Source organism: Lithobates pipiens, unplaced genomic scaffold (assembly GCF_037356315.1).
Source record: "Lithobates pipiens isolate NorthernLeopardFrog02 unplaced genomic scaffold, aLitPip1_a1.2 Scaffold_8, whole genome shotgun sequence".
Taxonomy (NCBI): Eukaryota; Metazoa; Chordata; class Amphibia; order Anura; family Ranidae; genus Lithobates; species Lithobates pipiens.
Window position 1 is genome coordinate 556,768,339 of NW_027507903.1, and position 72,089 is coordinate 556,840,427.

General features: G+C 44.5%; 1 protein-coding gene across 1 annotated transcript; it reads left to right on the forward strand.

Moving 5' to 3' along the window:
• Positions 1-1,891: 1,891 nt before the first annotated feature.
• Positions 1,892-59,827, forward strand: ASH2L (ASH2 like, histone lysine methyltransferase complex subunit). The gene is made up of 16 exons (XM_077469972.1): positions 1,892-1,986; positions 8,447-8,513; positions 19,462-19,604; positions 19,698-19,786; positions 21,597-21,691; positions 21,770-21,865; positions 25,695-25,790; positions 27,934-28,009; positions 36,985-37,075; positions 38,128-38,345; positions 38,445-38,612; positions 39,647-39,840; positions 41,195-41,287; positions 43,232-43,330; positions 47,336-47,395; positions 55,371-59,827. Exons 1-16 carry the CDS (start codon positions 1,895-1,897, stop codon positions 55,476-55,478), a joined length of 1,785 nt encoding a protein of 594 aa, XP_077326098.1. The 5' UTR covers positions 1,892-1,894; the 3' UTR covers positions 55,479-59,827.
• Positions 59,828-72,089: the final 12,262 nt, after the last annotated feature.

Sequence of the window (72,089 nt, forward strand, 5' to 3'; positions counted from 1 at the left end):
GGGGTCTTGTCCCCCTCTTTGGTTCTTCTGCCGGGCCACCGCGCCTTCTTCTAGCTCTTTTACAGGCGGTGGCCCGATCTTCTGTCGCCGCCGCCACCTTCCGTTCTTCTTCTTCTTCTCCTGGAGATGTTGACTCAACGCTCTCTCCGGCCGCATTGGCAGGGACGCGCTGCGTGGCGACTTATATAGGGACAAGGGGCGGGGTCATCGGTTGATGTCACATGGGTTGATGTCACATGGCGACATTCCCAGCATCCTCCGGGACTGTGACATCGTAAGGGGCGTGGTCACCATGTGACATCAACCGGTGGCCCCGCCCCTTGTGCCTATATAAGTAGCCGCGCAGCGCATCCCTGGCATTGCAGCTGGAGAGAGCGTCAAGTCAACATCTCCAGGAGAAGGAGAAGAAGAACGGAAGGCGGCGGCAGGTGAATGGGTAAGGGTACATTGTACCCCATACAAATTCACATAGGGTGGGGGGCCGGTATCCGGGGGCCCCCTTATTAAAGGGGGCTCCCGGATTCCGATAAGCCCCTCGCCCGCAGACCCCGACAACCAATGGCCAGGGTTGTTGGGAAGAGGCCCTTGTCCTCATCAACATGGGGACAAGGTGCTTTGGGGTGGGGGGGGCACGTGGCCTCCCCTTCCCCAAGGCACCCCCTATGTTGAGGGCGCGCGGCATGGTACGGCTCAGGGGGGGCGCACGCTCGTCCCCACCCCCTTTCCTGGCCGGCCGGGTTGCGTGCTCGGATAAGGGTCTGGTATGGATCTGGGGGGACCCCCACACCATTTTTTCGGCGTAGGGGGTTCCCCTTAATATTCATACCAGACCTAAGGGCCTGGTATGCTCTCTGAGGGGGAGCCCACGCCAATTTTTTTTCATAAATTTGGCGTGGAGTTCCCTCTTGAGAGCTGATAATTCTGTCAGAGTCGCCTCCGTATAGACGGAGATCCGACTTGGAGGTGACCTCCATTGAAATCAATGGGTACCAGTCGCCTACAAGTCGGATTCAAGTAGTACAGGAACTTTTTCTGAAGTCGGAGCGACTTCAGTAGCGTGCATTAAGACGGCTCTCATTCACTTACATTGCTTTTTAAATGTTGTCCGACCTAAGGCGACTAGGGGCGACCTGAAGTCGGATCGGAGTTGCCCCTGTGTGAACGGACCCTTAGGATGTGTGTCTCCCAGAGGACAGCGGAGGGACGGAGGAGGGGCAGGACATGGCGTAGATATCTGAGGATACTGCGCCGCTCTTTCGCCAGAAGTGGGTGCAAATACCTGGACTAGACGGGTATCTGCTCCCCCCTGAAAGGTGCCAAATGTGACACTGGATGGGGGCACCAAATCTGCGAAAGTTCCATTTTTGGGTGAAACTCCACTTTAAAAAAAAAAAATATATATATATATATATATATATATATATATATATATATATATATAATGTTTGTTGGATCCAAAGTCATTTCCTAGTAAAAAACAAAAATGCTGATTTTTACATGTATAGCAGAAATGTTATAACTGGCTTAGGCACATAGTGGTTCAGGTAAACAAAAATCTTCTGCCTTTAACAAGCATTTTCATTGAATATCATAGACATGGATGATATCAATGCAGACATGTACACAATGATGAACTAGTCCCTGATCTCTCCCCCCTCCCCTCCGCTCTCTTTGTATCTTCCTCACACACACACGCGCGCTACACGTGGTCACGTGTCTTCACTCCAATCTTCTTTTCCCGCGCTTTCCTCGATTACGGACGCCGGGCGGCTCCTCCCCCGCCCGTATCAAATATGGCCGCGGCGCCCTTCCTTCTCTCCACTGCGCAGTTTCCGCCATGCCCCGCCCAAGCTCCTCCCGGCGGCGCGCGTTGCGCGGTGTGCTGAGTGTGAAGATGGCGGCGGTGGCGGAGAAGGAGGGTGCGGAGGCGGGAGGAGGCGGAGGGTCCGGCTCTAGCCCGGGAGGGGGCGGGGATAACCGGAGCGGGTAAGGAGGAGGGGGGCGGGGCGTGTGGTGGTAGAGGTATAAGGGTGCCTGTGCTATGAATGGAGGGAGGTGTGCTGGGCTGTGCCTGCACTACAAGTCCCATAATAATGATGGAGGGCAGTCTATGGGAGGCTCCAGCTGATAAAGTGCCCCCTGCAATATAATGGGTCCTGAATGTGTGGGGGGAGTGGCTTGTTGCCCATAGCAGCTGGTCCGTTTGCAACCATAGACATTACACTATGAGTATCCCGAGCAACTGGCGTAGTTCTTGTTGGTGATTTGCGCCACGGCTGTTGCGCTGACCTTTATTAAAAACATGATATAATATAACTTTATTTAATTTTTTTATTTAGCATCCTTTTTATGCTGTCTATTGATGGGCAGAAACCCGCTTCCTGCGATTTTCATAAAGTGTGGTCGCTCAACAAAACCGTGCAGCTTGTGAGCGATTTCATGTATTGGTGAGGGGTATATGAATGTGTGGTGGCTCTGAGCCCCCCCCCTGGACACACTGCGTATAGAGGCAAGGAGCATTCCCGCTTGCACGTTTGGAAGCGTAATTCTGTGCATCGCACATAGGACGGCCCCTTCACCTAAATAGACTGTCGCCCTGTGCGCATTTCTTTACCAAAAGAGGCGTCTGTTCAAATCCCAAGCAGGATTGCACCTGCCTGCAGTTTGCACATCCCGTTTGGGTTTCCTCCAGGTTCTCCCCTTTCCTCCCACACTCCAAAGACCTGCTGGGAGGTTAATTGGCTCCTGTGTACATTGTCCCTAGTATATGTGAGTTGGGGACCTTAGCGTTAGACCACTTTTGCCTTCAAAACTGCCTCAATTCTTCGTGGCAAAGATTCAACAAGGTGTTGGAAATCTTCCTCAGAGATCTTGGTCCATGACCATGGACCAGATAGCATCACCCCGTTGCTGCAGATTTATTAGTTGCACATCCATGATGGGAATCTCCTGTTCCACATCAGAAAGGTTCTCTATTGGATGGAGATCTGGTGACTGTGGGGACCATTGGAGTACAGTGACCTCATTGTCATGTTCAAGAAACCAGTGGTGAGATGATTTGAGCTTTGTGACATGGTGCATTATCCTGATGGAAGGAGCCATCAGAAGATGGTACATTGTATTCACAAAGGTTCTCCCCCCTACTTATCACATCGCTCCTTCAGTGTTGCTCTTTCTGTGGGGGTCCCCTAAGGCTCTGTTCATGGACCTCTTCTCTAGTTACACCTCCTCCCTTGGTCACTTGATAACCGCCCAGTTTCCAATACCATCTATACACCGATTAAACGGCTCGTCTGCCCTCTTCTCCTCGCGGCTCGTCTCTCCTCCTCGCGGCTTGTCTCGCATTACTGACATATCAGCATGGATGTTGCACCCCTTCCTCAAACGAAATCTCTCTAAAACCGAGCTGATAATGTGCCCCCATCTATGACTTTTCCATCAAAATCAATAATGCAACCATCAGTCCCCCTCATGCCAGGGTGCTAGGTGTAATCCTAGACTCTGACCTGTCCCTTCAGCCCCAAAGACCATCATTGTCAAAAGCTTGTAGACTTCACAGCCGTACTATCTCTCAAATACGTCATGTAAGTTTAAAGAGAGACAGCGCGCGCGCACACAACGGGTAACGCCCAGGCCAATTTGCAAGATCCTCTTCCAAGTAAGCTTTTGCTTGTCGCTTTTTGTAACCAACCATTAAAGTGATTGTAAGGGTTTGTAAAAATAAACCTATCATGGTTGCCTCCACTGTGCAGCTTGTTTTGCATAGAGTGGCCCCGAACCTGCTCTTCTGGGGTCCCACGGCAGCTCCTCCCGACATCAGATAACCACCTGGGAGAAGCGCTCTCTGGGGGATTACCTTGCAGGTGCTCTCCCGAGTCCAGCACTCCGTGTCCATAGAGGCCGAATGCTGGACTCCGCCCCACCCCCTGGCATCCATGTAATTTGATTTCATTGCCAGCAGCGGGAGCCAATGGTTGCACAGCTATCAATCTATCCAATCAAGAGCCAAGAACCTCGGGCAGAGAGACGGCGTGTCCCTGTGGGTCAAGTTCCAGGGCTCAGGTAAGTAAAACTTTGGGGGGGGGGGTCATTCTCTGCCATGTGTTTTTTCACCTTAATGCATAGGATGCCTTAAGGTGAGAAAACACAAAGGTTTACAACCCCTTTAAAATGACTATATGGATTAGTTGCCAGCTCAATCCTTTTACTTGTCTCTAAAATATGCCCATTTTTAAACAAATGTAAACCACTGAGCTACTCATTCACTCCCTTGTTATTTCACTTTGACTATTGGAACTCCCTCCTCATAGGCCTACCTCTCTGCAGGCTATTCCCTCTTCAGTCTATCATGAATGCTGCTGCCAGACCTATCCACCTCACTAACCGCTCAGTGTCTGCCACCCCTCTCTGCCAATCCCTACACTGGCTCCCAATTGCCCAGCAAATTAAATTCAAAATCCTAACCACAACATGCAAAGCCATTCACAACTCTGCTCTGTGCTACATCCCCAATCTTATCTCCAAATATCACCCATACCATCCTCTCCGTTCCTCAAAACCTACACTCAAGCTCCCTCGTCTCCAGGATTTCTCCAGAGCCTCTCCCATCCCCTGGAACTCTCTACCCCAAACTGTCCAGCTATCTCCTACTCTTGCTGCCTTCAGGCAATCCCTGAAAACTCATCTCTTCAGGGAAGCTTATCACGTATACCATCTAATCTCCTACCACTTCCATCAGCTCATTCTCCACAGTTACAATCTTTTGTACCACCTGCCCCACCCTATTAGATTGTGAACTCTTCTGAGCAGGACCCTAGTAATACTCTTATATTTTGTCTCCCTTTTATATTGTAAAGCACTGTGTAAACTGTTGGCGCCATATAAATCCTGTATAATACTAATAAAGGGATGGACATGGTCAGCAGCAATACTGAGGTGGACTGTAGCGTTTAAACAATGCTCAGTTGGTACTAAGGGGCCCAAACTGTGCCAAGAAAATATCCACACACACACACACACCCCTTTACAACACCAGTTTGAACCTTTTGATACAAGGCAGGATGGATCCATGCTTTCATGTTTACTCCAAATTCTGACCCGAACATCTAAATGTCGCAGCGGAAATCAACTCATCAGAGCAGGCAATGTTTTTTCCAATCTTCTATTGTCCAATTTTGGTGATCCTGTGCAAATTGTAGCCTTGACAGGAGTGGCACTCGGTGTGGTCTGCTGCTGCTGTAGTCCAGTGGTTCTTAAAGCGGAGGTCCGCTGAAATGTGTGTTTTTTTTTATTTTTTTTATTTTTTTTTTGGTTTTTTTAAGTCGGCAGCTACAAATACTGCAGCTGCGGACACTTGCCTGTCCAGGGCGCCCGCAGTGTCCGCACACACAGCCCATCTGTCATTTGGGTGCTGCCGCCATCTTTGTTAAGAGAATCAGGAAGTGAAGCCGCCCATTTCCCTACTGAGCATGTGCGTGTGGCGCTGCGCAATCCAGATGGTCCTTGCTGTCTCTGACCTGTTCGTTTCCCAGCAGACTGCGGTGGAGGAGTGGAAGAGGCGTGGAGTCGATGCCCGTAAGTGGGTGCAAATACTTGTATTAGACAGGTATCTGCACCCCCCCTCCCCCTTGAAAGGTGCCAAATGTGACACCAGAGGGGGGGGGGGGTTCCAAAAACCGGAGGTTCCATTTTTGTGTGAACCTCCGCTTTAACCTCAGTCTTCAAGTACCCCCAATGGGTGGTTTTGGAACTTTCCATAGCTAAAATGGCTCTTATCAATACCATGTCCTTGATATATTGTGTGCAAAGTAAAGGAAAAACTGAAAACATGGCCTGTTGGGGCTACCTGAGGACTGAGGTTGAGAACTGCCGTAGCCCATCTGCTTCAAGGTGTGATGTGTTGTGCGTTCAGAGATGGTATTCTGCCCTCTGACATCAACAAGGAATCTTCCTCCACACAACTGCCGCTCACTGGATATTCTGAAATGCTCAGTCCAGCCTGTCTGGCACCAACATTCACGCCATGTTCAAAGTCACTTAAATCCCCTTTCTTTCCCATTCTGATGCTCGGCTGGAACTTCAGCAAGCCGTCTAGATGCCTAAATGCATTGTTGCTACTATAGGATTGGCTGATTGGCAATTTTGTTACCAAGTCATTGAACAGGTGTACCTAAAAGTGGCACGTGTCTATACTAGATTACCAAAAGTATTGGGACACCTGCCATTACATGCACGTGAACTTTAACCACTTAAGGACCAGGCCTCTTTTTCAGATTTGGCGTTTACATGTTTAAAACTGTTTTTTTGCTTGAAAATTACTTAGAACCCCGAACATATTTTGTGTTTTTTTTTTTTTTTTTTTTTTTAACACCCTAGAGAATAAAACGCCGTATTTGCGCAGCGGTCTTATAAGCACACTTTATTTGGAAAAAATTCACTTTTTTGAATAAAAAAGTAAGACCACAGTAAAATTAGCCCAATTTTTTTTTAAATTGTGAAAGATAATATTACGCTGAGTAAATTGATACCCAACATGTCACGCTTCAAAATTGCGCCCGCTCGTGGAATGGCGTCAAACTTTTGCCCTCAAATCTCCATAAGCGGCGTTTAAAAAAATTCTACAGGTTGCGTATTTTGCTTTTTTTTTTTTTTTTTTAGTTCTAGGGCTATAATTATTGCTCTCGCTCTACCGATCGTGGCGATACCTCACATGTGTGCTTTGACCACCATTTTCATACGTGGGCGCTACTCACTTATGCGTTTGCTTCTGTGCGCGAGCTCGTCGGGATGGGTGTTAAAAAAAAATCTTTTTTTTTATTTTACTTGATTTTGTTTATACACTTATGTGTAAAATTTAAACATTCCTTGTAATAAGAAGCATGACAGGTCCTCTTCAATATGAGATCGGGGTCAAAAAGTCCTCAGATCTCATATTTGGCCTTAAATGCAATAAAAAAGTCATTTGAAAAAATTACATTGAAAAAATATCATATTTTTTTATTTTTTTTAGGTATGGGCGGGAGTGATGTTTGACGTCGCTTTCGCCCTCCTATGGTATAGACAAGTGGGGGCCATCTTAGCCTCACTCGTCTCCATACTCAGCCGAGGAAAGGACCCGATCGCCTCCGCTGCTACAGACGGCTCCAGTGAGCGACGGGAAGGGGGGTGGCACCTCTCCAGACGCCGATAACTAACTGAGCTTGCGGAGACCACCGCTATCGGACACAGGACCGCCTCCTGTAAAGAGGGATATCTTGGTTGTGGCAGCAGCTGCTGCCGTTACCGAGATATCTCTCTTCAAAATAACGACTTGTATGTACAGAAGGCGGTCCTTAAGTGGTTAATGACATCCCAGTCTTAGCCCATAGGGTTCAATATTGAGTCGTCCTACCCTCTGCAGCTATAACGGCTTCAACTCTTCTGGGAAGGCTGTCCACAAGGTTTAGGAGTGTGTCTATGGGAACGTTTGACCATTCTTCCAGAAGTGCATTTGTGAGATCAGGCACTGATGTAGATGAGAAGGCCTGACTCGCAGTGTCTGCTCAAATTCACCTCAAACGTGTTCTGTCAGAATGGGGTGAGGTGCAGACCAGTCTAGTTCCTCCACCCCAAACTTGCTCATCCATATCTTTATGGACCTTGTTTGTGCAGTCATGTTGGAACAGGAAGGGGCCGTCCCCAAACTGTTGCCACACAGTTGGGAGCAAGAAATTGTCCCGAATGTCTTGGTATGCTGACGCCTTAAGAGTTCCCTTCAATGGAACGAAGGGGCCAAACCCAACCCCTGAAATACAACGGCACACCATAATTCCCCCTCCACCAAATGATTTGGGGTGGAGGAACTTGACTGGCTTGCACAGAGTCCTGACCTAAACCTGATAGAACACTTTTTAGGCTGAATTAGAGCAGAGACTGCGAGCCAGGCCTTCTTGTCCAACATCAGTGCCTGACCTCACAAATGCGCTTCTGGAAGAATTGTAAAACCTCCCCTTAGACGCACACTTCAATAAGTGCAGGAATGCCAGTGTGAAAGCTGCTGTATGGTAGCCATTCAAGCTTCAATAAACCATTAAATTCTTCTCTAGTCGATCTTTCCTGAGAAATGATTGATCTATAGTGAACAATAGGGGTGCAACGGATCGTCACCGATCCGTGATCCACGGCCTCTGCCTTAGGAAAGGCTGCGGCCTAGCTCCGGCGTGGCGGCCATCTTGGTGCACCCGTCGACAGTTTACAATGTGATCGCTCCATCAAATGACGGAGTGCTGTGGTTTTAATATGAAACATGGTCAAAAATTTGGACTTGGTTTTGGCTTTTATTTTATTATCCTGCTCCTCAAGTTTACCTTCCCATTCTCCTCGCTAAGACCTGGGTATAGGATTTAAATTCATAAAACATATCTTTTATAATTTGTAAAAAAATATTTACTAGTTTCTTTAATTGCAGTGACTCGATGCAGCTGGGCTCAGCAGGGGGACCGGACACCGAATCTTCCAATGAAAAAGATGCTTTGGTAGGTAGAGTGAAACTGCTGAATGAATACCTCACCTTTTCCTAATGGGTGCATTGTCAGATATAAAGGAGTGTGAATCTGATCGCACAATTGGAAGGGGAAAGTTTAAACTATCTTGATGTGCTAGTTTTGGCCTACTGTTCTCAAAGTGGGTGTCGGAAACCTGCCATAAAATGATAGGCTGTGGATTGAAATGCTGCATTCGGTAAAGTTGTGACCAGTTAATGCACACATTAAAGGGGTTGTAAAGGTAAATGTTTTTTCACCTTAATGCATTCTATGCATTAAGGTGAAAAAACATCTCACACTGCCGGCGCCCCCAGTCCCCCCGTTTTACTTACCTGACCCCTCGAAAATCCCGCGCTCGCCCCCGCCGTCCTCTTCGCCGCTCAGCCTGGCCGCTGATTGGCTGGAGTGGATGGATTGAAAGCAGCGCAGCCATTGGCTCGCGCTGCTGTCAATCACATCCAATGACGCAGCGCGCCGGGGGCGGGGCCTTGTGATACAGCGAGCGGCTATAGCCGCCGGCTGTATCACGGGAGCGCGCCCGCAGTGCTTCTCACCAATGCGAGGGAGCGCGCATTAACGTGAGAAGCACCTGCGGGAGGAAGCAGAGACAGCCGCCGAGGGACCCCAGAAGAGCAGGTTCGGGGCCACTCTGTGCAAAACGAGCTGCACAGTGGAGGTAAGTATGACATGTTTGTTATTTTAAAAAAATAAAAATTTTTACTTTACAACCCCTTTAAGGGTCTGATTTATTAAGTTGTTTAACCACTTGCTTACTGGGCACTTAAACACCCTTCCTGACCAGACCAATTTTCAGCTTTTGGTGCTCTCACACTTTGAATGACAGTTACTCAGTCATGCAACACTGTACCCCAATGAATTTTGTGTCCTTTTTTTCCCACAAATAGAGCTTTCTTTTGGTGGTATTTGATCACCTCTGGGGTTTTTATTTTTTGCGCTATAAATGAAAAAAGACCGAAAATTTTGAAAAAAAACGCATATTTCTTTGTTTCTGTGATAAAATTTTGCAAATTATAATTTTTTTTTCATAAATTTTGGCCACAATTTATACTGCTACATATCTTTGGTAAAAATAACCCAAATTAGTGGATATTATTTGGTCTTTGTGAAAGTTAGCGAGTCTACAAGCTGTGGTGCGAATTGCACAAAATTGATCACATCTGATGTACTGGTGGCCTATCTCACTTCTTGTGACCCGAACAAGTCAGGAAAGTACAAATACCCCCCAAATTACCCCTTTTTGGAAAGTAGACATTCCAAGGTATTTACTAAGATGCATGGTGAGGTTTTTGATGTTGTCATCTTTTTCCCACAATTCTTTGCAAAATGAAGATTTTTTTTTATTTTTATTTTTTTTCTCACAAAATTTTCAGTGTAATAGGTTATTTCTCTCACATGGCATGTGTATACCACAAATGACACCCCAAAATACGTTCTGCTACTCCTTCTGAGTATTACGATACCAAATGTGTGAGACTTTTACACAGCCTGGCCACATACAGAGGCCCAATATTGAAATAGCACCATCAGGCGTTCTAGGAGCATAAATTACACATTTCATTTCTCAACCACCTATTACAGTTTTTAAGGCCCTGGAGCACCAGGACAATGGAAATGCCCACAAAGTGACCCCATTTTGGAAAGCTAACACCCCAACGTATAATCTATGAGGCATAATGAGTCGTTTGAATGGTTCATTTTTTTTCCAGAAGTTTTGGGAAAATGTGGAAAAAAAATGAAAACGCATTTTTTTTTTACGCAAAGTTGTCCATTTATAAGATATTTCCAACACATAGCATGTACATAGCAAAAATGACACCCCAAAATACGTTCTACTACTCCTCCTGAGTATAACGATACCAAATGTGTGAGACTTTTACACAGCCTGACCACATACAGAGGCCCAATATTGAAATAGCACCATCAGGCGTTCTAGGAGCATAAATTACACATCTTATTTCTCAACCACCTTTTAGTTTTGAAGGCCCTGGAGCACCAGGACAATGGAAATGCCCACAAAGTGACCCCACGTGGCACTGACGACACGTGGCACTGACGACACGTGGCACTGACGACACGTGGCACTGGAGGCAGATGGCACTGGAGGCAGATGGTGCTGGCTATTTGCTCTGGCTAATTGCTCTGGTAAATGGGGCTGGCAGATGGCACTGGGGCTGACGGATGGCACTGGGGCTGACGGATGGCGCTGGCAGGTGGCACTGGGGCTGACGGATGGCGCTGGCAGGTGGCACTGGCGGCACTGGTGGTGGCAGGTGGCACTGGCAGGTGGCACTGGCACTGAGGCTGACGGATGGCACTGGCAGGTGGCACTGGCAGGTGGCACTGACGGCACTGGGGCTGACGGCACTGGGGCTGACGGATGGAACTGGCAGGTGGCACTGGGGCTGGCGGCACTGGGGCTGGCTGGCGGCACTGGGGCTGGCTGGCGGCACTGGGGCTGGCGGCAGGCGCTGGCAGGTGGCACTGGCACTACTGGCAGATGGCACTGGGCTGACAGATGGCACTGGGCTGACAGATGGCACTGGCACTGGGGCTGACAGATGGCACTGGGGCTGGCAGATCGCTCTCCCTCCTCACACGCTGTCTCTGTGTGAGGGAGAGACACGGTAATGGGAGATGATCTCATATGTTTACATATGAGATCATCTCCCATTGGCAGGTGCGATCGCGCTGTGAACGGCCGCTTTGATTGGCCGTTCACGGCGATCTGTATTCGCCTGTCTCCGGGAGACACGGCAAATACAATACTTGCGCGCGCATTGCGGAAGTAAACACCAGGCCGTCCAGGGACGGCCAGGCGAAGGAAGCCGCCCCGCTCTAAGGCCGTCATTCGGCCATAGGGCGGGTGGGAAGCGGTTAATTTAAGACTGACTTCAGAAGACATGTTCAGGGAAATAAAAAATAACATTTTTTCAAGTTTGACTTCCAGGACGGCACCCAGAGAGAAACGCAATCAAGATAGAGGTTAACACGTTCCTCAGTTTTATGTTGTGTTTCCACACAGCAAAACCGTAATTATTATTTTTCTAGACCCAAAGCTGGGGGTAGGAGGTCCCCCCACCCCCGCCCCCCAAGAGCCAGACCACAGGCTTGGTAGGGCTTTTCAGCACCATGTTGCCAGCGCTCTGAGGGTGGGTCCTTCCCGGGCGCCAGAAGTTAACGTATTTTCAGACAACACCTCTGGCCAAGAGCTGCTGGCTAGGGGGGGGGGGGGGGATTTTGCCCTGCTTAGTAACCATTCTTTCCCCTGAGATGAGCAAATAAGCTGTTTGCTATGCAAAGTGAAACTTCAGCACATTCAAAGCTGTGGGGCAAATTTCCTTGCAAAGTGGACCCAGTCGCGTGCAAGGGGTACAAAAATTGCACACAATTGGATAATGGAAGCTGGCTAATCTTCACGTCGTTCACTAAGCTCTGGGGAAAATTCCCTTGTAGACCCCATTCACACTTTGGAACGTGGCCATCAGAGTACATGCCAGAACCCCAGCGGAGGTTTCCAGAAATTAGCTGCAGGAGGCAGTCCTATTGAAATTATGGGCTGATGGCTCCCTCAGCTAATTGTGGCCATAGACTGCATCCAGGGCCGACCACCCACAGGTTACTGCTCCATGAGTATACTCTTTTCTCCATTCACTTGAATAGATGATGGCTGACTGAAACTGTCTCCAGGTGTTGGGGATTAGGGTCCAGGTTAAAGCCTAAATCCATACAAAAACAAGCATCGTTGGTGTGAAAATCATTTGGGCAGGTTAGAAAACTCTACATGAGGGCCATTGTCTTCCCTGGGCTTGGATTGTCTGCGCGGCTCCACTTCCTCTTCTATTGTATTTAAACTGCATTCATCAGCAAAGCTTCTTCTATGCCCCTCTCTGATTTTAGTTTAGTTTTTCAGGGGCTTGACTTTCACTGACTCTTCTTCCTCCTTGCCCCCCCCCAATCAGGTATTTATTTTTTATTTTATTTAAACAGTTTTTTCATTTTACAACAAAACTTAAACAGAAAAAAACCCTTTCACAGAACAAGTGGAAGCAATAGACAGTCAAACTAAAATGAAAATGGTTCAAATATACCTTACAACTTCAAGATCATGCTTTGACAGACATACAGTGATCAGTACACAACAAAGAGCATTGTTTCTAACCATAAGGCATACAGAGCATCTTTTATCATACAAAATACATTCTCCTACTCTAAACCATAGGCAGAGAATTTTCCTATCTTTCCAGATCATCTGCCAATGACGGGGTGGAATGCGTAGTTAAGTTAGAGCCTAGCCACCAGGACCACATTTTTATAGGTGAACTCCTACCTCTCTAAATTTAGTTTAACCACTTAAGGACCGCCGCATGTAATTATACGTCGGCAGAATGGCACGGACGGGCACAATCACGTACCCGTACGTGCCTGCCTTCCAGCGGGTGGGGGGTCCGATCGGACCCCCTCCCGCTGGCTGCGGCGGTCCGTTTCGCTTCAGGAGCGATCCGGGATGAGGGGATGGCCGATGGTTTCTGGCCATCCCCTCTCGATCGCTCCTGGCGAATGAGAAGAGGAAGTTATGTCACTCTCCTCGGGCATAGTAAGTAAGTGCACCAACACTACACTGACATGTACGTACACATAGGCACACTGTCACCCCCCCCATCCCAGTCACAGTGTCACGGATTGCAGTGATCATTTATTTACTGATCACTGCATTTAGTGTCAGTTGTGACTGTAAAAACTGTCAGAGCAGCCCCCTACCCCCCCCCCCCCCCACATAAAGGTTTAACCCCCTGATTGCCCTTAGAGTTAACCCTTTCACCCCCTTTTGCCAGTGTCACTAAGCAATCGTTTTTCTGACCGCTGCATTAGTGTCACTGGTGCCGTTAGGTAGCTATTTTTTAGGTTCTCCGCCAGGTTTTTTTCGCATTAGGTACCCCCATATACTACCCAATAAAGGTTTTAACCCCCTGATTGCCCCTAGAGTTAACCCTTTCACCAGCGATCACCGCATAAGTGTCCCTGGTGATGCTGGATAGCCAGTTAGTTATTTAGGTTCCCCGTCAGGTTTTTATATAGCGTCAGGGACCCCCATATACTACCTAATAAAGGTTTTAACCCCCTGATTGCCCCTAGTTAACCTTTTCACCGGTGATCACCGTGTAAGTGGTACGGGTGACGCTGATTAGTTTTCTTTTTATAGCATCAGGGCACCCGCCATTTATTACCCAATAAAGGTTTAACCCCCGATCACCCGGCGGGTGATATCAATTAGGTTTTAGGGTCAGATAGGGTCTGCGTCGCCCCAGGCAGCGCTAGGTTAGTGCCAGTACCGCTAACACCCATGCACAAAGCATACACCTCCCATAGTGGTATAGTATCTGAACAGATCAATATCTGATCAGATCTATGCTAGCGTCCCCAGCAGTTTAGGGTTCCAAAAAAATGCATTGTTAGCGGATCAGCCCAGATGCCTGCTAGCACCTGCGTTTTGCCCCTCTGCCCAGCCCACCCAAGTGCAGTATCGATCGATCACTGTCACTTACAAAACACTAAACACATAACTGCAGCGTTCGCAGAGTCAGGCCTGATCCCTGCGATCGCTAACAGTTTTTTTTTTTTTTTTTTTTTTTTTCTTCTTTTTTTTTTCTTTTGGTAGCATTTTATATTTAAATCCTGAAGGCAGCGCTTGGTTTTCAGGGTCCCGTACGCGGCTAGGCTCCCAAAAAGTCCCCCACATGTGGTATCCCCGTACTCGGTCGAAGCAGCAGAATATATTTTGGGGTGCAATACCACATATAATTATGGCATGTGTGAGCAATATATCATTTAGTGACAACTTTTTGTAAACTTTTTATTTTTTATTTTATTTTTGTCATTCAATCACTTGGGTCAAAAAAAAAAAAAATATTCAATGGGTTCAACATGCCCCTCAGCAATTTCCTTGTGGTGTCTACTTTCCAAAATGGGGTAATTTGGGGGGTTTTGTACTGACCTGCCATTTTAGCACCTCAATAAATGAGATAGACAGTCATAAATTAAAAGCTGTGTAAATTCCAGAAAATGTACTCTAGTTTGTAGACGCTATAACTTTTGCGCAAACCAATAAATATACGCTTATTGACTTTTTATTTTTTGTTTACTAAAGACATGTGGCTGAATACATTTTGGCCTAAATGTATGACTAACATTGAGTTTATTCGATTTTTCTTATAAAAAAAAATTAGAAAATATAATTAATTTTTTTCAAAATTTTCAGTCTTTTTCCTTTTTTATATCGTAAAAAATAAATATCGCAGAGGCAATCAAATACCATCAAAAGAAAGCTCTATTTGTGGGAAGAAAAGGATGCAAATTTGGTTTGGGTACAACATTGCATGACCGCACAATTGCCCGTTAAAGCAGTGCAGTGCCAAATTGTAAAAAGACCTCTGGTCCTTAGGCTGACAATTGGTCCGGGGCTTAAGTGGTTAATGGCCTCTGCCCATTGAGTGCATGTTGGTGGAGTAGGCAATATCAAATTCTGCAATATGAGTTTATGGGCTATATCAGGGGTTGACAAATTTTGCTTGGAATCTAGGAGCCAGGTTCGTGACGGCGATCTGGACCTGTCCCTGGCCTGACATGGAGACGAGTGAGGGGAAGATGGCGCCCCCAGCCCCCCACCTGTCTCCAAGTCATTGCCCATAGCTCTTAGAGGGACATTTTTATTTTCTTTTTTTCAAATGACAATTTTTTTTTAAATTGTATTTTAGTGTAAATATGAGATGTGAGGTCTCTGACCCCAGATCTCATATACAAGAGGACCCGTCATGCGTTTTTCTATTACAAGGGATTTTTACATTCCTTGTAATAGTAATAAAAGTGACACACATTTTTATTTTTTATTTTTTTAAAGAACTTAAAATAACGTTAAAATAAGAAGAAAAAAAATAATTTTAAACGCTCCCTGTCCCGCCAAGCTTGCGTGCAGAAGCGAACGCATATATGAAAGCCTTGTTTAAACCACACATGTGAGGTATCGCTGCGATCGGTAGAGTGAGAGCAATAATTCTAGCCCTGGACCTTCTCTGTAACTTAAAATGTGCAACCTGTAGAATTTTTTAAATGTCGCCTATGGAGATTTTAAAGGGTAAAAATTTGTTGCCATTCCATGAGCGGGCGCAATTTTGAAGCATGATATGTTGGGTATCGATTTACTCGGCTTAACATTATCTTTCACAATATGAAAAAAAAATTGGGCTAACTTTACTGTTTTATTTAATTTTTTTTTATTAAATTCTTTTTCCCCAAAAAAGTGTGCTTGTAAGTCCGCTGTGCAAATACGGTGTGACAGACAGTATTGCAACGACCACCATTTTATATATATTATTTAGGCTGGCAGGCAGGGGAAGCTCCATTAGCATTGCTGGTTTGTAATTCCAACGGCCACCACAAGAGGACGCCAGATTCCAGAAGGAACCATAGGACCGCAGAAGGCCTCATAGCCGGGGGCTCAATTACCGGCCGGCAGCGGCGCAGCCCGACACGATCACGCCGGGGGGGTCCACGGAGACAGGATACCCCCAGCTGTGCTGCCCCAGGCGCCAGGTCGCTAATTCTAGTCCCAAATGCGACCTGGCGCCCGGGTTTTGTCGAGCCCTGTGCTATATACAAGGACCGTGTCCACATTAAATGCATATCGAATGGAAAAATGTCTTCTGGTATAACCCCTAAAAGCTGCCTTTTGGGTCAGATAATACATGTGTGGAACAGAGTATTTAAGGTGGTAAAAATGTACTCCCAATAGCTCTGTAGCTTGGGGCAGTGCCATAGCGTATGAATAAGGGTACCTTTGGCCATAGTACGTCTTGGACATTGTGGGGAGTTCGCCTTTCCCCAGGAATGCAGTTTGTGTGGAGTATAGGAAGCCCTATGGATAATGAACAGTTGAGTCAAGCGCTGTGAGGAGGATAAAGTGACATGGTTTTTAAAGTTTGATCCCATGCTTCACTGAGGGACTCTAGATCTTGACAATACTGTCCGAGACTGCATATTTGTACCTGGGCACTGACTGTGATTTGTAGTGATGAATGTATATCGCCAATCAGGCCTTGTTTGGAATGGTTTGTGGAAACTGCCATGGTTAGGATTGTGTAGGGATTGTTCTTAACAGAAAAGACGCTGCTTGGCTCTGTAGAGCATGATGCAGTTGTAATTATTGAAAGAAGAACCTATTAGATAATTAACTCTCTGACAATTTATGGGCAGCAAAACCTCTGTCTAACTGGTAAAACAAAAACTAACCTGCCTCCTTTTCCAAGAGTCAAAACGCTCATGTTTTGGTAATTGTGGGTTATTTCAGATGGGCATATATTGTGTATATCCACACATGGGATGTGTTTCTGAATGGAATCCCACAGCCTTAGATGAAACAAATCTCAGAAATGCAAATGCTTAGAAAGTTCAGATTGTGTCCGCTTTTCTCTTCCTGGTCAACACTGCAGTGAAGCCTGTGCATGCAGTCAAGACAGCTGATTGGGGAAAAGGAATGCGTACGCACACACCCCTTATCCTCATAGGTAGACTTCTGCTAATCTCTTTATAGCATTCTCCCCAACACAAAACTCCGGCTGCTTTTATCACATGTGACAGAGAACTTGTCAGGAGTTATCAGGCTGATAACAGAAGAACAGAGCAGGAGAAAGCTATGGGACATAGGGCTTTGAAGAGAGATAACGAAACCCTGCAGATAGTTGTGACCAGCTCACATTTCATGAATCTGGTTTATATCCACTTTAAAGTGATTGCTCTTTATGGAAGTATGACAAGAAGAAAGCCATTGTTGAAAAAGTTGTGGGGGACACAGCAACGTGGAAGAAGGTGCTCTGGCCAGATGAGAACAAAATTGTAACTTTTTGGCATAAAAGCAAAACTCTGTGTGGCAGAAAACGAACAGTGCACATCACCCTGAACATACCATCCCCACCATGAAAAATGGTGGTGGCAGCATCATGTTGTGGGGATGATTTTCTTCAGCAGGGACAGGGAAGCTGGTCAGTTAATGGGAAGATGGATGGAGCCAAATACAGGGTAATCTTATGCCGCGTACACACGATCAAACAATCGGGTGGAAAAGTCTGGCAAACTCAAGTCCGCGGGACAATCCCCCCTGTGTGTAGCCTCCAGCGGACTTTTTTTTACCCAAAAGTACGGCGGACTTAGAAAGAAGTTTTGCACTCCAATCTTCCCACCGGACTTGCATTTCGGCAGACAATACGGCCGTGCATATGCCAGTCCGCCGTACTTTTGAAATGAGCGGACTTTTCCCGCCCGGAGAAAAGTCTGCTCATTTTGAGCACGTCTCCAGGTAGGCGGGGCATGCGAAGGATGCGTCGCTGGCCCCGCCACCTGGTATGGACTTAAAGGGGAACCCCAACGCTGGAAAAAATCGGCGTGGGGGGTCCCCCCCAGGTCCACATCAGACCCTTGTCCGAGCACGCTACCCGGCCAGCCAGGAAAGGGGGGGATGAGCGAGCGCCCCCCCCTCCTGAGCCGTACCAGGCCGCGTGCCCTCAACATGGGGGGGGTCTTGGGGAAGGGCACCCCAAAGCACCTTGCCCCCATGTTGAGGACAAGGGCCTCTTCTCGACAACCCTGGCCGTTGATTGTCAGGGTGTGCGGGCGGGGGCTTATCGGAATCCGGGAGCCCCTTTAATAAGGGGGCCCCCGGATACAGGCCCCCCACCCTATGTGAATGAGTATGGGGTACAATGTACCCCTACCCATTCACATGTAAAATAAAGTACAAAAAAACACAACACACAAGGGTTAAAATAGTTTATTGCACAGTTCCGGGGGTTTTCCGTCTTCGGGGGTCTTCTTGCCGGACTCCTCCGCTATCTTCTTCTTCTAGCTCTTTTACTAGCGGAGGAGCCCGGCTTTCTTCCTCACCGCCGCTCTCTTCCGACTTCGGGGGTCTTGTCCCCCTCTTTGGTTCTTCTGCCGGGCCACCGCGCCTTCTTATAGCTTTTACAGGCGGTGGCTCGGTCTTCTGTCGCTGTCGCCTTCTGTTCTTCTTCTCTTCTTCTCTTCAGATGTTGCCTCGTCGCATCCTCCGCTCACAATGGCACCGACATGACACGTGGCGACTTATGTAGGGACATCACCGGATGATGTCCCCGCCTATTATGATGTCACTGTCCCAGCATCCTCTGTAAATGAAGAAATAACTGGAAAAATGTACCAAGACATTCTTGTTAAAAAATCTGCTGCCATCTACGATGATGATACGAGGGTGGACATTTCAGAAAGACGACGATCCCAAACATAAAGCCAAGGAAACTCTCAATTGGTTTTAAAGAGACAATAAAGCTGCTAGACTGGTCCAGCCAATTGCCTGACTTGAATCCAAAAGAAAATCTATTGAAAGAACTAAAGATCAGAGTTCATAGAGGCCAAAGGAACATTTTTAGATTTGAAAAATGGGCCAAAAGCACACCTGAGTAATCCATGCGACTTGCTTCTCTATACAGGAGTCCTCTTGAAGCTGTCATTGCCAACAAAGGAATGTTGTACCAAGAATTCAGTACATTTCAGATTAGTGTGTTCAATACTCGCGCCCCCCCCCCCCCCCCCCGTCATTCCATTTTATTACACATAACTTCATTTCTAAAGTTTTTTGTTTTGGTGTCTTTGTATGGATTGGATGGGTTTTTACTGACCATATGCTGAACATTTTGCCAATAGAACCTTTAGAAATTTACCCAGAAAAATGGCGCTTTTATAAACATTTTTTTTTTTTTTTGCCTCCAACACATTGTCGGGTAGTGGTGGGACAAATTACGCTATTTAACATTGGTGTCTGGACTTGAGAGATATATCAACTTTATTTTATTTTTATAATCTCAACACTTATCATGACACTTTAACTTGTCCCCAGGACTCTACAGCAGATGGTGAAACCATGGATACTCAGCCAGGATCGGTGGATGAGGAGAATGGACGACAGCTTGGAGAGATTGAGCTTCAATGTGGCATCTGTCTGAAGTGGTTTGGAGCAGAGACATTTGGTATAGATACTACGTATGTGCTCCTATTTTCTTGGATGTTCCAAATAAAGCGATTTGGTAAGGGTAGCTGAGAATATGCACTAATAAGGGCTTGTTTTTCTCTTAGGTCTTGTCTTCCGTTTATGACCAACTACAGCTTCCATTGTAACTTATGCCATCACAGTGGGAACACATACTTTCTGAGAAAGCAAGCCAGTAAGTAAATGTGGATGAAGAGGAGGAATAAGACCTATTGATTGTTTTTAGTATTTTCATTGGGGAAGTTACTTGCAATGTTTGTGCACAACAGTAACATTTTCAGGACAAGCGTATGGGGGGAATGTCCCCCTTTCTTTTTTTTTTTTTTTCTTTTTTTTTTTTAAGATCCAAAGCTTTGTGTATTGGTACTGCTGGACCTCACAAGAAGGGAGTCTTCCCCAAAAGCTTGTACTCAACTGTGTTGCAAGTGTGCTAAATACACCTACAACCACCTTTAGAGATTTAAACACTTACATATTCCCAGTGAAGTGACTGGCATCAGGTGATACAGAGATAAAACCAATCCTCCTATTTTATTTGCAGCCCTTTTCTCTACATCCGTTCAAAATGCTGAATTATAAAGCTTGTCAGAGTTCAAAGAAAGGATGGAGGAGAACTGAAGTTGCACTCTGCAGAGCTCAGTAAGGAGTTCTCTAAGAGCCAAGGCTCTCAATCAGCTGGAGATCCCTCCCCGTCGCCATTTTTCTCTCAGTGTCAGGAAAACTTGACAGAAATGCTGATAACCAAGGAATGAAGCAGCAGACAGGAATTGCACTTCATGCTCTTCATTGAGACAATTACACACCATATAGGGCAGGGCTCAACACCCTTTAAAATCTCCATAGGCGATGTTTAAAAAAAAATCTACAGGTTGCATGTTTTGAATTACAGAGGAGATCTAGGGCTAGAATTATTTCTCTCGCTCTACCGATTGCGGCAATACCTCACGTGTGGTTTGACCACCGTTTTCATGTGCGGGCGCTGCTCAAGCATGCATTCGCTTCTGCACGTGAGCTTGGCTGGACAGGGTGTATTTAAATTTTTTTATATTTTTTTTAATTTTATTAAGTTTAAAAAAAAAAAAAAATCGTCACTTTTATTCCTATTACAATGAATATAAAAGTCCCTTGTAATAGAAAAAAGCATGACAGGTCCTCTTAAATGTCTGAGAGACCTCAGCTCTCATATTTACACTAAAATGCAATTTAAAAAAATGTCATTTGGGGAAAAAAATAAAAATAAAATGTCCCTCTAAGAGCTATGGGCAATGACGGGGGGGGGTTTCGCCATCTTCCCCTCACTCATCTCCATGTCAGGCCAGGGACAGGACCGGATCGCCGTTACCGACCTGGCTCCTAACTTTTTTAGCTGGCTCCTAGATTCCAGCAAATTTGTCAAGCCCTGATATAGGGATATGCTTTGCTCATATTTCATGTTCACAGTTTACAACCACTTTAAGATCACTTAGCCTAAGTTCACATCTATGCAGGTGCGGGACTGTGTAAATCGCATGCGTTCCTGCAGAAAAAAAACCACTGCTGTTTAGCAAATGTGTGGGGTAGCATCAATTAATAGCACACCACACATTATGAAAATGCAGCATGTTTTTTCCATCCAAGGAAATGCATAGGGCCATGAGGTTTTTGTGTAGCTGTGGTTTTTAGAAAAGCCGCAGGGACATTTTCCCTGTTTCCCGCAGGTACAGCAGCCCATTCAAATAAATGAAAACACAGAAACCACATAGATGTGAGCCTAGCCTTAGAATATTCTCCTGTAAGAATGCATAGTTAGAATATATCTGACCACCTACTCTTTGCTGCAGTGGCTGACTGGCCTGGTAAGCAGTGGGTTGTTTCTTGGGAAAGTCCTGTGTTACCATATACCAGCATTTACAAAAGTGGTAGTGGTCTGTTCTGTAATTCTCTAAACAGTTTATGGAGTGTGGGCTTTTGGGAAAAACTGACCCTAATCTCTCTAATATTTGCAGATTTGAAGGAAATGTGTCTCACTGCTTTAGCAAACCTGACGTGGCAGTCTAGAAATAAGGATGAGCATCCAAAAACAATGTTTTCCAAAGACAAGGTAATCTCTTACAATGTATAAACTATTTTACTTATTTGTGAGTATGCTCACAGTATAATGCTGTTCTGTACTTTATAGGATATAATTCCATTTATTGACAAGTACTGGGAGAGTCTGACCACACGACAAAGACCGGGAAAGCTGTCATGGCCAAACAGTATTGTGAAAACTATGGTAAATGTCTTCTAAGTGAAATGACAAGTGTATTTTTGTGTGCTTGATCTTGTGTCCTGACGAATGTCCCAAATCTAGCATGTCCGCAGCCTGGGAGAATCTTGGGCACAGTGTCTGCAGTCTCTAACACCGAACTTCATTTGCAGCTCTTTAGTGATATTGCAGGCCCACAAACCAGAAAGTTGACCACCACTGGTCAAGATTCATTGCTTACTTGCTATATTCTAGGACCCACTAGGCAGCAAAAGTGTTGCATTTCACTTTCTATTACACAAAATATAGCCTCTGGAATCCCAGCTGATTTGAGCTAGCAAATGTTTAGTGGTTAACTGATTTATTTTTTAACGCTGTAGTTCTCAGCATCATATGAATGCACGACGGTGATTCCACACAAGTGTCTAAAGGAAGAAGTGCCCAGCCACCAACAAAGGATTGCGCTTGCCAGATGGTAAAAGCATAAGGAGTGTTATGGTAAAGCCAATCGCAACCTCTCACTGATACCGGCTGCCTTTGCTTTTCCAGGGGTGACACTTCATATACTGCAGGTCACTACGGTGCTCCACATTCCCATCTTTTCCCAAAAAAGAGAAACTTCCCATAGCGTAAAACCATTACTATTCTTTAATCGTAAAAAGAAATGCACTTTCATAAAAAATGTAATTACAAGCCGGCTGGCAAAATCGGGAGCCCCTTTCGGCGTGGTGACGTTGGCTCAGCTCTATATTTTTCCTTTCTATTTATTGTCTGTATCCTACAGTTGAGCAGCAGCCTCGTGGTATGTGGCGCGCAGCAGTATTACCCAACAATACATAATCTGACAATTCCTGTGTGTCTCAGTGGACTCCTAGGGAAGAGGATTTTACGTTGATTTTGTTACTTGTTGAGCTGTTGTCAATCAATGACATTCGTACTTTCAAGGCACTGACCTGTATGTAATATACCTTTGTATACCAGCAATATCCCACCCCAGATGCTATAAATTCTACCCTCTCTGCTACCAAAAGTGTATACAATGTGCTATTGAATCTGTGCCAATACCAAAGGGCTATATAACCTGATCCTATATACAGTCCTAAATAAATGCTTCTGTCATAAAACATAAAATTATCAATTTCCAGTTCCTATTTCTAATGTCATGCAATTACACTGCTGCAGGGCTCTTAATAATTCATAGAATAACTAACTAGAGCTGGCAAGACAGCTGGCATTTGTTCTTAGAACAAATTGAAGAAAGTAATTTGGACTTTTCAGGTGCTTTCATCAAACGATACTTGTTATATTGATGAAAAATCATTATTTAGACGTCATTAAACAATTTTACATATAAATCTACATGTACACTTTGGATTTTATATTGTACAATTCCTGCTTGGCATGCTTTATGTCTTAAAGGCAAAATCCTGACATGTTTTGCCCGCTGGGTTTCTTCAGGGGATATTTTGTCTGCTGCAGGTCAAACTATTCTATCAAATAAACGTGCAGTATAAGGTACACACACCAGCAATGAAAATGCTTGGGAAGGTTACTTGAGAGATTCTATCATCCAACCAGATAATAGGGTTATATAGGACCATAGGAGATCTATAGAGACCCGGCTGAAAGGAAAATAAACCGCAGACTAATGTAAACTATTTGTCACTGTATCCCAGGCATCAAGAACCACAGGGGATACCCACTGTCTATTTCACTGTGCTATGTTGTATATAGCTCATGCCGCTTTGTAATTCCACTAATGTCATGTATGGCTGTGAATGTAATGTTGGCTTATTAAAGCCTATAAAACTTTATTCCTGATTTAAAAAAATAAAAACATGCAGGGGACAATTTAATGCAATAAACCAGACTTGCTAAGTGTAATGCGAAAAGCTACCACATGGGGGCAGAAAATCCTCAGTTGTGTGGACTCCAGACAGTGGGCTAGATGGATGCAATAAAGAGGAATTGGCTGGTGAACTCAGTCAGAAAGAGATGGTCCCATCAGTGTAGGCACTCTATTATAGCCATTATAAACCATATACATCAATTCCATCGGCTTGCCTGTAAGACATAACATCCATATTCAAGAAGTGACATTACACTTAACAAGATGAAGTGAGTTCACTCCATACGTATAAAACCTACTATATGCTGCTAACTAAAGAGATCCTAATCCCTCATAGCAGATTAAATGGCACAGTGCTTCTGCTGTCTAATTTGCCTCTCTAAACTGTAAAAAAAACCTGGCTGATCCTGCCACTTTCTGTGAGCTAATTATGGCTGCTGAGCCCTGACACTACCATGGTCAGTTTGTGTGGCTCCATCATCCACAGTTCTCCTCTGACTCTGCCCCCCTCCACCCCTCTTGCTGCTATTAAAAGATTAGAAATTGTCACTGGTAGCCCCTCTAGTATAACTAGGCATAACACACTGTTTTATTAAAACAAAGCTTCTAAATACCTTTTTAGTGCTCGCTTCATTCCGGTCCCCTATTTCAAGACTACTGCGCCCGCAGTAGCCCAATTCAAAAGAACGTACAGGTATGCCCATTTTGCCTGTCTGTGTCATTCTGCCAATGTACATCTGTGTGCAGTGCTCGGCAAATGGTTAATACAATGCCTATACAGTGTTATGCCTAGTAATGCTAGAGGGGCTGCCAGCGGCATAGTTCTGTGGTAACAACCACTTTACGCTTCTAGTCATGTGGCTCCGGCAGTATAATGGCTAGAACTGCCGGCTTTATGTATGTCCCACCTGGCCAGTGGGTGGCGCCATCGGCCAGATGGGGACACATAGCCCACACTGCAGCGCAGGGTCTGTGAGGCTTTCTGAACTGACTTCTGTCTGGTTCCTTGTGCCGTTGGAGCAGTGCCATCTAGTGCTCGAGAACACATTTCTACTATATTGGCATTAATAAACCAGAAATATATTGGGGGGGGGGGACACCTTTATTATATTGCACATAGGAAAACCAAGTGGAGGGGCCACACATCTCATAGATGCCATGAATATTTAAATGGGCTAAACCTCACACCAACCGTCGGAGATATGGCGCTGCTGGTGGAAAACAATGTTCCACCGCAAGTGCCCTGGGCATCTCTGCAGTCCTACTACTGTACCCCTGGCTGGTGGCAGAATAGAACCAAGAAAATTAATAAATCAATGAACATAGTAATAAAGGGGCATTTCATGCAAATCAACATCCTAAATTTTTACAATAATTCACATAATTTTTGACCTTACAAAAATAACAATTACATATAGTGATACTATGGGGGTTATTTACAAAGGGAAAATCCACTTTGCACTACAAGTGCACTTGAAATTGCACTTGAAAGTGCAGTCACTGTAAATCTGAGGGGGAAGCGCTGCTTTTTTGTAATCGTGTGCAAGCTAAAATGCTATTTTATTTTTTTTCCTTGCATGTCCCCCCTTGGATCTACAGCGACTGCACTTTCAGTGCAATTTCAATTGCACTTTGCACTTATTTGTACTTGTAGTGCTTGTAGTGCAAAGTGGATTTGCCTTTCGTAAATAACCCACTATGTATTTGTTCATGTGCATACTATATCGCATGTATTTTACATGTATGTACGACTGCCTATAAGGTTAGCTTGTTTTATTAATTTCATTCCTATCTCTGTATGGCCAGTTCTACCTATGGAGGATTAAAGGAAAGACTTGAAAATGATATAGATATAGATATATAATATAATATAATTTTTTTTTTTTTTTTTTGTGATGACGGCTCCCTCATTTTTTTTTTTTTCCTAAAGTTTTCTTGTTTATGCAACGGTTGTCCAATGCAGTGTTTAGAAGACCATTGTGAGCATTGTACTAACCTCTGTTTCAGACTAAAGAGCGAGATGTGTTTTTAGTGAAAGAACACCCGGACCCAGGCAGCAAGGACCCAGAGGATGATTATCCAAAATTTGGCCTCCTTGATCAGGTAATAAAAATCCTTCCTTCTCTTTTTATACCACTTTTTTTTTTTTTTTTTTTTTTTTTTGTCTGTAAAGGAATAAAATGAGACTCCAGAGATCATCCCAATGTTTTCTGACTTGCATGGAGGAAAGGGTAGTGTTAGATACTATGTCCTGAATATGGCAGGATACTCTATACTTTTGTGCTAGCATTCCTGCTAGTGCAAATATTGTCGTGACAGGGACCTACTATATAGCCATAGGCAAAAAATGGAATGACTAGCCAGCCATGGGCCAAGATTGGATTGCTCTAGATCAGCCATTCTCCACCAGGGTTCTCCAAGAAGTACTAGTGTTTCCTTGAGCAGAAATGGTTTGTTCTTCTCCCTGACATTGCCTTTGTAGTCCAATGACTTTCACAAAAGCAGCAGCGTAGAACTATCGGAGCAGCTCCTATAGTCTTTGGAATCCACTGCTCCTTTTAGCTGCCTGTAAAAGGGGCATTCATTCCACTGACATCCACCAATTTTAAGGGGGCATTCTTCCCACGGACTACCAATGTATGGAGTGTGATTCCCAGTGACCCTCATGGTTTTTCATGATTTTTGCAGAAAATATTTTCTTGCGTTCATTGATGGACACATCGTCTTCTATTCTCAACCATATGGTTATAGCGCCACCTACAGGTTTAGAACACTATGCAGAAAAACTGCAACCCATGTGGGCAGTTATAGCTGTTCTCTCTCATTCTCTCTTCTGCCTAGTGTCCAGGAGTAAGGACTTGCCTCCTTGCTAGGACCTCCTTGGTTCATCAGCACATTTTTTTTTTTTTTTTTCCCCCCTGCTGGGATCTTCAATCAACACTTGGGCTGGGTGACGAGCTGGATAATCTAGATCCAGTGGTCACCCCAGTCTGGTCAGCAAACACGCCTCAACCTTTAGCTAAGCACTGGGTAGGCTGCAACAGCCCCATACTGGACCAGGGCAGGCTGGCAAGCTAAACTCCTTGCGGGGACACACATGATTGGGTGCCTGTAGTCCATTTTAGTGCTACCCTGGCCGGCAGCCCCTCCACTTCTTTTGGAGAGAAGAGTCTCGCAAACGCCACACGCTAGCTCTGCTGGACTGGTAAGTAGATTTTTTTTTTTCCCCTCCCACCCCTCACTTGTTGGGTACTGCTTTGGTGTACAAAAAATTTGTGCAGCACTGAATGATGAAACCAAATTAATGAACCTCTGTGAATCACTGATTCAGTGATGGTAAAAATAGTGGGTGGGAACCAACTACAACACATAACATATATTAAAACGCAATAAGGAACTAGTGACAGTCACTAGTAGAAACGCAAAAGTGAGAATATATAAACCCACTATAACATGTGAGTGATTATGTTGAAATAAAAACATGTAAACCGAAAGCCGATTGAATGGCACTACACACTTGAAAGATTTTCAAATGGAAAGTTAGATACTCTTACCGGATGTGGTGGACACGCATACCGTACAGTAGTGGTTCAAATGAGCTCACACCACCTTGATTCCTGGTGTTCCAACACTGAAGCTATCACACTGGATGTGGTGACTGGTCTTGTGACTCCAAGCCATAAGACAGGACAACGATGAGAACCGACCGCCGGATTAATCCAAAAGATGGCGTCAAAGGGAAAAGGAATTCACCAAGGTCCAAACAAAAAATGGAATAGAAAAACGGGCTCCTTATGGTGCAGGTCAACCAAAAACGGTTTTAATGTAAAGTATCATACAAATCAATGCAGGATAAAGTGATCAAAAGGTATAAAAATATAGGTAAACGCAATGTGGGGAGCAAAAAGATGCTGGCCCCACACGTTTTGACTCTATGGGTCTTCAAGTGGGGCATGCTTTGGGACCTCTCTATTGTTGAGAATAGAAAACGCTGCGTTAGTCATTGAATGTAGAGAACTGCCTTTTTTTTTTTTTTTTTTTTTTTTTTTTTTCTGTAAAATCATTCATCTTTATGATTTCAAGGGTTCTTATGTGATTTAAAAAGCCCACCTAGAGTTTGCCCCGCCTCCCTGCCTTTTTATGAAGACCGTTTCCTTTTTAGGTTTGCTGATTGGCAAAGTAGTTTATTTTATTAAAATTTATATATAATTTTTTTTTTTTTTTTTTTTTTTTTTTTTTTTTTTAGGATTTGGGAAATATCGGTCCAGCATACGACAACCAGAAGCAGAGCAATGCATTGGCTACTGCAGGAGGATTAAATGGTAAGTTGACGGTGTACACAAATTAACTTCCTCCCCTCTCCTGGCCGATTACTGGAAGCTGTTACAAAAATACATTTTAACTTAATTCTGCATAAAACATTTTAACAGTGTCAAACTTTTATTATCTCCACGATCCCGGTTGAGGGGACTCCTCCTTTCAAGGATCCCACAGACAGGAAGGCCGAGGCAGTGGCTCGTTCCTTGTTTACGGTTGTGGAGTCAGCCGTGCGATCAGTACTGGCACTTGTGTCGCAGACACTGACTGAGTGGGCAAAACTTTTGCACCGCGAATTGGGAGAGCAACAGGCCTCCCCTGTCTGCGTGGAACTAGCAGACCAACTAGTGCAAGGCCTTAAGTACGTCTGACGCGGCCCTGGATACTCTTCCTCCAGGGCCTCGGTGTCGGCTGAGGTGCCTAATTTGGCTGAAATGCTGGTCTGCTGACCAGGCATCCAAAAAAGCCCTGACGTATCTTCCCTTCCTTGGCAACCGGCTCTTTGGAGCCTCATTAGATGACATTATTAAAAATGCCACCGGTGGTAAGAGTACCTTACTCCCACAGGCCAGGAAGGCTAAGGAGCCACGCCGCATGCAAGGGCCCTTTTTCCCAAGTGTTCTTCCAGGACAGCCCTTGAGAGATGGAGCTCCTCCCATCGACACAGGAAACACATTGCCACAGTTCAAAAGGCGGTCCCTCAGGTCCCTGGTCAGTCATTTGTGTTTCCTCCGTCGGAGGAACATGTTGCCAGGAACCTGGAGGCCCCTCTCAGGGGCTGCCTGAGAACCTGTTAGCCATAAGGGACCAGGTCCTGTTTTTTGGCTGCAGTATTGGGTCCATACCTTTCTTTGTGGCTCGGGTACCGTCCAGCTGATTCGGAGCAGACCCGTTACCCTCCTCCTTCCAGTGCCGAGGTGGCCAGGGGCAGAATGGCGCCGGTTTCCCCCAGGAGCGGTGAGTGGAACCTTCCATCTCTGCTCCTTGTTGCGGTGGGGTCGGAGACGCCGAGCGTCACTTCCGGCGGAACCGCGTCATCACTGCGTGCCGAGACTTCCGGTTCCGGGTCTCTAAGGGTACAAGGAGGAGAGGGAGAGCCAGCGCTGTGCCTGTGAAGCCCGACCAGCGTCCAGCTATACCGGATTAGCGACGGGATCCGGAGCGTCAGAGGGGGACCATGGAGGCTATTCCCCAGGATACTCCGGCGGAGACAGGCACCAGCCAATCCCAGGTAGGCTGGCTGCTGGGCATGCTATTACTCTGGTGGAGTGGTGGTGTTTGTAGGCTGGGCCCTGTAGTGCCCCACGGTGGCGGTTTACTCTGAGGTTGTTTTAGTGGTGATTCTAAGAGGGACATGGTGCTGATGCTAAGAAATCCTTTGTCTTCTTATTTTCAGGCTAAAGAGATACCAAGGGAAGACCAGACAGGCCGCAAAAAGTGCCCTAATTGTGGGAATAGGTTGTCCTCTGGCTCTAACAAAGCCCTATGCAAGCAATGCATTGCAAGCTTGCTTAAATCTGAGGCAGATTCCCCTTTAGCAAAGTTTTTGGGCTCCTTTAAAGAGGAAATGGCGTCGACCTTTAAGTCCCTCTGGGAGTTAATCACTGACGTGGGATCAGCTGCAGCTGCCTCTACGAGTAAAACAACTATAATCTCCTCCTCACCATGCCTTACAACACCCAGCTCAGGGGAGCCCCGTATGGTCAGGGAGCCTAGCCCCACGTTGATTAGCCCCGAATCCTCTGACACTGACTCGGGTCAGGAAGAGGATCAAGCAGCATCTAAAGCCTCAAAATATAGATTATCTCTCGAGGAAGTAGATGAGCTAATGGGGGCTATCTATGATACGCTGGAAATTGAGGAGGAAGAAACTCAGTTATCCAGACATGATCAAATGTATGCGGCTCTGGGGAAAAAGAAAGCAAGGGTTTTCCCTATACATAAGGTGCTTTCTGACCTTGTCCTTAAGGAGTGGTCTGAACCAGATAAAAAGGTTTTCTTTCCTAAATCCCTTAAGAGAAGGTTCCCTTTTGATGAGAGCCCAGAGGCGGTCTGGAATAAAAATCCTAAACTAGACGCCTCTCTGTCCAAAATCTCAAAGCAGGCTGATCTGGCCTTTGAGGATATGGGCCACCTGAAAGATCCCATGGACAGGAGAACAGACATTGTCTTAGAGGGCCTGGGATGCCTCTATGGCAAGCTTAAAACCAGCTCTAGCCACTTCTTGTGTAGCTAGAAACCTAGAGTTCTGGTTATCGCAACTACAAGAACATTTAAAGGCAGGCACTCCTAGGGGGGAGCTTCTGAAATCCTTCCCTATGCTTTTTAAGGCTACCAGTTTCATATCTGACGCCTCCACGGACTCCGTAAAAATTACGGCTAAGTCTGCAGCACTTTCAGTGGCAGCAAGGAGGTCAGTATGGATGAAAACCTGGGGGGAGACACGGCGTCTAAAACCCGCCTGTGCAGCGTCCCTTTTACAGGAGACTTAGTCTTCGGGCCTGAATTAGACTCCGCCTTAGAAAGGACGGCGGATAAAAAGAAAACCTTTCCCGCAAAAAAGAAAAATTTTCAAAGAAAAATTTTTCGTCCCTTTAAGGAACCCTCTAAATCAGAGAAGAGTTCAACCCCCAAAAAACATTGGTCGGGACATAAAGGAAAAGGGGGCATACTGTTTAGCCGCCCCAATCAGGATCCCAAACCCCAGTGACGTCAGGGTTCCTGTGGGAGGAAGATTAAGCAAATTTCTTCCACAATGAGAAGAGACAACCTCGAACGAGTTTGTCTTAAATATAATAAAAAGGGGTCATGCGCTGGAATTTCACAGCAACCCTCCTTCCAAGTTTCTGGTGACAAAGCTTCCAAGTCACTCAGAAAAGGCCAGGGCCTTACCTTTACTGATAGGGGAAATGGTGGATCAAGAGGTATTGACACCAGTCCCTATTCAGGAACAAGGAGACGGTTTTTACTCGCACATTTTTGTGGTAAGAAAGCCGTCAGGGAGATTCAGACTAATTATGAACCTCCGACCACTGAATCGCTCCATCCGTTACAAGAGATTTCGGATGGAGTCCATTTATTCCATAAAGAATCTCCTGCAGAAAGATATTTATGGCAACCCTGGATCTAAGGGATGCTTATCTGCATATTCCAATAAGGGAGGAATGCCAGAAATTCCTTCGGATGGCAGTGCAGATAGACACAAAGGTTTACCACTTTCAGTGCAGAGCACTTCCCTTCGGTCTATCATCCTCCCCAAGAATCTTTACCAAGGTTCTCGGAGAGGCTTTAGTTCCACTGAGGCTTCAATCAGTCTCAATTATCCCCTATCTAGACGATCTGCTCCTAACAGCACACTCGGAGAGTCGTCTTTCTCAGGATCTGGAATTGACTCAACTCAGCCCTTAGTCGATTAGGGTGGATTGTCAGTCAGGAGAAATCCAAGACAACCCCAACACAGGAGATCCTGTATCTGGGTTACTGGATCAAGTCTGTAGATCAGAAAATTATACTGCCGGAAGAAAAGATTTTGAATCTGTGGCAGAGAATATCTTTTCTTCAATGCAGCCCCAAATGTACGGTGAGGGAAGTAATGTCGGTCTTAGGTCTTATGACGGCAGCCATTCCAGCCGTACAATGGGCCAGGTTCCACCAAAGAGACCTTCAGGGTTTTCTGTTAGAACAATTAAAAGGCAGAGATCTGGAGGAGGAGGTATCGATCCCCTCAAAGATAAAACGCTCCCTCTGGTGGTGGAAGGACAGGGAGAACCTAAGCAAAGGGGTTCATTGGGTCCTTCCTATCACTTCAACACTAACAACGGATGCGAGCAGTTGGGGCTGGGGAGCCCACCTCGGCTCAAGCTGGGTCCAGGACAAGTGGACCCCGGAGGAGAAATGTTTCTCTTCCAATTGGAAAGAGCTAACAGCAATCCTGAGAGCTGTTCTAGCTTTTCACCCCGCAATACAGGGTCACCATCTACAAGTCCGTTCAGACAATACGACGGCTGTAGCATACATAAACAAACAAGGAGGTACCAGAAGTCCTAGTTTGATGTTGGTAGCCAGACGCATTCTCCAGTGGGCAGAAGCCAATCTGGAATCCATTTCTGCAGTTCACCTGAAAGGGGAGCTGAACAACAAGGCGGACTTCTTGAGTCGACAAAAGATTTCGAACCAAGAATGGTCCTTACACCCAGAGGCATTCAATCTCATAACAACTCGCTGGGGAGAACCAGAGGTAGACCTTTTTGCGAGCAAAAAGAATGCAAAGGTTCCCAATTTTTTCTCGCTAAACCCAGGAGATCAGCCCCTGGCGGTAGATGCCTTGCAAACTCCATGGACTTTCAGTCTGGCGTATGCATTTCCCCCTCTTCATCTCATTCCGAGGGTCCTAGCAAGATTCCTCAAGGAGAAAACCTGTTTGATTCTAGTAGCACCTTTTTGGCCCAGGAGACCGTGGTTCACAACGTTGCTACAATTGACAGATTGTCCGCCTCTAAGACTTCCCTACAGACAGGACCTCCTGTCGCAGGGACCTCTTTACCATCCACAGGTCGCCACACTGAAGCTTTCAGCGTGGTTACTGAAGAGGAAATCTTAAGGGCCTGTCAGATGAGGTAATTGCGACCTTACTACAGAGTCGCAAACCAGTCACGAGGGCTATTTACAAAAAAGTCTGGAAAAAATTTAATAGCTGGCTGAATAGCCGTGACATAAATACGGCTAATATTCTACAGTTTTTACAGGAAGGTGTAAACAAGGGTTTAACCCTAAGTACTATTAAGGTACAGATAGCTGCCTTAAGTGTGTACCTAGATGAACGCTTACAGGAAAATCCTTTTGTCGCTAGATTCTGTAAAGCAGTCGCTAGACTTAAGCCAGTCAGAATCACCAAAGTCCCATCCTGGGATTTAGCAGTTGTACTAAAAGCTTTCTTGGGGTCACCCTTTGAGCCTATCTCAGAGGCCTCCCTAAGGCTTATTACATTTAAGACAGTACTCCTGGTGGCAATCACTTCAGCCCGTAGGGTCAGTGAAATCCAAGCCCTATCCATCAGGGAACCATTCCTACAGATCCTAGAAGACAGAGTCATACTAAAGACAGACCCTGGGTTCTTACCAAAGGTAGCATCTAGCTTCCATAGGTCCCAAGATATTGTCCTCCCTTCATTTTGTCAAAATGCAGCAAATGAGAAAGAGGAACGTTTTCATTTATTGGATGTGAGGAGGTGTATTCTAGAATATCTTAAAATAACAAATCCATTCAGAATCTCAGACTCCCTTTTTGTCCTTTTTTCCGGACAGCGTAGGGGACAGCTTCAAAAGTAACCATAGCTAGATGGCTTAGGCTAGCTATAGCAGAGGGGTATAAGGCCTTGAATAGAGATCCTCCTGAGGGTGTTAAAGCTCACTCCACAAGAGCGTTGTCTGCATCCTGGGCAGAAAGAGCTGGTGCCACCCCGGAGCAGGTATGTAAAGCAGCCACATGGTCAAGCTTTTCCACCTTTACAAGGCATTACCGACTGGACTTAATGTCTAGTCAGGATCAGGCCTTTGGTAAGAAAGTCCTCCAGGCCGTGGTCCCCCCCCTAATCTGGTAAGTACTTGGGGATCCTCTCAAGGGCTGTCCTGGAAGAACACTTGGGAAAACTGGAGTTAGTACTTACCGGTAACTCCTTTTCCGGTGGTCTTCCAGGACAGCACGATCCCACCCTTTATTTGATTATAGTGATGTACTAATGTTATTACCTGTTATGGTTTATATGTTTTTCAGTTCCATCCTTCAGTTCTTGGTGAATGACTGACCAGGGACCTGAGGGACCGCCTTTTGAACTGTGGCAATGTGTTTCCTGTGTCGATGGGAGGAGCTCCATCTCTCAAGGGCTGTCCTGGAAGACCACCGGAAAAGGAGTTACCGGTAAGTACTAACTCCAGTTTTCCGCTCACAAACTGCTTTTTCATCCGTCCGGAGCTTCGACAAAACATCCCCAGCCTGACAGGATGCCCACGGACGGTCAAAAACCTCCCTGGAACCACAAGCCTGTGAATAAAAGTGCTACCCCATGAAGGTTTGCCATGAGACGGGGGGGGGGGGGGGTCCCGGTTATCCGACTAATGGGTCTGCGATCTGATTTCCACAGGCTACAAGATAGTTTCTCTCTTGGCCGCAAAAAAGATTCTTCCCCTCCAGCATACCCGTGTCCCCAGCTCGCCGGGAGGCCCTCTTGGGGGGCGGTAAGGGATTTGCTGAATCGCGGGGTGATTGTTCCGGAATCGGAGCGCTTCCAGGGATTCTACTCAAATCTGTCTGGTTCCCAAAAGGAAGAGGTACATCCAATATTGGCCCTAAAAGCCCTCAATCACTTTTTAAAAGTGCAGAGGTTCAGAATGAAATCGGTTCGCTCAGTAGTTGCTGCACTCCATCAAGGGGACTCCCTGGTGTCCTTAGACATCCAGGATGCATACCTGCACATACCCATATTCCTCCGGCATTAAAAGTTACTGCGGTTTGCAGTTGGAAGCCCAGTACCAGTTTGTGGCTCTTCCTTTTTGGTCTGGCTTCAGCCCCCCCGAGTCTTTACCAAGGTATTAGCTCCAGTTTTGCCGTTGCTATGGCAATGTGGGATTGCGATTGTGGGATACCTAGACGATCCCCTCCTGAGGGCGTCTTCTGCCTTAGCATTATAGGAGGATGTGGCGATCACAATGCTGACCCTGCAAGAATTTGGATGGCTGTTGAACCTGAAAAAGTTGGTGATCGTACTGACTCAGCGTCTGGGGTACCTAGGCTTGCTGCTGAAAACCAGGGAAGCGAGAGTGTGTTTCTCCCTTCAGACAAGCTGCAGACTCCGAGATCTGCGGTAAAACTGCTGATGAACCGCAAGTGGTTGTCGCTCCGCTTTTGCATGCAAGTTCTGGGACTTATGGTAGCCTCCTTCGAGGCAGTACCTTATGCCCAGTTCCACACCAGAGTCCAGCAGAAGGAGATTTTGACAAAATGGGACAAATGTCAGTTGTCCCTGGATCGACAGATACAGGTAAGTCAGTCAGCCAGAGACTCTGATCTGGTGGTTGCTTTCCCCAGTGATTCAGTCTGGAAAATCATTCCTTCCTCTGAAATGGACGGTGATCACAACGGACTCCAGTCTATCCGGGTGGAGTGATGGGGGTTCAGTCGGCCCAGGGCCTCTAGTCAAAGGAAGAATCCAAGTTGCCGCTCAATCTGCTCGAATTGAGTGATCAGGCTGTGCCTCTCCACATGGTCGATGAGAGTGCAAGGTCGTCCGATCAGGATCCAGTCAGACAACACTACGACTGTGGCATACATCAGTCACCAAGGGGGAACAAGAAGCTCAGCCTCTGCACGGGAGGTCACTCACATACTTCGGTGGGCAAAGCGACACGTACCGGCCCTGTCGGCCATTTACATCCAGGGAGTGGAGAACTGCCAGGCGAACTATTTGAGTCGACAGATGCTGGACCCATGAGCATGGGCATTGCATCCAGAGACATTCCGGTTACTGTGCCTGAGGTTGGGGCACACCAGATGTGGATCTGCTGGCCTCCTGTATCAATCGGAAGGTGGCACTATTCGTGTCCAGGACAAGAGATCTGTGGGCCAACGCGCTGGTGGCTCTGGGATCAGTACCAGCTGATCTACACCTTTCCTCCACTGAAACTGTTACCACGTCTGCTTTGCAGAGTAAAAGCCGAGGGGATCCCAGTAATACTGGTTGCCCCAGATTGTCCTCAGTGTCCTTGGTACGCAGACCTGGTACGTCTGGTGGCAGACGCTCCCTGGCGACTGCCGTTGCGAGAGGGCCTTCTGTCTCGGTCCAATTCTCCATCCTGCTTTACCATCGCTGGCTTTAACGGCATGGCTATTGAGAGCCAGGTGTTGAGGAACCAGGGTCTGTCTGACTCGGTGATTCCAACTATGTTGAGAGTACGGAAATCTTCTTCTCGGAAGATATACCATCGTACCTAGAAGGCCTACATCTCCATGTGTTGTGATGCCTGTTTTTTCCAAAGTTTTGCAAACGTTGCAATTGAGTGATATATATATATATATATATATATATATATATATATATATATATATATATATAAATAAAAAAAATCCTGGTTTTTCGATAAAAACAGTGCTGTTATGTTAATGCACTGTTGCATTACTTCCGCAATTTGGTGCGGTCTTGGGTGCTCACTCCTGTTGAGAATACCCTGTTTGTTTGTGGTGGTTTTCCCACGCACCCTTTTTTGTTGCGGTTAACATTTCACTAGTTCCCACTTGCCATGGTGGATGAAGTTTTTTGTGCTGTTTTCCCACCCCTCGTTTGGCACTGCTTGGGGGCGTCCCATTTGTTACAGAGAGGAGCTGTGTCGGTCGGTAAATAAAAGAGAAAATGGGATTTATTTATTTTTTAAATTTTTTTTTTTTGTACTCCGCGTAAAATCCTTTTCTCTGTAATTCACCAACCGACACAGCACCCGCCCCTCCTTTTTTCTTTGTTATACTGCTTGTTGACGTACTGATGGCTGCATGGCAGGGTTGAGGGTTGTAGCCCAAGGGACTGCCCCCCTGGGCGGAACTAAGATCTGAGTGTTACAACTATGCCTAGTATTCTCCTAGTGATAAGGCTAATAACCCATTTGTCAGAGAGGAGCTGTGTCGGTCGGTGAATTGCAGAGAAAAGGATTTTACGCTGAGTACAAAAAAATCCTATTTTTTTTAATTAAAAAAATCTTGACCTGGAATTGGTGTTGCCAGGATACCCTTTTGACATTAAAAGTTGAGCTTTGCATATAAATTTAGCTATCTTATGGACTGTGACATGCAGTAGTCATTTAGGGAATCCTCAATATGCGTGTGACAGATATTATGTTTTTATTTGGCCACGTAGTAGTAATTTATTATTATATATTCTCCTCCCCCCCCCCCCCCCCCCCCCTCCTCATGGTTTTTTAAATTGTTGCCTTTGTAGGTGCAGCAGCTGCCAGCTCTGCCAAGGGTAGAGGAGCAAAGCGCAAGCAGCAAGATGGAGGTGCTACTAATGCAGCAAAGCGAGCCCGAAGGTAAGATGTGTGTGTCTTCCCTGCTTTAAGGGTAAATTATTGTATTTTCGGAAAGGCTCCTACCAGGGCTGCACTGTTTTCCTGGTCAAAGGGGCTACTTCATGTAAGATTTTTGGCTGAAGGAGATGTGAAGCATTATCCTCGCTGCTTGATTTGTACTGTTTCCCCACTTACCTACAGTATCCCCACTCTATTAAGAGCGGGGTCTCGGCACAGTTCATCTGTACATAAGAGCAGACTTCATCTAACGTAAAGATACACTGCCATGTTGCTCATTCGGGGCATAGTGACATAGTGACAGTGTTTCTCTAAAAGTCTCCCCACCCACTCTATACGGATAATAATCTGTTTTATGTGGATTAAATGCTGACGCGTTCTTTCCGTAAGGCGAATAGAGAAAATTGTCTCGGGCATTATTCTCTTGCACTGCATTACTATCTGCTTAAATGAATACCGGGGACACAGAATTACACCAATCCGGTTTCCCAGGGTTCCAAGATATGTATGACTCCTGGTCAGTGCTAATGGGCAGAGAAGCAGAATCTGACTGGCTTCCCTGGTTGACCTGGTCAGATCTTTTTTAATGTCAGCAGCGCACCATTTCTCTTTTCTTTGGAGAAATATTCTTTGGCATTTGACACTTCATAGTGTGAGCAGATCCCTGTATCCTCACCACACACTGGTTCTTTGACTCCCTATATCACTGCAGTGGAGAAGATGAAAAGGGCCAGGAATGTGAATATATGCGGTCTTCTATTATTGACTGCTTTATTAAAGCCTTCAGAGACTTAACAGGGTACCATTAAAATAAGAAATCTCTTGAATACCACCTCTGTAGATAGCAAATATGAGTTTATCCTTGGAAATGCAACATGAGTCTCTTGTTTTAGTTCTTAACACCAATGCTCAACTGCAGAACGTGTGTGTGTGTGTGTGTGTTTTTTGTTTTTTACGCAGTGGTTGATTCATGGTGCTATTAGGGTACTCTTGCAGCCATGGAAGTTCATGGGGATAGGGTTTCAATAATTTTACTTTAGACAATCTTTTTCTAGCGATCCACTGTTTGCAGCACAGCGTCTTCCTCCTCATGGCTACCCACTTGAGCACCCCTTTAACAAAGATGGATATAGGTACATACTGGCAGAGCCAGACCCACATGCACCCGATCCTGAGAAACTGGAGTTGGACTGTTGGGCTGGAAAACCGATCCCGGGAGATCTGTACCGAGCTTGTCTGTATGAAAGGGTGCTGCTCGCCCTACATGACAGGGGTAAGGAGCTTTCTAAGTGCATATCCATCTGATGTCTATGTAAATGCATTTTATTTATGCTTAATTTACTTATTATTATGCCTTGGTTTGTCTTATCAGCTCCCCAGTTAAAGATCTCAGATGACCGACTGACTGTATTAGGAGAGAAGGGCTATTCTATGGTCAGAGCATCCCATGGCGTACGCAAAGGGGCCTGGTATTTTGAAATATTTATAGATGACCTGCCACCCGAAACAGCTGCCAGACTGGGCTGGTCTCAGGCACTAGGTAAGATGGAAAAATCTAAAGATGAATAGAGCATTCCTCATCTTTGATACTAGTTGAATACTAGTGTTACATCAGATTGTGTGTCCCACTATATTTTTATAGTATACCAAGCCCCAGGGATTGAGGCCACTCTTCCACTATTTAAAGAAATACTAAGGCTGGCCATCGACTGTTCCAATCTTGGCCAGTTCAGCATGAACCGGCTGGATACCATGTATGGGAAGGCTGAATGTACAAAGTTGATCAACTTGGATACAACCAGCCTTCTGGATTTTAAATGTGATTTATCACTAGCAGCTGGTATAGCCGCTAGCAATAACCCCAGTCTTCTCCCAGCGGAGGGTTGGAGGGATTCTCCTGTCAACACTGTTTGTGTTGATGGGGAAAATCAAACCCTGCAGGAAAGACTCTCTTCTTATATGGCCTGCAGAACGTGTATACTTTCCTTCAAGATCTTGTACAAGGAAATGTATGCAATGGCTAGTGTGTGTGTATCTGTCTGTGCATATATTAAATCTGCAGAGCATTGCACCTGCGATCAGCAGTTTGCAGGTACAATGTCATGCTCCTGCAAACCTGCCTCAAATTTCTGCCTGTACCTGTGGTATATGCTTTCCGTTGAAAGCTACAAGCTGTCTGTTGCGTTGGCAGACAGGACTTCAAAGTGTCTCATTCAGATTTCTGTGAGTGCTGCTGTGCGTGGAGCCCTGCACAGTCATGCTGGTTCTAAAATGTGGCAGAGCAACCGCCACTCGCTGTCACAGGAAAGAGGTGAGGGAATGTGACTGTAGGTGCTGGAGCATGTTGCACCCTAAACACAGGTGTAATGTATAATCTGCTCAAAAAAGGTAAATTTAGTCTTAAAGATGCTTGGGGATCAGCCTAGATCTATACTTGGTCATAAATAGGGCAGGCTCAATAGACCTCTTAATATATTTTTGCCATCGCTCTTCTATGTTTCTTTATAAAATCTGTTCCTATTGAAATTGACTTGTGATGGTTGCCATGTATATGTCATCTTTCTTTATATGCAGGTAATCTTCAGGCTCCTCTAGGTTATGATAAATTCAGCTACTCCTGGCGCAGCAAGAAAGGCACAAAGTTTCACCAGTCTATTGGAAAGCATTACTCTGACTCTTATGGACAGGGCGACACATTGGGGTTTTATATCTGCCTGCCAGATGAAACGGAGACTGCTCATGCTATGCCTGACACCTACAAAGACAAGGTATGGTGTGACAGAATTTCTTCATCACCCAGTGTAATTCTGGGGTGTACATATGTGAGCACTAGAATAGAAAGTGTGCATGCCATTTTGTCTCTATCAAATCACAAAGATTTTTTTTTATATACAGTCGTAAAATATTAAGTTGGACTATAAATGCATTTTATAGTGAACTTGTGCCCAGACTATGAACCCAAACATGTATATCTCCTGAACAAGCAGCAAAATCCGTTTCAAAACGAGCCTTCGTTCCCCTCTGTAGCGACATGCATTGTAGAAAAATTAATCTTCGAGGTTCTCTATACAGGCTCTCAAACTCTTTACTTCAATCTTTACGCATATACAAATGTGACTGCAGAGCTTTGTCCAGGCCCTCCATCCTTCAAGTTGCATAATGTTTATGGAATTCTTGCAATCATGCTTTTACCTTTGCCATTGTTCTAAATCTTGAGGGGAAAAAATCTTGTAAACCGGCCTTCTAATGTAAAAACAGCAGTTTTATCAAGCTGCTAAAGCCCAACTCCAGGCAGAAGAAATAAAAACAACCTCTTGCAGTTGGGCTGTACTTGCCCTGCAAGAGTAAATGGCTTGTTTTGTCTATGCATAAAGGTAAAAAACCTTTGTGTACAGCGGCTTACCCTGGCCCTTCTTATACTTTACTGAGCCCCATCTTGATCCAGCAATGTGCAAAAGAGCAGTGTCTCTCACCGGTTCTCCTCCATAATTGGCTGAGACCCCCGCTACTGTCAATCACAGCCAATGAGGGGAGAGAGAGTGGGGCCAAGCCGCATGTGTGTGTAAACTAAACCGCAGCGTGTGCCCCCGTAACAAGCAGCCCTCGGCAGGAGGGAGAGGCCGGGAATGCCAATGGGGGACTGGAAGAGGATTGGGGCTGTTCTGTGTAAAACCACTGCTCAGAACAGGTAAGTGACGTTTGTTAGGTAAAAAAAACTGGTACGTCCTTGTCTTTAAGTGGTTGTACCGCCTTCCGTGGCTTGCTTGAACTCTCCCATCCTACTGGGAGACCTGAGCTACTAGCCAGCATGTCTGAATGCTTTTAATTGCAGAGGGATTTGGGGTCTTATTGACCCCATATTCCCTCCCCCCCCATGAAGAGTACCTGTCACATGCCTATTGCTGTCACAAGGCTGTTTACAGTCCTTGTGACTGCAATAAAGGTAATCAAAATTTTAAAGCAACAGTATAATAGATGCACAAAAGAGGGCAAGCAGGCCATGCCGAGAGAACTGATCAAATTAGTCTGGCATGCAGCATTCCTTGTTAGCAGACAGGCTTGTAGGTTGTCTGTTCTAGTGTTGGGAGGAATTATCATCTCGTCTTTTGTGTTCTTTCAAAGGCATTGATCAAATTCAAGAGTTACTTGTACTTTGAAGAGAAGGATTTTGTGGATAAAGCTGAGAAAAATTTAAAGCAAACTCCTGGCAGTGAGGTGAGTGTCAAGTCTCTATTTTGCTAGTGGAAAGAAAGGCTTGCTTTTGTTTTAGTAAGCGGCTCCATACAAAGTTCACTATATGGTGGGCATAAGTATATGGACACTTCTGCAAGTTATTGCGTTCAGATGTGTCCAGTGAGTGGGTACTGTTCATGCTACAGCAAATAAAAGACATAGACAATTATACACTCCAACTTGCAGCAACTGTTTGGGGAATGCCCTTTAGTATTCAGCATGACTGTGCCCTGTACACAGTCAGCTTCCTGAAGACCTGGATTGACCAGTTTGGTGTGGACTGCATAGAGGCCTCACCTCAACCCTACTGAAAACGATTGCTAACCAAACATTGGCACTTGACCTTGCAAATGTTCTTCATGCACAAATTCCCACAGACCAACTCCCAAATCTTGTGGAAAGCCCTCCCAAAGGAGTGGAGGCCGTTAAAGCCTTGAAGAAAGGACAAATCCAGATGGCTGCTAAGGGATTTGGAATGTCCTAAAAAAATAAAAGGTGTCCACAAACCTTTGGCCCATATAGTGTATTTTTCAATTTAATATGTAAAGTTGCTGGCAGACTGGAATGGCAGTAGCATGTAGTGAACATGGATTTAAAAGTTGGGATGCTTGTTGCTATTGGCCACAGTTTCTTCCTTTCCCTCCTTCTATAGGTCATCTTCACAGGGATACATGGAAAGGGGGGAGGGGGGGAGACAAGTGACCAGTTGCCTGGCTTCTCATCCAGACTCTGCAAATGTTATAGCCTACTAAAGATTTTGGGATGATCTCTACTACGCTTGAGCGGCTGAGAAAGGGTTAAAACCGCCGGCAATGTGCCGCAATAGCGGCGTTTTGCCGGCGGTATTACAGCGCTGCCCCATTGATTTCAATGGGGAGGAGCAGTGAACACACCGCTCCTTCACCGCTCCAAAGAAGCTGCTGGCAGCACTTTTGCCTGACGTCCTGCCAGCGCACCGCACCGCTGTATTGCGAAGGCCCTCAGGGCTTTCACACTACATACAATCGTGAAGCTTCTTTAGGGCGGATTGCAGGAGCTATTTCTAACGCTATAGCACCTGCAAAACCCCCTGGTGTGAAAGGGGTCTTAAATGGAGATTTCTGTTTTTGGAGTTGGTACAGTATAATGTTCTGGTAGAGACCTAATCAGTTTTGGTCGTACCAAACTTACAGCAACTCTGTTGCTTAAATGAAAAGCTCCTTTTTTAGGAGACTTTATACTTGCCTGTCCCAGGGCCAGTTTGTGGAACCTTCAGTCATTGCAGCGCAAGCTGGCAAAAAAAAAATCTTTGGTTTCCCAATGTAAAGCTAAGTGTATGATGCCTGCATCCTCCACTAGTCTTTGCAACAATCATTTCATAGCACACCAAGGTACAAAGGTAAAATATCTCCCACTGTGCTTGAAAACATAAATATAGAGTGGTTCTTTATCTGCGCAGTTTGGCTTGGAAAGCAATAATCTTTAAATGTTTGAACCTGTAGTGGTGAATGAATCCGGTCTCAGGCAACATCTGGTTTCTTTCTCAGAAAGGCTATTTTACAGCTCACACTTGGGTGCATATAACCTGATTTTTCTGTACCTCATTTTGGTTAAATTCTATGTGCTAAAGCTGAGGTTTCGATCTCCTGCAGCCCTTGTAAAAACTAGTCCTTAATGGACTTTTATTGACCAGATGGTTTTCTAAACTCTGCATATAAAGCCTGAGATGGCAGCTCCTGGTTTTAAAAAGCATTGGATAAATTTAATTGAAGTAAGTCTGAATGGACTGGGTAAATGGTGAAAATTCCCTTAGGTGAGGTATGCTCCTCTATACCAAGTGAACCTAGAATTGTCCTTGACTGATCTTTATAACATTTGGGATTAGGGAAATATTTATCACTAAATTATGGTGCGTGTCATCTTTGATTCCTTTTTTTTTTGTTTCAGATTGTATTCTTTAAGAATGGCGTCAACCAGGGTGTGGCCTATAAAGATGTTTTTGAAGGTGTATATTTTCCTGCCATATCGCTCTACAAGGGCTGTACTGTAAGTATGTGCTGAACTTTATATAAATGACCAGACGTTTGTTGGTGAAAACGCTGATTATTGTTGCAGCAAGTGACAGGTCTGAGGACGCAGGTCTAGTCAAATATAGTCAGGCGTGCGTGTTGTGCACTAAAAAAAAACGAGAGCGGGCGACTTAGGTTTTAGGTGAACCTCTACTTTAACATCACAATAACGTGAAACCTACTTGCAGCCATATTCTAAATCAAATACATCAAGCCCTGTAAAGAAGAAATCGCTATACATACCTGTTCTGCAGCTGATCCAGTCCCATGCTGAGCTGTCAGCCAAAGCCTCAGTGTGGAGTCAGGAGAGGCAACCGACAATGGAAGCCCCATAGTAAGGCTATGGGTGAAGTCACTTCATAGCCATTGTAAGTTCTCTCCTGCACACAGCAACTGCTGCTGGAGACAGGATTTGCTTCAGAAAGGATAATGTTACAGAGATTCGTTTTGGAATGTGGTTGCAAGTAGGTTTAGAGTGAGGTTTTGTGTGAACTTCTACTTTAACCACTTAACTAATTCCTGACTGCCGGCCAATGACGGCCAGGCGGCGCACCTATTGCGGCCGGAGGCCGTCATATGACGGCCTCCCGCTTAAACAGGGAATGCGCGCGATCGTGCGCATGCACCCCTGTTTCTTCGGTGGCGGCGTGTCACGGAGACACCGCTCGCCACCGACGGGGGTGAACAGTCATTGGTTATGGCTGTTTACCACGTGATCAGCCGTGATGAAGATCACAGATGGTCACACCCCGACTGTGTACGGCGCGAGCGCGCTGCGCGTGCACGTCGGTGGCGGCGTGTTCCCCGGAAACACTGCTCGTCACCGATGCTGGTAAACAGCCATTGGCCGGCTGTTTACCCACGTGATCGGCTGTGAAAGGATCACTAAAATGTAAACAAACCGCGGTAACGAGATGTTACCGGGTTCTCCTCCTCACACACCGATCGTGTGTGAGGAGGAGATTGCGGTAACATCTCGTTACCGCCTACAGTACACATCAAGCACACTGATTGCCCCCCCCCCCCCAATAAAGAGGACCTGTCAATCACAGTCCATCAGAGTACCTGTCCCGGTCCATCAGAGTACCTGTCCCGGTCCATCAGAGTACCTGTCCCGGTCCATCAGAGTACCTGTCCCGGTCCATCAGAGTACCTGTCCCGGTCCATCAGAGTACCTGTCCCGGTCCATCAGAGTACCTGTCCCGGTCCATCAGAGTACCTGTCCCGGTCCATCAGAGTACCTGTCCCGGTCCATCAGAGTACCCCGAGTACCTGTCCCGGTCCATCAGAGTACCCGAGTACCTATTTGCAGCCCATGTCTCATAGAATATACGTTGGGGTGTTTGCTTTCCAAAATGGGGTCATTTTGTGGGTAATTTCACTGTCCTGGTGGTCCAGGACCTTCAAAAGTGTGATGGGTAGGAATGAAATGAGATGTGTCATTTATGCTCCTAGAACGCCTGAACGCACTACTTCAATGTTCGGCCTCTCTATGTGACCACGCTGTGTAAAAGTCCTACACATGTGGTATCGCTATACTCGGGAAGAGTAGCAGAATGTATTTTGGGGTGTCATTTTTGCTATTTACATGCTATGTGTTAGAAATATCTTATAAATTGACAATTTTGTGTAAAATAAAATGCGTTTTAATTTTTTTCCACATATTCCAAAAACTTCTGGAAAAAAATTAACCGTTCAAAAGACTCATTATGCCTCACAGATTATACGTTGGGGTGTTTGCTTTCCAAAATGGGGTCATTTTATGGGAAATTCCATTGTCCTGGTACTCCAGGGCCTTCAAAAAGTGTAATAGGTGGTTGAGAAATGAGATGCGCCATTTTTGCTCGTAGAACGTCTGAAGGTACTACATCAATGTTGGTGTTCTGTATGTGGCCAGGCTGTGTAAAAGTCTCACACATGTGGTATCGCCGTACTCGGGAAGAGTAGCAGAATGTATTTTGGGGTGTAATTTGTTGTATGCATATGCTGTGTGTGAGAAATAACCTGATAATATGACAATTTAGTAAAAAAAAAAATAATAAAAATCTTAATTTTGCAAAGAATTGTGGGAAAAAATGACAACTTAAAAAACCTCACCATGCTACTTAATACCTTGGAATGTCTACTTTGTAAAAAGGGGTCATTTGGGGGGTATTTGTACTTTCCTGACTTGTTAGTGTCTCAAGAAATGATGCACCTGATGTACTGAAGGCCTGATCAGATGTGATCAATTTTCAGCGACTGGCACCATAGTTTGTAGACTCTATAACTTTCACAAAGACCAAATAATAGACACTAATGTGGGTTATTTTTACCAAAGATGGGTAACAGTATAAATTTTGGCCAAAATTTATGAAGAAAAATTACTAATTGGCAAAAATTTATGACCGAAACAAAGAAAGGCATTTCTTTCACAAAATTTACGTTTTTATTTATAGCACAAAAAATAAAAAACCCACTAGTGATTAAATACCACTAAAAGAAAGCTCTATTTGTGTGGAAAAAAGGACGCAAGTTTCATATGGGTACAGTGTTGGATGACTGAGTAATTGTCATTCAAACCGTGAGAGCACTGAAAGCTGAAAATTGGCCTGGTCAGGAAGGGGGTGTAAGTGCACTGTATTGAGGTGGTTAAGGACCGAGCCTCTTTCTGAGATTTGGTGCTTACAAGTTAAAACAGTTTTTTTTGCTAGAAAATTACTTAGAAAGTAAAAAATATAATATAAATTGGGGGTTCTAACATCCTAGAGAATAAAATGGCGGTCGTTGTAATACTTTCTGTCACACCGTATTTGCGCAGCGGTCTTACAAGCACACTTTTTTGTTTGGAAAGAATACACTTGTATTTTAATAAAAAAAGGCACCAGTGAAGTTAGCCCAATATTATTTTATTTTTTTATTTTTATTATTGTGAAAGATAATGTTATGCCGAGTAAACTGATACCCAACATGTCACGCTTCAAAATTGCACCCGCTCGTGGAATGGCAACAAACTTTTACCCTTAAACTCCATTGGCGCCGTTTAAAAAATTCTACAGGTTGCATGCTTTTAAGTTAGAGGGGCTAGGCTAGGGCTAGAATTATTGCTCTCCCTCTACCGATTGTGGCGATACCTCACAGAACAATATAAAAACTATTAGGTTTGTAGATATTAGATGGGTCATCCCCTATTGGTGGTTTTTAGCAATAACTGGGATATTCAGCTGTAGATTTTCTTTGGGTTTTGTAAAGTTGGAGAAAATTTTACCCCAAAAAAAAAATTAGACTGCTTTTGCTGAAAAATCTCACTTCCAAGAAGTGGGGGACCTACAGCAGTTTCCCAGCATGCACTGTGGAAGTGTCAGTGCTCAGGGACAAGCATTTTTTTTTTGTTGTGTTTTTTGCCCCTTTCCTTGCAGGTAGACTTGGTCTCTAAAGCCAATCATAGACAGATCGACATTTAGCAGAGATCCAGCTATGGTTAGGCTGGTTGTACTGAAGTCGATCTATCAATCAACTTCAGTACAAGTGGGCTTTTTTTTACGATTGCTGTAGCTGCCAGCAGTGATCATTGTATTCTGACAGCGGGGAAACCTCCCACTGTCATGATACAATAGTGCATTGGGAGGAATTCAACCATTAACACTGGCTGTTGCTGGAGGAATCAAGCAATTTTCTTTCAGCCCGCTGTTGAAGAAAATGAATTGTATAATCTATGGCCAGCCTTAAACTTTGATAATTGAGAATGTCAGTTCATTGACCGACTAATGTTATCACATGCTGTAGCACATTTGACAGCTTTCATTCATTCTTCTTGGTGGATGTTGGACATTGACCATCCAGAAATGAATGGGAGTCACCAGGGAGAAGATTTGGCAAAGCTTGCATCTATCTCGGAGGAACGTACTGGAACCAAAACTAGCATAGTACAAACAATTACAGGTAGTAAATGCCATTTAAAAACTTGCTTGATTGTATGTATATATTTTGTTTTGTTTTGCAGGTTTCTATAAACTTTGGACCACATTTCAAGTACCCTCCAAAGGATTTGTCATTCCGTCCAGTAAGTGTTGATTCAGGAATATCTACTGCATGAATTCATGTCTGGTGGGATTATAATTTTTTTTCTCTAGTGTGTCCCTATTGCTAACATATGATGAGTAAACTGGTGTGTGTGTGTGTGTGTGTGTGTGTGTGGTGGTTAAAAGCAAACAAAGTAAAGTAACAACCTAACCTGCTAACCAAATAACTGTAGGCGATGGCTGGTAGTGAGACATCACACATTATGTATTGTGCTACTTGGATCTCCTGTGAAGTCTGCTTCCTGATAGTGTAGATCAGAGATGGGTATACCATTTGTGTAGTTAGTGGGGCCCTTTGAGATGTAAGGGCCAATATTTACTGGCTGCGTACCAGGTTAATGGGAACTGAGTAGGGTTTACTGTGTGATCTTGCTTGCATATTAGACCATGTGAGAGGGTATCAAAAAACCTACTTTCAGACTTCATCTAGCTATCCGGAAAAAGTGTCTTGCACTTGGGCAGTAGTTGAATAGGGTCCCAAAAAATTATTTCACAGCGGCCCATTGATAATGTTAAGCACTTCCCTTGCCCATGTACTGCAATGCAATTGGTATGTTATGGCAGCTTATGCAGACGACTATCTTTCCTGCTTTTTGTGTTCATTGCACCCCTTGTTTCCTGCCATCTAGCTGGAGTGTGAACATCATTACACTGCTATGGACCTTCCCATGCTCCCCTAAACCTGCTGTAGCCTGCTTGGGACAAGTCTCTCCTGCCCCCAGTTCCTGAAACATGTTAGACTGGCAGCGCTGTTCAATGCAATAGAGCAGTGATGGCGAACCTTGGCACTCCAGATGTTTTGGAACTACAATTCCCAGGATACTCATCTACACTGCAGAGTGCATGAGCATCATGGGAAATGTAGTTCCAAAACATCTGGGGTGCCAAGGTTCGCCATCACTGCAATAGAGTATGTTGTGACAGTGGAGAAAATGCTGTGACTTTTTCTATGCATGTCATAAAAATGCATCAGAGGCTATTCAAGTAGAATTTCAAAGTAATCTAGAAAAAAAAAGTGTGTGTTAAATATATTTTTATATGCCACTTCAGGCTGTTATTTTCGTATATGTATTGCATAATGCTCAATGAACATTTTGCAGGCATGTGGGTGTATTTAGGCTGCATATGAAAGGGGTGCCGGGCCCTAGTAGTGTAAAACTGTAATTCCACATAGAGATTTGATCGCAAGAATGGCTGGACCATGTTATACAAGATGGTTTTCACAAAACAATATGATCTTTCAGTAGGGGACCATCAAGTGTGAAGGTCTGTATTTTTGTAGTTGTGACTATGAGCTGACATTCTGGTTCTAGAGAAACAGAACTCTAAATTCCAGACAGCACAGCACAAAGCTCCTTTTATTGTAGAGGTGACATAATCGGCTGACAATTCTCAGAACTACTGTTTTTGACTGAAATCAGCAAGTGAAAACTTCCTGTTAACGAAGTGCTTTAATGAACAGCTGATGTGAGCAAATCGCCCACCATCGTTTATCTATCCTGATGATGGTTAAAATAAAAACTTGATCAGTAATTTTTGAACTTTAACCAGTTGCCGACCGCCGCACGCCGATGTACGTCGGCAGAATGGCACGGGCAGGCATAAGGGCTTACATGTACGTCCCTTGCCTCCCGCGGGTCGGGGGCCCGATCGGGCCCCCGCCCGGTGCCTGCGGCGGTCGGTTTTCGTCCGGGAGCGATCCGGGACGAGGGGGCGGCCATTCATTCATGGCCACCCCCTCGCGATCGCTCCCGACAAATAGGAATCCCCCGTGACATCACTTCCTCTCCTGTAATGTAAACACAGGAGAGGAAGTGATGTATTCTCTCCTCCGTGTCGGTATTTTTCGTTCCGACACGGAGGAGAGCGGATCGGTGAGTTGCACCAACACTCTACACACACAGTAGAACATGCCAGGCACACTCACACCCCCCCTTTACCCCCCGATCACCCCCCCAATTACCCCTGCCCCCCAGTCACAGTGACACCAATGTCATATTTTTTTTTTTTTTTTTTTTTTTTGCATTGGTGTCATTTGTGACTGTAATAACTGTTAGGGCAGTTAGAGTTAGCCCCCTTTAGTTCTAATGTACCCCCCTAACCCCCCCAATAAAGGTTTAACCCCGTGATCACCCCCCGTCGCCAGTGTCACTAAGGCTGGGTTCACATTGCAGCGGTTTATGAGAACGAATGTGATTCGCACTGCAGTGCAAATCACATCCGATCTCTGTGCGATTCGAGTTCAGCCATTCGCCGCACCCGCCGCAAATTCGCACGGGACCCTTTTTTTGGCCCGCAGCAGAATCTGATCGCATGGGTGTTCACACCATGCGATCCGAGTTTGCAGATCGCACTGCGATATGCGAACTGATCTGGGGGTGTCAGTAACATTTCACTGACACTCCCAGCAGTTCGCATAGGGCAGTGTGAACTGCCGCCGGGAGGCATGCGATGCGGGAACCCGCCGCGGATTCGCGGCGTTTCCGCATCGCTCCAGTGTGAACCCAGCCTAATAAGCGATCATTTTTCTGATCGCCGTATTAGTGTCACAGGTGACGCTAGTTAGGCAGGTAGGTATTTAGGTTCGCCGCAGCTTTTTATAGCGCCAGGGACCCCCATATACTACCGCATAAAGCCCCCTGATTGCCCACTAGTTAACCCTTTCACCTGTGATCACCATATAACTGTTACAGGTGACGCTGGTTGGTTAGTTATTTTTTTATAGTTTCAGGGCACCGCCATTTATTACCTAATAAAGGTTTAACCCCCTGATCACCCGGCGGGTGTCATTTGTGACTAATAACTGTTAGGGCAGTTAGGGTTAGCCCCCTTTAGTTCTAAGGTACCCCCCTAACCCCCCCAATAAAGGTTTAACCCCGTGATCACCCCCCGTCGCCAGTGTCACTAAGGCTGGGTTCACATTGCAGCGGTTTATGAGAACGGATGTGATTCGCACCGCACTGCAGTGCAAATCACATCCGATCTCTGTGCGATTCGAGTTCAGCCATTCGCCGCACCCGCCGCAAATTCGCACGGGACCCTTTTTTTGGCCCGCAGCAGAATCGGATCGCATGGGTGTTCACACCATGCGATCCGAGTTTGCAGATCGCACTGCGATATGCGAACTGATCTGGGGGTGTCAGTAACATTTCACTGACACTCCCAGCAGTTCGCATAGGGCAGTGTGAACTGCCGCCGGGAGGCATGCGATGCGGGAACCCGCCGCGCATTCGTGGCGTTCCCGCATCGCTCCAGTGTGAACCCAGCCTAATAAGCGATCGTTTTTCTGATCGCTGTATTAGTGTCACAGGTGACGCTAGTTAGGCAGGTAGGTATTTAGGTTCGCCGCAGCTTTTTATAGCGCCAGGGACCCCCATATACTACCGCATAAAGCCCCCTGATTGCCCCCTAGTTAACCCTTTCACCAGTGATCACCATATAACTGTTACAGGTGACGCTGGTTGGTTAGTTATTTTTTTATAGTTTCAGGGCACCCGCCATTTATTACCTAGTCTCACTAGTGTACCCCTAAATTTAGGGGTGTCTACTTTCCAAAATGGGGTCATTTGGGGGGGGTTTGTGCCATCTTGGCATTTTATGGCCTTCAAAACTGTAACGCCCTTAGAAAGCCTGAAGGCGGTGCTTGGTTTTCGGGGCCCCGTACGCGGCTAGGCTCCCAAAAAGTCCCACATATGTGGTATCCCCGTACTCAGGAGAAGCAGCAGAATTTATTTTGGGGTGTCATTTCACATATGCCCATGGCATGCATGAGCAATATATCATTTAGTGACAACTTTGTGAAAAAAAAAAAAAAAAGTTTGTAATTTTCCCGCAACTTGTGGCAAAATATAAAATATTCCATGAACTCAACATGCCTCTCAGCAAATAGCTTGGGGTGTCTACTTTCTAAAATGGGGTCATTTGTGGGGGTTTTGTGCCATCTTGGCATTTTATGGCCTTCAAAACTGTAATAGGTAGTGAGGTGAACTCAAAAATTTACGCCCTTAGAAAGCCTGAAGGCGGTGCTTGGTTTTCGGGGCCCCGTACGCGGCTAGGCTCCCAAAAAGTCCCACATATGTGGTATCCCCGTACTCAGGAGAAGCAGCAGAATTTATTTTGGGGTGTCATTTCACATACGCCCATAGCATGTGTGAGCAATATATCATTTAGTGACAACTTTGTGTAAAAAAAAAAAAAAAAAAATTTTTTTTTTTTGTCATTATTCAATCGCTTGAGGCAAAAAAATAAAATATTCAATGGGCTCAACATGCCTCTTATCAATTTCCTTAGGGGGTCTACTTTCCAAAATGGGGTCATTTGGGGGGGTTTTGTACTGCCCTGCCATTTTAGCACCTCAAGAAATGAGATAGGCAGTCGTAAACTAAAAGCTGCGTAAATTCCAGAAAACGTACCTTAGTTTGTAGATGTGACAACTTTTGCGCAAACCAATAAATATACAATTATTGACTTTTTTTTTACCAAAGACATGTGGCTGAATACATTTTGGCCTAAATGTATGACTAAAATTGAGTTTATTGGATTTTTCTAATAACAAAAAGTAGAAAATATCATTTTTTTTTCAAAATTTGCGGTCTTTTTACGTTTATATCGCAAAAAATAAAAATCGCAGAGGCAATCAAATACCATCAAAAGAAAGCTCTATTTGTGGGAAGAAAAGGACGCAAATTTTGTTTGGGTACAACATTGCATGACCGCGCAATTACCAGTTAAAGCAGCGCAGTGCCAAAGTGTAAAAAGACCTCTGGTCATTTACCAGCAAAATGGTCCGGTCTGAAAGTGGTTAAACACAAGTGTCCAAAACGTACTTAACCACTTCAGACCCTAATGTTTCTACCCCCTTCATAACCAGGTAATTTTTTGCGATATGGCACCACGTTACTTTAACTGACAATTGCGTGGTCGTGTGATGCTGTACCCAAATAAACTGTTTTTTTTTTTTTGTTTTTTGTTTTTTTTTTGGACCAGTGACACTAATACAATGATCAGTGCTACAAATATGCACAGTTACTGTGTGTCCCTAGCTGGTGTTTACGAACTGTATGGCTTCAAAAGACAAAACGAGTATGCGACTTTAAATGAGACAGGCTCAAAAACAACGTAAGAGTAGAAATTTTATTATCAATTATACATGAATGTCAGGGAGCATTTCTATGTGACCAATAAGTGTTCAATACATGTACAGACATGACATCCGAGTAAACATGATCTAGAACTTGATAATCATAACAGGGAAAAAGATTTATACAAATTTCCAAAGAAATAGTACAGTAATATAGAATTCATAAAAATGTTGTAAAAAAAAAGATTGAAATGTGAGGGATTGCATCCTCAATAGCTCAACGCGTTTCGTCGGTTGACCGACTCATCAGGAGCATATATATATATATATATATATATATATATATATATATATATATATTGTCTGTAAATAATGAATAACAGGTGTTCTAAATTAAAAAGCCCATAGTATAAGACATATTATTATATATAAATCAATTTTATATAGAAAAAAGATGGTCAAGTCCACAGAACTTGCACCTCATAGGAATGCCGAGCAGGAGTTGTCCCGGTGTGCATGGGTCACCACATCAAGCCTCCCCCGGGAGCTGAGGCGCAGAGTCCGCCCAGAGCACCCGGCCGACAATGAGAAGCCCCCAGCCAGCAGATATATAGAGTAATTGGAGTATTATGCCAATAACGGCAAGTAGAATCTATAAGATAAATAGAAGGTATTTTTTATGATGAACCTGGTAGCACTGCCAAGTACCAAAGAAATAAAATGCCTGGAGAAAGAAAAGTGAGAGTGACGTGACAGTGCACAGATGGAGCCATTAAAACAACCACCTAAGCCACCTAGGTTGTTTTAATGGCTCCATCTGTGCACTGTCGCCTCACTTTTTTCACTTTTCTTTCTCCAGGCTCCCATACTCATTTTGTCTTTTAAATTTAGAATAGGGATGGAGACGCACTGCCCCCTTCCTTGCGCGTTTCATTTAAAGTCACAGTATATGGAGATATACATCCCCCCCCCCCCTTATTTTATACGAACTGTATGGGGATTGCTCTGACTGAATACTGTGACTATACTGAATACAATGCTTGGCAGGAACACAAGATCTCTGTTCTCCCCTGTCAGAATGGAAATCTGCCTTGTTTACATGGGCAGATAACCGTTCTGCCTCTCTGGGGAACTATCGCAGGTGGCCGGAGGAAATTGCATCCACCGGACCCACTGATTGGCTCCCTGCTGTGGCCAATAGCTATGTGTGCACCCAGAGCATACTGTACGAAGTGGCATACAGGCATGTCTCGCGCAGCTGCAGTAAATGTGCGGAAGGTGGTCTGGAAGTGGTTAATATGTTACCTAAGGGCAAGTGTTACCCATTTCTGTAATTCTCCATTTGTATAAATGGCACATTCTAACATGTCCGTAAGGCTGGCCATACATTACAGTTTTTTCTTGTACAGTTTTTCTTTAGATCTAACAAAACCATATGATATGGTCAAACCTAAACACTTTAAATTTTAATGTAATCAGGCAGGCTCTTAAACTACATAGTTGAAGGTAAATCTAAAGGAAATTAAGAACATTTTATAATAGATGGCCAGGCTACGTTTTGACAAAACTGTATATAAGTAACCCATCCTGAAGTCATGTTGGCGCTACCTACTTTTTGGACATGTAGTGGCCTGAAAGTGGGTAGGGTTTCAGCTGGGGTAGCGGTGTCTTGTTCTCCTCCTTATTAGAGATGTTACCTAGGTATATCTTCTTGCCACTCACTGCTGTGGGGTGTGTTTTTGTTTTATTCTATGTCAGTTTTAAGTATTTTTTAAAACATTACATAACTATATTGGTCAATGCAAATTGGCAATTGGCCTTGGAGTTCCTTGGTTTGTATTGTGTATAAAAAGCAAACATCTGGCTACATTTACAGAGGAAGGCAATGTTTAATATCCTTTGTGGGTTCAGAGGTCCATTGTTGTCCCATATGTAAAAATCTAAAGGAGCAATGGAAGCCATACATAAAATTAGCACATTGTGGGGGCTTTATTGAAGCAAGAGATTTGCATATTGCTATGGAAATTTTTTTGAGACCTGTATCTGGTTACTTGTACAGCTGAGATTACATCTGTGTTTTCAAAGCTTCTTGTCTTGCAAAGGTCACCATGGAAGGGAGGGTAAGCATAATTAACACATAGCACTTATCCTCCTTAAAGAACCTCCAGAAGTATGAAGAATTGCAGAAGTGGTCAAAGGAACGTCTTATACTGGCACAGTGTGCAGTTTCCTGTTGCTCATATTTTGCATATCTACCTGTCTGAAATAAGTCCATAGCTGTCCTCTGTCGTCCTGCAGGAAATATAACCATAGCTTTCCTATGAAGAATGCACCTGTAGCAGTCCAGCTCTAGGGAATACTTCCCTAGCTAGTCATCTCTGGGATATGGGCCTATAACTAATGCTGCGTACACACGGACTAGGTCGAATGGGATCATTCTGTCGGGTAGTCCGATCATTTTTCTTTAAAAAAAAAAATCAGACGGACCTAGAAATAGAACATGTTTTAAATCTGTCCGACTCAATTCCCATTGGGATCGGAAATCTTTCATCTGTATGCTGGTCCGACAGACCAAATGCAAAGCAAGGGCAGCTGTTGGCTACCTGCTATTGAACCACCTTTTCTAGTCAAAACGAACTGACATTTTCAAACTGACTTTAGTCCGTTCGTTTGGAAGTCCGTCGTAACTGAAAATCTGTTGGGAAGACCGTTGGACTTTTTTGCCAGAAAGTCTGGTTGTGTGTACGCGGCATTATGCTGATATATTTCTTTGTGCCAGACTTCCTCCTTGTATGCTGTCTTGTTTACCCAGCAAAAGATAACCAGACTATAGTGCTTGAAAACTTACTTGTTTTTTTGTTTTCCCCCCTTTACAGATGAGTGACATGGCATGGACTGCAGTTGTTGAACATACATTAGCAGATGTGCTGTACCATGTGGAAACGGACGTTGATGGCAGAAAGAGTCCTCCATGGGAGCCTTAATAGCCTTAATGGCAGCTTTTTTTATAGTTTTTGTCCTCCCCCATTTTATTTTTTACAGAAATTTCAATGAAGCAATGAACTGGTTCTCTATGGCAGTAGGGGGGAAAAGCCTCCTTTGTGTGTTTACTTGTAGTCCCCCCTACTAGAAGAGCATTCTTCTCCAGGCTGTGAGGGTATGAAGTAGTATACTTGGCTCAGGGCTCCAAGTTACGGAGGGCTTCTTGGAATACATTGACCTTTGCCTTTTGGTTTCTTGGGTGGAATATTGCTTTTCTTCTACCAATTGAGATAGTTTGCCACAAGTTTACAATCTTACTAATACAAAATTAAAAAAATCTTATTGGTTCTTGTGAGGCCCCATGGACCGTTTTTTATTTTTTTATTTTTTTTATTTTTTCCCTTTTGGACACTTTTGACAAATGTATATTAAAGAACCTCCAATATACTTCCCAAATGTTGGCACAAACAAGTGAGTTTGTTAGGTTCCACTTCAGCCTAAACCTTCTTTCTTCTTTTTTTTTTTTTTTTTTTTTTATGGTTGGTGGAAAGATTTCACCTCCCTATCTGTCACTGACGGTAGGACAAGAAACCCTTCCTAACCCTTCTGAAAAATGTTAGTTTGTGGAGAGAATACCCATCACTTGTCACCGTGAGGAATTGAAATCTCTACAGCAGGAAAATAGACCTAAAAAACATTGCTTTTAATCAAGAGCATCAAACAAACGTCTTGTTAATCCAACAAATAAGAAGGCAAAAGGCAGGCAACGCTTTTTGTGGGCCGGGAAATCCCCCTTCATCATGGCTTAAACAATGTATCTGGTTTTAATGGACTCAAAACTGCTTCTGAGCTGTGGTCTCTGTAACTGATAGTCTTAAGGATGATGGCCAGTGAAAGATTGTCGGTATCGGCGGCAAATTGCTGTTTGTTTGGCATGCTTATCTGGCCCCCAAAATGCAATAGATGCCTTTTTGATGTTTGGTATTGTTGAATCATTAAGTGTTTGAACTCCCAAGATTTCTATTTTGAGTTCCTTTTGGCTTGAATGTGGACTTCTCAAGCTGGGTGACCCCTATTTTGTGGAGATCTGCCAACCTCAAGGCTTCAGGCTCAAGTAACTGTCTTTTCTTAACGTTTTGAATGTTGTGCCCAGCATCTCATTTGCATGTTCTATGCCTTCCCCACTCTGTCAAACGAAAGTTTTGTCTGCAGTTGGGGTTTAACCTTTTTGCTGCGGGGCCTAATGGTTCTAGAGGCTGGGAAATCCCTGTGTGAGGAGAGTCTACCCCATGTGGCTCACAAACTGCTTTTTGCTGGTGTTGGGTTGAATGGGAACGGCTACCTTTTTTTTTTTTTTTTTTTTTTTTTTTTTGTGCCCTGGCATTGCACCACAAAGAATGACACACTGGCTTGGGGGTGTACATTTCTCATGAGATCTCATAACTCCACTGTGGAGCCAAGGTAAATATAAGGGAAATCGTGCCTTTTTGGCCTAAAATTTGAGAAGTTGATAAAGCGGTAAAAATCAAAACAACCCAGCAAGCATGACTTATTCTCCAATAAATACTATTTCAACTCAAATTACTACTGTATAGGGATTCCGATTTATAAATGTATAAAGGCTATTGCTGTCACAGGGGCAGACATGTTGAAATAGATGTTGGGAGAATGTGATGTGAGGGGTTTGCATAGCCAGCAGTGTGACAACTGTTATCATTACTGCCGTTTGGTGGGAATGTGCATGCAATTTTGAACTGGTGATGGAAGTGATGTTCCCTTTTTTTTTTTTTTTTTTTTTTTAATCTGCTTCCAGACATTTTTTGCAAAAGCATTAGACCCTTAAGCTGGCCACTGTATTCTTGAAAAGGCTTTTATGACCTTGGTCTATGTGAAAGGGCTATTAGTTACATTAGAAAATTGGGACCAAATTCGAGATTTCAGATCTGATCCAGATGTGGATTATTAATCTCCACACAACTTGACTTCCTGTTAGGCATTCTTCTTTTGGCTATATAGAAGACATTTGTGTCCATTTACAAAAGCCTTATGCATGTGCCATTTGAGTCCTAGGTGCTACTCCATGTATTACACATTTTTTTCAGTTTTATTGCATGGATCTGTTGACTTTGCCAAATGTGTGCAATTTTATTGATTTTGTATGCTATTGCCTATTGTCTGTTTTTGAGCCTAAAATCTTGCTTTTAGTTTCTGATTTGGTGTAAAACATTTTTATAAGGTGTCTGAGGTTATCAGAAGGAGCCCTTTAAAGTGCATTTCCACTTTTTGCAGGCAATTTTGAGAAAACCCCAATGTTTTACCATTTTTTTTTTTTAAAGATTTCTCAAAAGGCCCTCCTTGCTGATGTCAAGGATTTTTGAACAATGTCAGATTGAGTCTATCCTAAGGACAGGCCCAGTCGTAAAGCCCACCTTATAACTGATGATTATCATGTGCCTGTACAGTACAGACAGGGTTATATGACAGACACTGCTGCCCTGCCCTCCAAAGAACTACATTAAACTGAATGTCTAATGAAGGTGAGCTGCAATTTTTAACCATTTAAGTTGTGTCGTGTGAATGAGAACATGGAACAGGTTCAAAGTAGGTGTTACCACCACTTTGGCTGTAACAATTTGAAATACATTTTCAAGGGCTGAAAAAGTAATGATTATAGAGCCCAAAATACCAAGTCATGAGAAATTGGTTATGACAGGCTCTCTTAACTATCAAAAGCTTCAAACACAACACCCTTACCCATATAACCTGTAAGGAGCAAGGAAAAGGATTATTGCGGTGCCATAAATAACTCAAAATTTCATTTTTAAAAATAATAAATGTCACTTTTATTACAATATATTCAAATGTGTTTAAAAGAGCCACGAATACAATGTATTTGATCACATATAGCGAAAAAATAAGTAGCAATATTCTGTTGACCAAAGGAGTGATGGTAAATAGCAGGTCCAGTCTTCCCTACTAATTTTGCCAAGGCATTGGCTTCATCAGGGAAATGGAATATAGCAAAGGTCATAACACATATACTCATGTGTGCCTAGCGGAGCGAGACAGATGCAACAGGGGGCTCAAAGTGAAACCACATAAAAACAAAAAGTTATCAAACAGAGGGGGCGCTGATAGGACCAAGGTATACAATTGAACAGAGCAACTTATGCTGGCCGCTCCCGAACTCTCCATAGCCCAGCACTGGGGGGGCAGCTGAGAGATGGCAGGGCAGACAGCAGTGACTATCTGCTAAGGGAGTCCTGAGAACCGAGCGATCAGCGGTGTTTGCGCGCTCGGTTCTCAGAGCCAATGGGGACAGATGCAGCATTGGTCTGATGCGGCATCCACCTAGGTAAGTTTGATTCTGAAAAAAAAAAATTATTTAAAAAATAAAATTATATTTCTTGTGAGTGACAGGTTCTCTTTAAATGTAAAATAACAATAGAAGCTTTTGGTAATTGACACAACTGCCTTTATTATGAACAATTGGCAAGTCTCATGCAGTGGCCACACTTCATAATGCAGCTCATCTTTCCCTTTGCAGCTTTCATTTACTGCTTTATCGTCATTGCATTGAAATTCATCATTCGGCCTACGTTGATTGGTCTAAAATGTCCTAATAGTGAACGTCTCCTTGCTAAAAATACAAGGTCAAGTATTTAAAGAGACGCTGTCGCCTCCCGTTCTGTGCAAAGTGCCAGTTACACCTGAAAGTCGACAAGCCCAGCAAGGTGTACTAACCCATCTGTACTTTCTCCACTGGAGCTCCAGATATGAGAGAGCATGTGGCTCTCCCTTCCCATATCCTGACAGTGCTTGTGCCTGAGTGGCCATTAAACCACCAACACTGTCACATGGGCCTCTTGTCCTAATGCTCACCCAAGTAAACTCGGGGTGAACTCCTTCAGTTATAGTGCAGAGACTATACCTTGGTAGGCAAGGTGGGCTGTCAGACTGTCCTTAATTGGCATGTGACAGCGTCCCTTTAAGCCAGCGCTATTTCAGTTTCTTATTTGTATTCATTAGAAGCTGTTTTATGTAAGGTGTCTTTTTATTGTAGAAATGCTATTCTCTTCCAATGTGTGGGCTTTTTTTTTTCTTTTTCCCTCCAACTAGTATTGTATTATCCCATTCTATCCACCCAAAGAAATCTTTACAACAGTACATTTCTGCACAGTGCCAGAAACGTATAAGTGTGACAAATAACCAACAACCTGTTATTAGAAAAGTATTACTTCCTGGTCATTATGAGGCCTGATTTGTGTTACTGAATCTGGTGTGTCCTGATGTAAAAAATTATTCTTGTAACAAATGCTTTGTTTTAATTAAAGATTTTTTTTTAAATTTATTTACTTACCGAGGTGGCTATTTATTTAAAATGTATGTGACTGGATGGGCCTATAAAAAGGTAGGTGACTGGATGGGCCTATAAAAAGGTAGGTGACTGGAGCTACAGGTCCCTACGTTAATCCAGCCCTATATGCTCTTTGTTTTATGATTGGGCTTACAAAGTATATGCCAATGAAGGCAGTTATCTGTGTAAAGATGGATATCTACAAATAAAGCAATTAGACTAGCAGGGATCATTACTTACTATCTTGGTTAGAGCAGAAGAGACCAATGACATGACATCTGCTGTCCAGGCTCCAACCCTTCCAAAGCACCACCAGGTCACAAGTCTGTGTTGCAGGGATAGATTCCCCCCTTCATCTATACTTGCCTGTCTTGCATTTTATTACACAGTATGCAATACTTGTTCATATGCAGTGTGTCCTTTCTTTTCACCAACCTCCTCACCCTCCTGTGCAAAAAATCTCCCCCTAACCCCACCCTCTTTGCAAAAAATGTAGCGCTCTCGGCTATAATAGACACAGGTCCTTGGTTTTGTTGGATATAGAGATGGATATATATACTGTCAATGTTACACAGCGCTATTACATATTTATTATACATTCACATCAAAACTGAGCATAGGCTGCTGCATGAACATTAGTGCTTGTAGTAATCCTAGCTAGATGATATCACTTGCGTCAAATGACTGAGGGTAGGCTGCTGCTTGAGCGTGAATGTGATGCAATTCCATTCAGAAGACTACTCTTCCCGCTCAGTGGTACAGAGGCTAGAGCCAAAATGCCTAGTCAAGTAAAGCTGCAAACCTGAATGCTGGAGTCTGTCACCAAGACTCCCTGGAATTGGCTCCGCTGGCCTAACTAGCCTGATGGCAGGCTGCTGCATGAGTGCATGTAGTAATCCTACATAGATGACATCTTGCGTCAAATGGCTGCTGCTTGAGTGTGAATGTCAGACTACTCTTCTTGCTCAGTGGTACAGAGGCTAGAGTCACCTAAAGCTGCAAACATCAGCAGTGCTATTCTCAATATGTGATTGGGGGGGGGGGGACTGCACTAAACCAAAATAGAAACAAAAAGCTGCTTCCACTCAAAGTTTAAAGCAATATACAATAAATTGGTGCAGTGCTAAATGATGGTAACTGGCAGCCAAATTGATCCAAGAGATGGTAGCGAGGGGGGGGGGGTGGTTCACCAGGGCCCAAATGTAAAATGGAATAGTAAAACGGGCTGCATATGGTGCAGCTCAACCAATTACGGTTTTAATGTAAATGCAAATATACAAATCGATGCAGGATAAAAAATAAAAGTGATCACAAAGTATAAAATGTAAATAAAAGCAATGTGCGAAGCAAAAAGATGCTGGTCCGACACGTTTCAACTCTATGGGTCTTCAACTGGGGCGTAACTTTACCTCTGTCAGGGCTGGCTTGGCCATTCCTTCTCTGTGCTAGCTGCTCAGCTGTCGGCTAATTGTCAGCTCTCATCTCTCTCCACAGTTACCAGCTGTTCCTGATCATGCTCGTCTGTCCAGCTCACTTCACCTCTGCCTTCGCCTTGGTCGCATCACAAGAAACCATCTCCTGCGGTTCCGTTTAAAGACTGGCTTGCTGACATCCCTTCTGGCACCTTAACCTGCTTGCTGTTGCTCTACTTGGATCCTTGACTTCTGGCTTGGCTGATTACCTGATCTGGTTATTGAACTCTGGCCTGGCTGACTACTCAATCCAGTTACTGGGCTCTGGCTATGCTTTGACTACGCTTTTTCTATTTACCTTTTTATTTAATAGTCAAAGCCTAGCCAGAGTCCAGTAACCGGATTGAGTAGTCAGTCAGGCCAGAGTTCAATAACCAGATCGGTAATCAGCCAAGCCAGAAGTCGGCGATCCATGTAGAGCAACAGCAAGCAGGATAAGGAGCCAGAAGGGATGTCTTTAAACAGAACCGCAGGAGATGGTTTCTTGTGGTGTGACCAAGGCAAAGTGAGCGGGACAGCTTTAAGTAGGCAGGTCAGACAAGCATGATCAGGAACAGCTGGTAATTGTGGAGAGAGATGACAGCTGAGCAGCCTCCCTGCATTGCAACTGTATTTATAGACTAGTCACAGGTGAAATGACATCCAGGAACTGCCTCTGACATGGTGGAACTGGAAGTAAAACAAACATGTACCCAATGGAAAATTTAAGGCACATAAAGATAAAATGGTAATAAGAGAGGCTGGATGTAAGAAACCTAATGATGTGCATTCCAAGCCTCGCCATGAGCAACAGGGCAGAAGCTTTTATGAGGGTCATTTCCGCCCATAGTAATAGATGAACACCCGTGGAACAAAACGAATCACATGATATCTGTCCGGCCAATCACCTACAAGAGGGCATGACCAGCCAACGAGATGTGCGTCATATGCGCCAACGCTCCCATAACATGAGGGCGCGGCAACGCCACAGCACCACAGAGCAAATGCACCTTAAGCATCAATATCTAGGTGAAAGAAAGGCGAATTGGGAACACTCTCTGGCCTTTCCAACCCATCCCTCTTCAATCCCCCCAGCAATACATCTCATTCTGTTAATGTATTTAGTTTTACAAGACCTTGATAGATTACTGAATAAAAGTTCATCAGGATCCAGCCATTTCAGTGGGACTGAGATCCTTATGCAATAGAACAAATCTCATTATCTGCCCCACTGATAAGGGGGGTGGGATAGTTGTACTGGATAAGGAGGAATACATCAAAGAAATTAAGAAACATTTAGACGATTCGACCACCTATAGTGTACTACCCAAAGATCCCACTTCTAATTACAAAAGAGCCTTGACTGAAACGGTAGATTATGGTTTCTCTTTAAACATTCTTGACAAAAAGGAAAGGGATTTCCTCATTCCTTTGGCTCCACAGATCACTATCATCTACTTACCTAATGTACACAAGAATCCTGTCCATCCTCCCAGCTGTCCTATTGTAAGTGGGATAGATAGATTCTGTGACCTCGAGGATTGGACAGTATATAGTGTTTTGTTTTTCTGCAACTGCTTGTTAAACTTGTTCCATCCCACCTTTTCCGTCCTAGCCAATTTCATGGCTATACTTGATACAAATGATTGTGGTATAGTTTTGAACGATGAGGCAAGCTCTACGATCATTCTTTTTTTTTTTTTTTTTTTTTGATTTAGAAATATCAGCCATTAATCATCGCCTGGAATTCAAAACCTATTTCAAGCCAACGGATAGGAACAGCCTCATTCCAGTGGACAGTTGTCACTATAGCCAGTGGCTAAATTCTGTCCCCCGTGGCCAGTTCCAGTGCCTCAGGAGAAATTGTACCAATGCCATGACTTCCAACAACAATCCCAGATTCTCAAGCAGAGATTTTTGGAGAAGGGCTATAGGTCTATGGAGCTTGATGCAGATACTGATGCGGTTTCTCTGGTAGATAGAGACTCTGCTTTTGGTAGACCATCCCAAACCAGTGAGGGAGAACAAATTTTAAATGGTCTCTCTTTACCTCCTTTTCCACACAACATAAAGAGATCAAAAAGAATCTGAATAAACATTGTAAAATATTGCTGAGTGATAAAGTTTTGGGGCCCACTCTCCTAGAACGGGCAGGCATAATTTTCAGAGGGGCTCGCTCCATTCAGGGTCAGTTTGCCCCCAATACCATAGATCCCCCACAAACTTTCTTTTTTTTTTCAACAGTGTGAAGGCTACTTTCCATGTAGAAAATGCAACGTCTGTCTACATAATATCAGTGGCAGACGCAAGACGGATACCTTTGTTTCCATGGTTACCATGCAGGGCTATAAAATGAAACATTTTGGTACATATGCTACTAAGTTTATTTAATTACATGCCCATGCAAGAAACAGTACGTGGGCCGTACAATCAGGACTTTCTCAGTAAGAGTAAATGAACACTTAGCCAAGATCAAAAAGGGCTGCATTAAACGCAGTGTTCCACGACATTATTCAGAATATCACAACGGAGACCCCAGTGGTACACAATTTCAGGTCATAGATAAATTTGTCCCCATTGGAGGGGATACAAGCTCAGGTGCTACTCGCCCCATGGCATGAATGTTGATTTGGACATCAACTGTTTCATCAACCGGGTCTGAGTGGCATTTTGGGTCTGTGGGTCTCTAGCTGTGACACATTTCTGCTGGCTGTTATATGGTTTATTAGTGTCAGTGTTTCAGTGTCTTTAGAGTGTTTTTGGGTTCACATACATATCTTTATTTATGTGTGTGTTAAGTTTCCCTCCCCCCCCTTTTTTTTTTTTTTTTTATTTGATTACTTCCTGTATGGGAGACAATATTAACGTGGTTATCTGCTCATCATTGGATAGGCACTGGATGTTGTGCTCATAAAGAGCCGCTCTGGCTCCTGTGAGCTGTAGGTCGAGCTTTCATTGGGCAGTTTGTGTCCAGTGATCGCGATGAAGATCCGCCCACACCACACTGTGTTCCATGCCTCTATGGCCATCTCATGTGGATTGAGATACAGCATGACACATCCATTTCCTTTGTGAGGACGCTGTGGCGTGCCAGTGCCCCTGTGCCGGGGCGTGGGCGCGTATGACGTGCATCACAGCGGTTGGTCACGCCGTTCTATTGGTAATTGGCTGGACAGATACTGCGTGGCTTTGCTTCTCGTCCATTATGGGCGGAAATGATTTACATACCAGCTTTTGCCCTGTTATTTATGATGTGGCTAGGAATGTATACCATGAGGTTCCTTTTTATCTGGCCTCTTAGTATCATCTTTATGTATTATCTTTTATTAAGTACATGTTTTACAGTGAGATAGGCAATGTCCCCAATTCGCCTTTCTTTCCCCTAGATTGATATCGAGGTTTGAGGTGCATTTCCTCCGTGATGATGCTGTGGCGTTGCCACACCCCCTTGTTATGGAAGCATTAGCGCGTGTGACGCGCATCTCGTTGGCTGGTCATGCCCTCTCGTAGGTGATTGACCGGACAGATATCATGTGGTTTGTTTTCTTCCATGGGCTTTCGTGTGTCACTATGGGTGGAAATGACCCTCATACAAGCTTCTGCCCTGTTGGTCATGGCTTGGAATGCACATCATTAGGTTTCTTACATCCGGCCTCTCTTATTACCATTTTATCTTTATGTGCCTTAAATTTTCTATTGAGTACATGGTGCTATATATTTGGGCCATGTCCCCAACCTGCTCTTCCTTAACTTAGACTGACATCGAGGCATGAGGTTGTTTTTTCTTCCGGTTCCGCCATGTCAGGGGCAGGTCCTGGACATTTTCACTTGTGAATGGTCTATAAATACCATTGCCATGTAGGGAGGCAAAGTTGTGCCCCAGTTGAAGACCCATAGAGTCCGAAACGTGTCAGCCCAGCATCTTTTTGCTACCTTATGATCACTTTTTTTTTATATTTATCCTACACCGAGTTGTATGAGTAATACACCGTTGACCCACCATACGGTATGTGTGTCCACCATATTCGGGAAGAGTACCCAACTTTACTTCTGAACATCTTTCAAGTGTGTATTGGCATTCAATCGGGTTCATTCGGATTACATGTCAACACCCCATCTGGAAGTTGCTTTTTTCTCACGCACTTTTTTTGGACCTTTATGTTCATTGCTTGTTATAGCGTTTGAACATTAGCACTTATTGAACTTACACCCTGTGTTCATGATTTGATTTCATGTTATTTTCATTTGAACATATTACTTATGTGTTCTAGTCGGTTCATATTTTATTTTCATTATTTCACTAGCTGTTTATGATCATTAGCCCCTTCGTTATGTTTCATATATTTCATGTGTTATAGTGGGTTCACACTCACTATATTTTTACCATCACGGAGAGTTGGTGATTCACAGTTGTTTCCATTTGTTTGGTTTCATCATCTAGCACTGCACTAATTTATTTTATAGTGCAATCACCAAGGCTGGAGTCTTTCGCCATCATCTCTCTGGAATTGGCTCTGCTGTCCTAGCTAATCTGTTGGCTGAGGGTAGGCTACTGCATGAGCATTATTAGTGCTTGTAGTAATCCTAGCTAGATAACATCTCTTATGTCAGATGGCTGAGGGTAGGCTGCTACATGAGCTTCAGTCAGTCAGAGGACTTTGCTCTCATTGCTCTCTGCTACAGAGCCTAGAGCCACAATGCCTAAAGGTGCAGATCTCAATGGGGCAATCGCCAAGAATGGGATCAGGACTGCATTCACTAAGGCTGGAGCTTGTTCCTATCAACTTCCTGGAATTAACTCAGCTGGCCTAGCTAGTCTGATGGCTGAGGGCACACTGCTGCATGAACGGGAATTCGTGAAGTAATCCTAGCTAGATGACATCTAATGTCAAATGTGGGAGGGTTGACTGCTGCATGAGAGTGAATGGCTGTCTGATGTAGTAATCCCAGTCAAAAGACTACTCTCTCCTCGCTCCGTGTTCAGAGGCTAGAGTCAACTAAAAATGCAATATACAAAAATTATGTGTAGCACTCAAAAATGTAACCATATATGTGGAAACATATATTCAAGTGATCAGAAAATTAAGTGCACATAAAAATTATATGTGGTGCTCAAAAATGTAATCATATGAGTGGAAACATGTAATTCAAGTGACCAAAAATTAAAGTGCACATAAATATAAGCACTGGTAATTGGAAATCGGCAATACTCCGTAAGAATATAATAAACGTAAACACAATATATACACAAAAATGGGATCGTGTGCAATTGTGAAAAGTTTAAACACAAATCGTGCTGGTGAGACACAATAGGCTATTTATCACAGTCCAAAAACAAGTACATGAGAAGGGGAAGAGTTCTGCTTCTTGTTTCCAAATACACTTTTGGATATATAATCCAGATGTACCAGTTGGTATGCCTATGGACACTTGAAAGGAGTTCACAAATAAGAGGTGGGGTACTGTTACCAAATAGGATGGACACAAATACCATAGGCAGTGGGTCAAACAAGCTCGTAATTCTCGGTTCCTGGAAATGCCGCACTGGATACGATTTAACAGTATACCTGTCCAAATCGTAAGGCCGAACAGAGATGGACACCCAGCAACCAGGTAAATCCAGGACAATCCAAGGAATTATGGTAGCTGGATGATCAACAGTGGTGAGTAACACTTGAGCTCATAAATCCAATAGGTCTCAAGCCGTGACACACCCTGAAGGCATGAGTCACCCCTGACGGGCAAAGATAGCATAATGGGCTACTATGAATCGCATATTAGCCAATTATGTGTCACTTACCTGAAACCAAAACCTGTGATGTCACTGCTGTCCCCACTAGCAGCGAGCGTCCTATCTTCACCTCTCTTCCTTCTGGGGTCACAAACTCTGTCTCTTACTGTCCGGAGTCGTGTGACGTAACTCCCATGTATTAGCCGCCAGTCACGGCATGACCCCTATTAGAAACGGCACGATGTGCCCTTTCTAAAGTGCGCATGCGCCGTAGTCATCGGTGCTCGGCTTTTTTGTAAATATCTCCTAAACTGTGGAGGCTTAGGAGATATTGCAAGCTCCTACAGGTAAACCCGTATTAAGGCTTACCTGTAGGTAAAGGTGGTTGTACAGGGTGTACAACCACTTTAAGTCCCATTTTACACAGGACAGATATGCTTTCCTCAGCAGGGGAACTGTCCACTGATTAGAGCAGAGAGGGAGGATGACAGGTCCGTATCCGCTCAGTTTATGCCACTCTGCTCTATGGACGGTTGGGTGTAAATGGACCATCTGGCATTGGCTCCTGCAGGTGTGATGGGTTACATACTCTGCAGATATACATAATGAGCTTTATACTGTGCAGTCATAGAGTGGGTAGGCTTACAGTACACCCCCTCTTTAAGTGAAATTGATGCTTTTATTCCTAGTCTGAGGTTCATATGGTACTCTTGCCCTGTGATGTTACCATAGTCTGTTCTTATTTTATCTTGCGTTTCCTTTTTGTACTGGTAGCAAAAACAATGTCAAGGTGTATAACGGCTCAGTTTTGTATTCACTTTGCGGCAAAGGACTAAAATATATTTTCCACCGTGCCTATTGACTCATGTATGTACCTTTTTTATGGTTCAAAAAACATAAAAGATGTCATCCGCCTAGTATTGCCGCATACAATGGTGTTGCTGCAGCATCCTTCCCTGGGCCATCTGGCATAGGAGATGTCCTCAGGTTAGGATTGATGCACACAGTCAGGCTCCTGCAGCAGCCTACCCTAAGCCATCTGCTGTAGGAGATTCCATCTGGCTAGGATTGCCGCACACGATTGGGCTACTGAAGCGGCCTACCCTGGGTCGCCTGCCATAGGAGAGGTTATCCGGCTAGGATTGCCACACGCGATCGGACTCCTGCAGTGGCTCAACCTTAGTCACGCACTCGCGCTACTGCAGTGGCCTGCCATGGGGTGTAAGAGGTGCCACCCGGCTAGGACATACCGCACGCACTCGCACTGCTGCAGCTGTCAACCCTGGGCCATGCAGCTTAGGAGATGCCACACGGAAAAGGATTACCACACGCACTCTCGCTGCTGCAGCAGCCTGCCATTGGGAGTAAGATGCCACCCGGCTAGGATTACCACGCGCACTTAAGTTCCTGTAGCAGCCTACCCAGGATTTTGGGCGCAATGGATGCCCCACAACTAAGATAACACCCAACTAGCAATAACGTATGCACTCGGCTCCTGCAGCGGCCTGGGCCATCTGACGTAGGAGATGCCATCTGGCTAGGATTGCCACATGCGATCGGGCTCCTGCAGCGGCCTACCCTGGGCCATCTCTCCTAAGAGAGGCCACCTGGCTAGGATTGCCGGATGCACTTGTGCTCTTGCAGCAAGCTACCCTGGGTAATGGGGTGCAAGAGATTCCACCCGGCTAGGATTACCACACACACACACACACCTGTAGTGGCTTTTCATGGGGCGTAAGATGTACCACCTTGCTAGGATTATCGCACGCACTCCTGCAGCGGCCTACTCTGGGCTGTGGGGCGTAAGAGATGCTGCCCTGCTAGGATTACCACATGCACTGCTGCAGCGGCCTGCCATGGGGCATAAGAGACACCACCCAGCTAGGATTACCGCATGCACTCGCGCTCCTACCCCGGGCCATTGGGCATAAGAGATGCCACTCGGCTAGGATTACCATCTGACAGTGGCCTACCCTGGGCTTTCTGGGGTAAGTGGTGCCACCTGGCTAGGATTACCGCACTCATGCTGCTGCAGCGGCCTACCCTGGGCCATGGGGCATAAGAGATGTCACTGAGCTAGGATTACCGCACACACTCGCGCTGCTTCAGCTGCCTACCCTGGGCCATGGGGCATAAGATGCCACCTGGCTAGGATTACCGCATGCGCTCATGCTCCTGCAGTGGCCTACTGTGCGGTCTAAGAGATGCCACCCAGCCCTGATTATTCCTTCCTAGGTGATTGCAGCATTGATGTCTGCAGCTTTAGGTGGCTCTAGGCTTTTTGGCTCTAGCCTCTGAGCAGAGAGAAAAGTATTCTGACTGGGATTACTACATCTCATTCACACTCATGCAACAGCCTACCCTCAGCCATTTGACATAAGAGATACACCTTGCTAGGATACTACACACACTCCTCTTCATGCAGCAGCCTACCTTCAGCCACCAGACTAGCTAGGCCAGCCGAGCCAATTCCAGGGAGCTGATGGTGGCAGACTCCAGCCTAGGTGTTTGCAGCCCTGATGATTCCATCCTCTGCAGCATTGATGTTTGCAGCTTTAGTTGACTCTAGGCATTTGGGCTCTAGCCTCTGTACCTCTGAGCGAGGAGAGACTTTTGACTGGGATTACTATATCACACATTCACACTCGTGCTGTAGCCTACCCTCAGCCATCAGACTATCTAGACCAGCCAAGCGCATTCCAGGGAGCTGATGGCAACAGACTCCAGGCTTGGCGATTTCAGCCCTGATGCTTCCATCCTCAGTGATTGCAACGCGGATGTTTACAGCTTTAGTTGACGCTAGGCATTTTGGCTGTAGCCTCTGTACCTCTGAGCATTGAGGGAGGAGAGAGTAGTCTACTGACTGGGCTTACTACATCACATATTTACGCTCATGCAACAGCCTACCCTCAGCCATTTGACGTAAGAGATGTCATCTAGCTAGGATTGCTGCAAGCACTAACGAGCCGTGATGTGAATGTATAATAAATATGTAATAGCGCTGCATAAATTGACGGCTATAATAAATATATACACACACACCTGTAATAATAAAAAAAAAAATCAGACGAGCTAAGCCAGCTGAGCCAATTCCTGGTAGTTGACAGCAACAGACTCCATCCTTGGGGATTGCAGCATTGAGGTTTACATTTTTATTTGTGAAGGGGAAAATATTGCACTAAACAAAAAAAGGAAATACAAAAGCAGCTAACACTCAAAGTTCAAAGCAATATACAAAAATTATGTGTAGCTCTCAAAAATGGCTACATTTTTGTAACCATATAAGTAGAAACATATTTAAGTGATCAGAAAATTAAGTGCACAGAAAAATGATATGTAGCACTCAAAAATGTAACCATAGGAGTGGAAACGTAATCAAGTGACCAAAAATTAAAGTGCACATAAATATAAACATTGGAAATTGCCAATACTCATAAGAATATAATAAACGTGAACACAATATAATACACAAAAATGGGATAGTTTGAAATTGTGAAAGAAATTTAAACAAAATCATGCTGGTGAGACATAATAGGAGGTTTATCACAGTCCAAAAAACAATTACTGCTTCCCCCGTTTCCAAATAGACTTTTGGATATATAATCTGGATGTTCCAGTTGGTATGCCTATGGAAACTTGAAAGGAGTTCACAAACAAGAGGTAGGGTACACTTACCAGATATGATGGACACATATACCATACGGCAGTGGGTGAAACGAGCTCGTAATCCTCGGTTCCTGGAACTGCCGCACTGGATACGATGAACAGTATACAGCTCCAAATCGTAAGGCCGAACAGTGATGGACACCCAGCAACCGGGTAAATCCAGGACAATCCAAGGAATTATGGTAGATGGATGATCAACTGTGCCCAAATATAAAAAAAATTCCTTCTTTCAAGAATTAAAGGGCTATTTTCCCATGTAGACAGTGTAATGTGTTCCTTTCACAACATTTGCGGCAGATGTAAATCTGTCACTTTTGTTTCTATGGTCACCATGCAGAGTTACAATATGAAACTCTTTACTACATGTGCTACTAAGTTTGTAGTTTAATTGCATATTTAATTACATGCCCGTGCAAGAAACAATATGTGGGTTGCACGATTAGGACCTTTTCAATTAGAGTAAACTAACACATAGCCAAGATAAAACAAGGCTGTATTAAGCAAACATCATAACAGGGATCCTACTGGCACAATATTTCAGGTCATAGACAATTTTGTCCCCCACTGGAGGGTTTACTTTCTCTTTAAGGTTCCCCTTCCCCCTGTAAGAAATACTCTCCAATCTGTACTCCCACCATGTAACCTGCTCCTTTATCGACCCATCCTCTACCTTCTCCCGTACAGCCATCCCATAAACCTCTACCAGTGGCGATAACGTTTTTTTTTTTTTTGTGTTTGCACAAACCCCATCTCGCAGGCAGCTGCTTTCTCCATTCTCCTCCGACTCCTGCCTCCTCCTCCTGGTAGCCAATCCGATCGGATCTCTTTTTGGCCAATCTGGTGACACACCAATGCAGGTTTTTTTGTTTTGTTTTGTTTTTTATGCGTTTCTTATGCTTTTTCACCTGTGTTTTTTGGGTGATTTTGAAAACCGTACCAAGAATGCAGGGCTTTTCAAAACACACTGAGCCTGCAGCGCTGTGGTTTGAAGACTCCCATAGGGTTTAAAGGGATGGTTGTGGTTTTGTTATATAGGAATGTTTTCTATTGTAGATATATATATATTTTTTTTTTTTTTCATTAAAAGAAAAGAGACAGATTTAGGCTGCTTTCATACTGAATGCATTTTTGCTGTTCCTAGCATGGTAAAAAAAAAACGAAAACAATCTACAATAGAAAGCATTTATATTTAGACCATTATATACTGTGTGTGTGTGTGTGTGTGTGTGTGTGTGTGTGTGTGTGTGTGTGTGTGTGTGTGTGTGTGTGTGTGTGTATATATATATATATATATATATACACACATAAAGAGTAAATGCAGGAGAGGAGAGGACAGCCTGCACAAGTAGCATAGCATTACCCACTGCCTGGCTACCTCTCCCTCTACCTGCCACACATTTAACCCTAG

Excerpts from the sequence above, each read along its gene's own strand:
- ASH2L (XM_077469972.1), top strand. The coding sequence starts at position 1,895 with ATGGCGGCGGTGGCGGAGAAGGAGGGTGCGGAGGCGGGAGGAGGCGGA. Across the intron at positions 21,866-25,694 it reads ACAGTATTGTGAAAACTATG|ACTAAAGAGCGAGATGTGTT; the intron begins GTAAATGTCTTC and ends CCTCTGTTTCAG. Across the intron at positions 43,331-47,335 it reads CGCTCTACAAGGGCTGTACT|GTTTCTATAAACTTTGGACC; the intron begins GTAAGTATGTGC and ends TTTGTTTTGCAG.